This window comes from Thamnophis elegans, chromosome 2, assembly GCF_009769535.1.
Source record: "Thamnophis elegans isolate rThaEle1 chromosome 2, rThaEle1.pri, whole genome shotgun sequence".
Classification (NCBI taxonomy): Eukaryota; Metazoa; Chordata; class Lepidosauria; order Squamata; family Colubridae; genus Thamnophis; species Thamnophis elegans.
The window spans coordinates 24,825,829-24,897,917 of record NC_045542.1 but is presented as its reverse complement, the minus strand read 5'-3'; the positions used below and the strand labels follow the sequence as shown (position 1 = coordinate 24,897,917).

The 72,089-nt window shown below is 41.1% G+C and overlaps 1 protein-coding gene across 2 annotated transcripts; it reads left to right on the top strand.

The window, feature by feature from the left end:
- The first annotated feature begins 39,642 nt into the window (after positions 1-39,642).
- LOC116504160 (cysteine sulfinic acid decarboxylase-like) lies at positions 39,643-63,728 on the top strand. 2 transcript variants are annotated; one of them, XM_032211021.1, is made up of 16 exons: positions 39,643-39,687; positions 39,871-39,941; positions 42,668-42,811; positions 43,704-43,830; positions 45,582-45,672; positions 47,620-47,726; positions 48,260-48,375; positions 50,029-50,108; positions 51,528-51,582; positions 53,144-53,260; positions 54,343-54,407; positions 56,291-56,372; positions 57,904-58,103; positions 58,208-58,259; positions 60,062-60,151; positions 62,708-63,728. In XM_032211021.1, exons 3-16 carry the CDS (start codon positions 42,686-42,688, stop codon positions 62,879-62,881), a joined length of 1,482 nt encoding a protein of 493 aa, XP_032066912.1. In that variant the 5' UTR covers positions 39,643-39,687; positions 39,871-39,941; positions 42,668-42,685; the 3' UTR covers positions 62,882-63,728. The 2 variants fall into 2 exon arrangements, with proteins under 2 accessions (XP_032066912.1, XP_032066911.1); XM_032211020.1 differs by lacking the exon at positions 39,643-39,687 and having other exon boundaries at positions 39,780-39,941.
- The last annotated feature ends 8,361 nt before the right edge of the window (positions 63,729-72,089 follow it).

The following is a 72,089-nucleotide window of genomic DNA, read 5'->3' as shown; positions in this document are numbered from 1 at the left end:
CAAATGCTACCCATCAAGAGCCCACTCATTTTCTTTCCTGTTTCCCAGACAGTGACCCTCACAAGTGGCAAACAATTTGAGCATTGCTTGACTGCCTGGCAGCATGAAATCTCCATTCCTTCAGCACAGTCTGCTGTTCTGCCTTGACCTCTAGGAACTGTAGATTACTTCATCTATTTTGTTCTCTACACACACTCTAAATATCCTGTCTCCTGTATATTGGACTAGCACTTAGGGTTATAGGTTAAGAGCATTGGGATAGGTAAGACCACACTTGGAATATTGCTTCCAGTTTCTGTCACCATTATATAAAGAAGATGTCAAGACTCTAGAAAGAGTGCAGGGAAGAGGAAAAATATGATTAGGGGCAGGGGTGGAATTGAAAATTTTAACAACCGGTTCTCTGCCTGGTTGCTGGGTGAATGTGGCCATGTGGACATGGCCTAGTCGGCTTCCTGCGCCACAATGGGGGGGGGAGGTCAATTTCGCTTTCCCCAGGCTCTGGAGGCTTTCCTCAAGTCTCTGGGAGGGTGAAAATGGCCTCCCCCGTGCTCTCCGGAGGCCAGAAACAGGCCCATTTCCGGACTTTCGGTGCTTCCAGTAGACCCATTTTTCGCCCTCCCAGAGCCTCCGTGTAGGCCCTGCACTTACCTGGCATCCAAAATGGGCCGCATGGAAACTCCTGAGAGGGGTGGGGTGGGGTGGGGGTGGACGGGGTCAGCCAGTCCTTGCAACTACAGGTTCAGCAAACTAAATTAAAATTAATTGCCCGAACTGGTCTGAACCGGCTAAAATCCACCCCTATTAAGGGACTGCAGGATAAAAATATGAAGAACGGTTGCAGCAATTAGGTATGTCTAGTTTAATTATGCAAAATAAATTAATGAATGAATGAAAAGAAGGACCAGTGGTGATATGATAGCAGTGTTCAATATCTCAAGGGCTGCCACAAAGAAGAGTGGGTCAACCTATTCTCCAAAGCCTCTGAGGGCAGGACAAGAAGCAGTGGATGGAAATCAAGGAGAGAACCAACCTAGAACTAAGGAAAAAAATTCCTCAAAATTAGAACAATTAATCAGTGGAACAACTTGCCTCCAGAAATTGTGAATACAACTGGAAGTTTTTCAGAAGATGTTGGATAACTATTTGTCTGAAGTGGTGTAGGGTTTGCTGTGTGAGCAGTGGGTTTGACAAGAAGACCTCCAAGGTCGCTCCTGAGTCTGTTACTCTGATATTTCTGAAATTAGTGTCACCTGCATGTGTTTGTACCTTCCCAACCACTTAGTAACCATGAGAACTGAGAATTCTGGAAGAAACCTACATATATTTTGAAGACACCAACATAGGAGAAGCAGGACTTCAACCGAAGCAGAGCTTTTAGAATCTTCTTCTCTGTAAAGATTTGTTACTTCCATACATATGTCTGTATGTGTGATAATGCAGATGTCTTGTGCAGAGGAAATCAAGAGATATTGCTGTACATTGATCTTAATGTATATCACTCGATACCTTTATTAATTCATCATGGTTTCTTCCAATTTAACCTAGAATTGGAGATAATGAGAATCCTAAGAACTGAATCAAAGATCCCTTCCCATGTTCCCTTCACACAACTACTGGTCTCAGCATTTCTAGGACAGATTAACTATTAACAAATTAAATCATAATACGTAGATCAAACACGAGCAAGACAAGAAGATACAAGACCCCACGGGAGAAGTATGGGAGATGTGCCAAGAAGTCAATAAGAGTGGAGATACGAAAATGGGCAATGGGGATTTTACAGTATCCTTCTCCTGGAGTGGGGAGGGAATGGAGAATTTACAGTATCCTTCCCCTTGAGTGGGGTGGGAATGGAAATTTTACAGTATCCTTCCCCTGCCATGCCCACCAAGCCATGTTTTACTACCCACAGAACTGGTAGTAAAAAATTTTGAATCCACCACTGATTAAGAACTAGTATAAAGATAGAAACTAGAAATGGGGAACTATTACTTGTGTAACTTGGAAATTATTTATTAATGATTAGAAAATGATGAAGTAATTTATATAATTGAATAATGAATATCAAATTCAAGTACACCTTATGATTATTTGGAGGATAATGGTTATAAATGTGATCTCTATATATGATGTCTATAATGTTTGATATTATCAGTCGATTATAGAGAAAACTGAACAGAGTTTTTAACCGAATAACACATTTTTTTAAATAAGAATAAGTGAAGACACTGACGAATAGGATCCGAGAACAATAGTCATAAGTATTGTGTATATAAGATTTACTATCTGTACATAAAAGAGATTGTACCCAGACAGTACACTGTTATTGTGAATATAGAAATTTTATATACAACCCAAGAATTTGTACAATAAAAAATAATAACAAATTAAGTCATTTGTGCATATTTATTGCATCTACAGAATGGTACAGAAAAAGATGCTAGCCCCTGTAAATCTTAATAAGAAACATTAAAGGAAATAATTAGACCAAATTGCATGTGGTGTGCAATGGATCTTGCTTCTGACACATTCAGCATTTATACAAGTTTCTTTTTGTCTACATTCTGCACACCAAGGATGGGTTCCAGCAGTCACTACTGGCAATTTGCTCGTGGGTGTACCACAGAGCAATAAAAAATGCTCTGTGCATGCACAGTAGTAAAAAAAAACATGCCCCTGAACCAGGAGAACTGGTTCGGAGGCATGGCAGGCCTGGGTCGCTGCCGGGTCCAGCGACCCAGGCTACCAAGCTACTACCAGATCAGCCCGGTTCGGCCGAACCGGTAGGAACCCACCACTGCTGCACCCCCCCGGATACTAATAGTATCACAGCACCTCAACATACTGTAGCATATTAAATCTGAAGGGTCACTATATTTTTACAGACTTCACTTATGTTTTAGCATGAGTAAGACATAGAATTAATATCCAAAATCTTTTTAAAAATTCATTTAAATGATTTTAAGTATAATACGAGGAAGAGACTTCTGTTCAACTTTAATCCTGTGGAGAATGACCTAGTATGAGACATTTGATCTTGAACAAACCTAACAAGACAACTGCAAGCAGAGAAGATGGGAGCTGGCTTTTTGGCAAGTCTGTGTCTTTTTTTAGTTGTTGAGTTTGTGGGTGACAAATTGTGCTGTCCTACCAATGTAGAAGGTGACCCACAAAGGGAAAAACACAGACATCTTTTTGCAACTCTATTTATGGCTTAGATAAAAGGCTTCAACCCCTAGAAATAATGTTTGAGTGTTATATAAAATTACAGGGTTTTCAAGAAATAAATTTGTATCTTTGCATAGTAAGATAGTCATCCAACATGAATCACATCTTAGCATTCATTTTGATATAAAGAACGAAATTAACTATACCATCCATTAAAAGTAGAGCACAAAAACAATTAAGGATCTTGTTGCTCCTTGAAGAGACTAACTTACGACAATGTCAGCTTTCATCAATTACAATCGATCACATCAGATGCAAGAAGTGGATCTTCAGAGCTATACTAGAGGTGACATTATCACCATAGTAGGCTTAAAGACTTCCAAGATGGATCAGGACCATGGCAAGGGAAGGTTTTTCTCTTTTAGAGTACTTCCAATGTCTTTGCAGTATTTTTCAATGGGCCCTTTTTTGCTCATCCTTCCTAGAATTATATTTCCTCTGCCCTGTTATTTCTTTCCAATTCCAATCAAGATCATAGAGAGGTTAAAGTTTCTAGTCCCATATCATGGTGTCAATCTGGCGTAGCTAGCTGTACATTCCTTTGTTAAAACACACATACATTTTTTAAAAGAATGTGTCTAGTCTGACTTCAGCTGCTAAGTACCGCTATATCATATATGTTCTGAGTATAGCTGTGCAATTCAGGATATATAAATGCCAGTTCATAGTCCTTCTAAAGCATAATTGGTGGACATGTCAAAAAGTGAAAAAATATTGGACTAAATACATACATGGCTGGAAAAAAACAGCATATAGATTTGAAACCAGAGACATTTTTGTTGGGCATTTTACCAGACAAGTATAACAAAGGGAAAATATAACTGATTTTGCATGTATTGACTGCAGCAAGAATAGTATTTGCACAACAATGGAAAAGTGAAGAGATCCCAACATATGAAGATGAAAAATATTAGAATGTGCAGAAATAGATAAGCTAACACTTACAATTAAGGGGGGAAAAAGAAACTGAATATTTTTTGACTTGGGACTTGTTTTATCAATCAGCTGACAAAAACAAGAGATGGAAACAGGGAAATATATGAAGGATCAGTGATATAAGGAAGATGTATTAACTTGGTTAAACAAATATTATGATTATTATTACTATCAATATTAATATAATTGATATTAATGCAATCAATATTGTTGTAAACACTTTGATTATTATTTCCTAAAATGATTGTACCCAGACAACAGAGTGTTGAAATTGGAATTTTTTGTATGTTATAAAATACAATAAAAACTTACTATAAAAAAAATAAATAGTTGCTTATTAAGTTGCTGCAAACATTTTTTGGGTGTAAACTGATCAGCATGGTTGTCCCGTGAAAATCTTAAAATGTGGTTATATTTACATATCTGAAATTATTTCATAATAAAAAAGAAAGAGTAACTATTCACAGATTGACTTCTGGGACATGAACTAAGAATTTCCTGTCTTCAGGAGTCAAAAAGTCACAACTGTTTACAAAGGTTTTGTTAGATCTTTTGCATGTTGGTTCTTGAATCTTTCAACCTATAGCAAGCTGACTGAGTGAGTCTCTGATGTTTCTTTCAAGCTTTACTGGGAAAGTCTTAGCAGAATTTGCTGTAGTAACACTTTACCAGTTCTTCTGACTCTTCATGTCAAAGATGCAGGATTTGCAGGTGAGTTGTGCTCATAAAAAAACCTGTAAGATTTCTTGGGAAGAACCTAAGAAAAGAAAGAGCTAAAAAACTTTTGGTGATTTGAAGATAATTTCTTCAGTGCAAGAACTCACAGGGAGGTCTGAACAGTTATTCTGCAAAAGTATTAGCACGATTTGGATGTGTGGGCAGCTCACACAACTAAATAACATTCTGCAAAGAAAAAGATGAGTTTCAATAAAACTGGTGGGTCTCTCATGTCAAAATTTTCAAAGTTTGAAGGTTCAACATCAGGATTTTAGCAAACTTTTTTCATCAGAATATCCAAGCCACTTAAACTAAGACAGAAACCCCCAGCTCAGGGATCTCTATATTTTGGACTACATTTTCTAGAAAATTTGTCCAGTGCAGGGGTCTCCACTGAGCAGAGTTATCACTTTGCACTGCTTTAGATGCTATTTGAATTTTATCCCAGCACACATACCCTTGCAGCTGTTATTTGTTTCAGAAAAGCTGTATAAGGCTGTTCTATAAGTGCCCGTGTTACATGCCACAACTCTGCGCAAAATAAGAGAAACCCAAAGAACCGTAAAACCAGCTTTTAAAAAAATCCATCTTGTTGAGATATTTGATTACAGAGAACCTCCAAATCCCACCACTGGTTGGCACCCTCCCACCCGCCTCTCCCAGGAATCTACATGCAGTCCGTTTTTGGATGCAAGGTAAGTGCAGGGAGCTCAGAGAGGGGGGGAAACGGGCCTCCCAGAATGCCCTTGGAGCCTGGCATTTTCACCCTCCCAGAGGCTCAAGGAAAGCTCCGGAGCATGAGAAAATGAAAGCTCCACGTCCACCATGGCCATACCCACCCAGCAACTGGGCAGTGAACCTGTTGCTGAAACTTTTGAAGCTCACCCCTGGATCATCTCCCCTCTTTGGAAGAGCTTTATAGATGCCTTAAGAAAGTTCAAAACATTCTTAAAGATCCATCTCAACCTGGGCATTTTTTTTTAACTATTACTATCTGGCAGACGGTACAGGATAATAAAAACAAGGACAAATAGGCTGAAAAAACAACTTCTACCCAGAGCAGTAACTATATTGAATTCTACTGTATAGTGCAATATTAATGCAATATCAGAGTTTCAATTCAATTGTATAGAATGTGAAGAATGTTTGTTTGTGTTTTATTTTTATAGTTTGATGTACACTGAAGGTGACATTTAATTTTGTTATATGAGGTGCAATGACAATAAAGTAAACTAACTAAACTAAATGGCTTATGCTAACAGAGGAATACAATCAAGATCACATATAGTGTTAGTACTATCTTGGTAAGATATAAAACTAGCAAGAGTGCAGGGAAGAGCAACAAAGATGATTAGGGAGCTGGAAATTAAAACATATAAAGACATGATAGCAGTGTTCTGGTATCTAAGGGCAGTGGTAGGATTCAACCAGTTTGCACCACTTCAGGAGAACCGGTCGTTGTTAGATGAAATCATAGGGCAGAGAACCAGTTGTTAAATTATTTGAATCCCACCACCACCTAAGACGCTGCCACAAAGAAGAGTGGGGGGGGGGGGTGCCAACCTTTTCCCAAAGCACTTGAAGGCAGGACAAGAAGCAATGGATGGAAACTAATCAAGGAGAGACACAACCTAGAATTAAGAACTTTCCTGACAGTGAGAACAATTAATCAGTGGAACAACTTGCCTCCAGAAGTTGTGAATGCTCCAACACTGGAAGTTTTTAAGAAGATGTTGGATAACCATTTGTCTGAAATGGTATAGGGTTTCCTGCCTAGGCAGGGGGTTGGACTAGAAGACCTCCAAGTGTCAAGGCTGCTTGCAGCATGTGCATGTGCCAACATGGCTCTCTTAATAAATTGGAACTTTGAGCAATACTTTGCCTTGGACTCTGATTTACTTTTGGATGCTATTTGGAACCCTGACACCAAGGTCTCTTCTAACTCAGTTTGTTATATACCTCATGTGCCTTTTAATAGGAGATTGGTCTGCAGAAATCAGCAGATTTTAATGGTGATTTTAAAAAGTTCATCCAGCAGTAGTTGCATATGTTACAAGAAAATGCTTACAAGAAATCCTGAACTCTCTGATACAAAAAATGGAAGTAGTGGACGGAGTACGAGGGAGAAGCAGCATTCCTTGAGTTGATGCTTTGTGAAAGATATTTGTGTACAGGGCTAATTGAATGTGGCTCCTTTAAGAAGCAAGGAGAGGCTGCTCTGTGGTTCTAAAACAGTGAGTGGACCTGTAATTTGGACAGCCTTTGGCTGTCCCCTGAACCCAGAGCAGGGTGCATGAGAAGGGTAATGTAATGGCCTTGAAGCTTTTGTTGTCTGTGGGCAGAGTCTCCATAAAAAAGAACCTGTGAGAAGCAATCGCAAGCTATTTTTACCCCTATGATTCAGAACTCCCCCTGCCATGCCTGGAATTTGTGACTTTACAGAGAACAGAGCACCCAGCTACAGAAGGGGCCATGGACCAGGGCATGGAGAAGGACATCAGGCTATCAAGAGAAAAGTCAGGAGCTTTTTTTTTTTTTGGTCACCAGCTAGAAAGAAGGAAGGTTGATTAAAAGGAAAAAAAAATGAAAGAAATGGTTAAATAATGGTCTAAACCAGTGGTTCCCATTTAAGACTTGTGGACTTCAACTCCCAGCAGAGCTGGCTGGAGAATTCTGGGAGTTGAGTCCACAAGTCTTAAAGTTGCCAAGTTTGGGAACCACTGGTTCTAAACCAGCGGGCACCAACTGGTGGTCTATGGACCACTGGTGGTCCATGAGAAAATTTTGGTGGTGCACAGAAAAATTATTTGCATTTTTATATTGCACTAAATCAAAGGTCCTCAAACTATGACTCCTGGGCCGGATATGTGCAATGAATGTTTGTGTTGCTGCAGAGAGTCTCTCCCTTCGGGGTCTTTTGGTGCGGGTCGAAGGGTGGTAGAAATTCCAACTTGGGGTCTGCTTTGGCCTCCTGGTGCAGGGCTTTTGGGTGAAAGCTGGAGAGAAGCACCACTGGTAACGAAGACCTGGAGGGCCTTGTTCCAGTGGGACTGTATCATGGCCTGGAACTGGCTGACCACCTCAGCCTGCTGAGCTTTCAGGCGCTGGTACCTGGCCAGAGGTCTTCCCTCTGTTTGGAAAGCCTATGCTTGTAGTCCTCAACTAGGTGCTTCTGCTGAGCCTCCTTTTCAGTCAGATCCATTTGAACTGAGCTGCTTTGTCAACTCTTTCTCATGATGGCTGCTTAGCTCCAACAACTGCTTCCTATTGGGGCCCTAAGGAGCCCAGGGAGGTAGGCAGGTGAGGAGTGGCCGGGAGGGGAGGGCCAAGTAGAAGCTGGTTAGGCACCCCTTGACGTGAGTAACATTGAGTTGGCCATGCCCACCCAGTCACATGACCACCTAGCCACGCCATCCAGCCAGTCATTAGGCAGCTCATATTAGTGGTCCACGGGATTTAAAATTATGAATGTAGTGATCCTTGAGGTCCGGAAGGTTGGTGACCCCTGGTCTAAGCAAGCACTAATGAACTCCTGGGATGCTGCTGCTGTTTACTAATAAGTACCTGATCTAACTCAGTGATGTCAGCTCCCATTTCTAATTGTTCTTCAAGGCCTCAATAGGATTTAGACACCAAAAGTTTCTTGCTTTACATTGCATAGGATAGGAATCAAACCAGAAAACTGTGGGCTCTGTGGCAAAGAGTATCTGTACCTGAGAGACCGCCTCCTGCCGATTACCTCCCATAGACCGATCAGATCTCACAGGTTAGGTCTCCTCCGGTTTCCATCTGCCAGCCAATGTCGGCTGGCGACTCCCCGGGGGAGAGCCTTCTCTGTTGCAGCTCTGGCCCTTTGGAACGACCTCCCCGTGGATATCCGGACCCTCACTACCCTCCCGGCCTTCCGCAAAGCCACCAAGTCCTGGCTGCTCCAGCAGGCCGGGGGGGCTTGTGAAATATCCAGCCCCACGGAAACTGTGAATGTTGCGTATTTTTAAAGTGTTGTTTGTCTATTTATCCCCCTCCCCTTGTTTATTGTGAGCCGCCCGGAGTCCTCCGGGAGTGGGCGGCATACAAGACAAACAAACAAACAAACAAACAAACAAACAAACAAACAAACATACAAAGCAAGAAACCCAACAAGTCTCCCCATCCCTGCAAAGCTGATTGCCATTTTTGAACCCAGAGTTATACTTGCCTAGAAAAACTATTTTAAAAAAACTCAAAGTTAAGTTTCTTCAACATAACTTTTTGAATCCCTGATATGGTGATTACAACAGATCTGACAAAGGGCAGGTTTAGGACAGCAGCTGAGCACCCATCCTTGGTGAGCAACATTTATGGCAGATGGCTACAGCAGTGGGTTTTTTTTCTGGTTCCCACTGCTTAGTTTGAAGCCCCCTCCATTTGTTAATGAACCCGGGATCAATTCCCAGCCCTGACTGTTTAAAAAAAAGATTTCGGGAGGCCGAGATGGGAAAGATCTTTATTTGAGTCACATAAGATTGATTGTAAAAGATTTTACAATACAGAGAAAAGACCTGAAGACCCCAAAGCACCTGAAGGCAGGACATGAAGCGATGGATGGAAATTAATCAAGGAGAGAAGCAACCTAGAACTAAGGAGAAATTTCCTGACAGTTAGAATAATTAATCAATGGAACAACTTGCTTCCAGAAGTTGTGAATGCTCCAACACTGGAAGTTTTTAAGAAGAGATTAGATAAATACAGGGCTTCCTGCCTGAGCAGGAGGTTAGAAGAACTCCAAGGTCTCTACCAACTCTGTTATTCTGTTAATGACAAAAGATCAAGGTTCCCATCAGTGGTGGCTTGCAGCTGGTACACCCCGGTACGGGCTTACCAGTGCCTGCCAGGAGCAACGGGTACCATTCTGGTACGGTGCTCTGGAGGGCCCACACACCCACCTGAGTTCCTTACCTGTATTTGAGCTCTTTGGTGCTTCCGTGCATGTGATGCTCCGCCAAGCAGCTGGAGCATCGCAGAGGTGTCACAGAGGCGTTGTGTAGGTAAGGACGCATGCACATGCTGCACGTGTATGCTGCACCCGTGCATGTGGGGAACGCCAGGCCGGTACCGGTTGCAACGGGATCGTACCGGTTGCAACGGGATCTGGAACCCACCACTGGTTCCCATCATAAGAAATTGCTTGTGTTTTATCCTTAGCTTTTAAAAAAATGGCACAATTTCTTTTCACCTTTACTAATTCAGATGGATGCTGAATGGTTCCTTTTCTTAGAGGAATATAAGGCTACCAGATCTATACTGCAAAAATCTGGGTGATACTCAACGGGTAAAGAGATTTAGAAAAATGCTCCCTTAAATCTAGTAGCCCTAGAATGTTACTTCTAATCTACTGAGTCATTATAATTTTCTGTTCAACTGATAAACTGTTAAACGCTTCTAAAAACATTAAGACAAGAAAAGCATGTACTACACTATAACAGCCATTGGCCACATTCATCCATAGTATAACCATAAATGGTAGTTTGCAAAACCATAAGACCTGGATTGGTTCTATGGCCTGTTAATCACCAATGCATGGGGAACTTGCCACAGTCAGCAATTACACATGCTTAGAATGTGGTCTGCAATCCAGAACACTGAACCTGAAAATTACAAAGAGGAGGATATTCTTTCACACTCTACATCAGGGGTGTCAATTCAATTTCATAGAGGGATGCATGGGGGCCGTGTTTGACCTCGGGGGAGCAGAGGGAGCATGGCCAGCTCAACATCACTTGTGTTGGGGCGCCTATGGAAGCCCAAGGGCTCTGCTAGCAAAAACGTGCTCCCGGGCTCCGTTTTCGGCTGCAATGGCTTCCTGCAGCCCTCTGCCAGTGAAAGCAGAGCTCGGGAGGCCTGCAACAAGTCCGTTTTCAGCTGTGACAGCCTCCTGCAACCCTCTGCCAGCAAAAATGGAGCTTGGGAGATTCGCACATGGCCCTCCCTAGCTCCATTTTTGCTGGCAGAGGCATTGCAAGCTGGTCCTTTGCTGTTTCCAGGGTGGCCCCACGGGCCAGGTCTAAACACTGCATGGGTTGGATCTGGCCCCTGGGCCTTGAGTTTGACACCCCTGCACTACATGGAGACGAACAGTATCTTTTCCTGATAGCAGATAATTCTGCTGCATGGACAGGTACCGTCGTTCTTGACTTATAAGTTTATTTAGCAGCCGAAGTTACAACGGCATTGAAAACTGACTTATGAGAAGTCTTTGCACTTACAACTGACTCAATATTCCCATGGTCACGTGATCAGAATTCAGAGGCTTGGCAACCAGCATGTATTTACAATGGTTGCAGCATCCTGGAGCCTTTTGCAACCTTCCCAGGTGGCTTCCAACAAGCACAGTCAATGGGAAAAGCCTGATTCAGTTAACGACCATGCAATTCACTTAACAACTGCAGAGATTCACTTAGCAACTGCGGCAAAAAGATAATAAAAGTGGGCATATTTCATTTAACAACATCGTGTTTAACAACTGAAATTCTGGTCCCAATTGTCCCTACCTCTAGAAATTGTGGTCCCTTTCTGGTCCCTGTTCTGGCCATCCAGTGGCCAGCAGAGCTGGCAGCAGAGTCGGACAGTGAGGAGGTTGGGGAAGGCTCGGATGAGGTGGGGCCATGGCCGTCTGGCAGTTCTCAGCTGCCTTTGGAGCTAGACAGCAGTGAGGCAGAGGAACAGCTGGAGCCTGTTCCCAGTGTGCGCATGTGCAGACCTGCTAGAAGAAAAGAAACAACTCAAAAACCAGGGTAGACTTGGGAGTAAAGTCACAGGTGGAAGATGATTGGCCCCTCCCATAGGAAATAAAAGAGGAGCAAAGGGGGAGTGGGCTTTTGTAGGAAACAATTCGTTCGTTTGGTTGTTATATTCATTTCAAGAGTGTGAAGATCTGTCCGTGAATCTCAGAGACTCTGTGCCAAGTCTTTCCTTGCACAGCACCAGTGATGGGTTGCCAATTTTTTACTACCGGTTCAGGTGCGCTCCTGCACATGTGATGCTTCTTGCATGCCACTATTACTGGTTCACCCGATCTGGGAGCAACCCACCTCTGCACAGCGCCTCATTTGGAAAATATTTACATGGCAGCTTTCCAAGGTAGATAAGATCTGTGGTCTTAATTTCACTTTTGAAAGACTGTTTGCCAGGCCTTTGCTGAATGTGGAGAGGGATTCCCATTTCTTTAATAAAAGGGGTTTTGTCAGGACCAGGACTCTGCTTCATGCTTTTTGGGGAAGCCAAGGTCAGAACAGTCCCTCCCTCTAGCGTTCTGTGAATTCACATTACCTTTCCAGGAAAAATATTAATTTGAAGATAAAATCAGAAAATTGAGCACATTTAGTGTATTGCTTGCCTTCATAGAAGGCTTTACATGGATTTCCCAGTTCTCTATGACAGATGCCAGTTCCCTCCTGTCAGGTCAGGACACCCTTGGCATTTTCATTCTTTGAGGGTCTACAGAGGCCTAAGACTGCAAGCCAAAAATGTCTGGTTTTCTTTTGCAACGAAGCCATTCCAGACGTTTCTAAGCTCTCTCCTCTTTGGTGGTCAAAGGGTGCTCTGGGTTTTTGACCAAGAAGCTTCGGCTTCTGGGTTTTTTTGGTGAACTCTTCAGACCTCCTGTTCACTGGGATAATGACAGGGTCAGTGCTGGGAGGGGGAGGCCTGGCTGGTTTTAAATAATGTGCGAAATTGGCTGAGCTCTCTGTGTGGTTTGCTGTCTTTCCATGGGGGACTCCTTCCTGCTGGGACCCCCAGACAAGGAAGATGATTCAGCTGTGGTGGCTGTCCCGGGTGAGAAGTTGTTCACATCCCTTTACTTGATGACTCAGCCAGCAGAGCCCCATAACCATACCCCCTCCCTTCTCACCCCGCCCTGCCTGGCACTCAACATTTGTGCACCTGAAGCAATGAAGTCACACTTGCTGCTCTGGAGAGAACAAGGAGAGGTGGAGGCATGGGGATACCGCCCTCTCCTGGAGGAAAACAGAAAGTCCAAGCCCAGATATATCTGAAAGATGCATCTTTTATTCAACGTTTTCTACTTTTAGACGAAAGCGAGTGATGAGGTTTTGTTTCAAGGAGAAACAATGAATTACCTGATGCTTTTGCCTTCCAATCATGCGTGAAGTTTGGTTTGGCCATTAGAGTTTGTATTAATAGGAGAGGATGGGATTCAATTCTTTTTTTTTTTTTAAGAGAAAGCTAGGGCTTCCATCCTCATATTTTTTCTTCATGCTACTTTTCACTCCAGTTTGCTTCTATTTCAGTAAAGCAATTTTGATTGTCCCCCTGCCCCAAAGAGATGAATAAGTTCTGTCCTCTTTTAAAAATAAGAAACTTAACCAGAATAGAAACTTGGGTTTACTGATGAGTGTACATGAAAGGACATATAATTCACAGCAAGGTGATGCATATTGTCACAGCAACAATCTCTCTGTCATGGCACCAGGGGCATCAAAGAGATGCAAGTTATTTCAGCTGCAGAAGAAATCTTCAGCTTTATTTTGTTAGCTTCTTTACTCATTTGTTTTATTGTGCCATGCCCACCAAGCCACCCCACAGAACCGGTAGTAAAAAAAATTAATCCCACCACTGGCCTTTACCAAGAATTTTTTACTTTTCTGGGAGTTGAAGTCCACAAGTCATAAAAAGGTCATCGTCCCCCCACACCTGCTCTAAGAGAAGCAGCAAGCCAAGAAGGAGAGTATCATCTCCAATTGTAGCTTTGGATTGTGTCAGAATGTGCCTCATACACACACAAACACCACCACCACCATCATCACCACCAAAATGAAAGAAAGATGCACAATGTACTTTCCTAATACAGTAGTCAATATATAGTAGAAGGAATTTCAATTTTCTTCTCTGGCATATAAAACATCTCACTGACATCTTGTGTGTAGCCTGTGATGATTATAGGTTAGCAGAAGGGTTTTACCAAAGGTTAGAGGATAAAAAAGGAAATTGGAAATAAAGGAAGGAGACAACAAGAAGAATAGAAAATACATTAAGATAGAGATAAGAATAAAGTGGCAACTGATAATATGAGCATGATGAGAATAATCATGTTTAATGTTATTATTATATTTTTATTAGAAGATACGTTATGAAGGAAATGAAGTTACATGGTATAATTGTTCAATGTATATAATTTGTGGAAGGATGTTGCACAGAAATATTTGTACCCAGACGACACACTGCTTAAGGAGAGATGAAATGTTTATATTTTTAAAAATGGAAAATAAATCAAAACTTTTTAAAAAGGAGGGGGTAGCAGAAGGGAAAGCATTGGTTTCAATGGAATCTTGTCAGCACAAACCACAAGTGTGGGGACTTGATTTAAATTGAGTTTACACCTGGAAATAAAGGATTAAATTCTTTCCTGTTATATAGGTCCTATCCACCCTAGCAATTTATATCATATACAGTCTAGTATTCAAAGTTAATGATTTAGGACAGGGGTGTCAAACTCACATTGTCATGGTGGCATCATGTGACATATCGGGACTTTCTCCCCCCTTCACTAAACCGGATGTGGGCGTGGCCAGCACGTGATTCATCCGGGCCACAGGCTGGGAATTTGATAGCCCTGATTTTGGGCAACATAATCCTTTAGTTCACTTGCTACATAGTTTCCATTAATTTAGTTGGCAAAATCTGGGTTTTATTTGTTATTCAAGTTTGTATGCCTTCCAATAATGGGAGATATAAAGTTTGTCCTCATTACTGCTGTATGGGCAGAACAATAGTTAGATGACAATATAAGTTTCTTTAAGTGATTAACTGGGAAATAGCCATAGACTTGAGTAAGGTTCACTACATTCAGATAAATATATTTTGATCCATATTGTTCTGCTGACAAATGGGTAGTCATAAAATCTTAGCATAACCTTTTCTCAGAAAGATTAGTTGTTTGGCTTCCAAATTAATGTATCACTTTCTTCAATAAAAATGTTCCCTCATTAATATAGAGACTATGGTCAATATAAATCTGGGTATCACTGTTATATGTTTCATCCATAATTGGGTAGTTTTGCTGGCCAGGTCGCAGTATTTCATGATTTTTTCCAGTTCTTTTTCTTCGACTCTGGCATTTCCTGGTACTGCGATGTCAATAAATTGTATGTTTCGGCCATCTACAACCGTGATATCTGGCGTGTTGTGTTCCAAATGACGATCCGTCTGTATTTGAAAGTCCCACAAGATCTTCACCTTCTCATTTTCGGTAACTTTTTCAACTCCCATGCTCCCATGACTTCTTGGATACAGGTAAGTCGTATTTTTTACATAATGACCAGTAGATTAATTTAGCAACTCAGTTGTATCTAGCTTTGTAATCAGTTTGTGCAATTTTGCTGCATTCACATATTAAATGTGAAACAGTTTCAACTTTGTTGTTGCAAAGTCGGCAGTTTGGATTGTCAGTGGATTTTTGTATCTTCGCTTTCATGACATTAGTTTGTAGTGCTTGTGGTTGAGCAGCGAGTATTAAACCTTCCGTTTCTTTCTTGATGGTTCCCATCTTAAGCCATGTCCATGTCAAGTTGTCATCACATTTTCCTTCAATATTTCTCAAGTGCAGTGACATGCGGTGAGCTTCATGGCCGGTGAGGCAAGTGCGAAAGCCCCGCCGAAGCCCCGCTGCAGCGTCCGCCATAGAGCGGGTCCCGGTCCCGCTCTATGGCGGATGCGGTGCCGGGACTTTAAAACCCTGCTGCCGGGGCCCTCTCCCGGCTGGGCTCTTCCCTCTCACTCTTCATCTTGATGATGTTGCTGCAGCTGCCGGGCACAGACACAGAGGTAGCCAGAGCAGCGCCAAAGCAGTCTGGGCAGGCGAAACAGTGAGTGAGCGAGCGATGGGGGATCAGGCAGCCTGATCCCCGCTCGCTTGCTCGCTGGGAGGCGCAGAGAAGAGCGCGAAGTCCAGCGAACGCAAAAATGCAAAAATGAATGCAAGGGGAGCGAAGGAAACTGCCTGGGTCTCCACTCCCTGCTTCACCTGTCTGGAGCCACCAAAAGCTTTAGATTCTGGTGGCGGCGCTGGTTTCCCGCCACTTTGGCATCCCTGAAAGGCGACTCCACATTCTTCCTTTCCTTTGCCCCTCCTTTCTTCAAAAGCCCCCCTCCCCCGCAGCAGTTATATTCATGGCTGGCCCGGAAGGCATGCCGGCACTTTAAAGTGCATGCCGCCTCGGCCTGCCATAAAGCGAAACATGTCCTGGTTTGTGGCCGGGAGGCACGCTGGCACTTTAAAGTGCATGCTGCTGCCCCGGCCATACAACCAGGACATGTTTCGCTCTATGGCGGGTTGAGGCGGCATGGCTTTAAAAAAATAAAAATTAAAAATAAATGTGCTAGCCCGCGCGCCAGCAGAGGCGGGTAAAACACATACACACATGCGCGCACACACACAATAAAAACAAATTACAATTACTTACATTACAAATAATTTTGAATCCCCCCCTCCCTCCATCCGATCCACATACCTTTTCCAGCTGTGGATTTCAACTCTCCTCTTGTCTGCCCGCCATGATGAAAGTGTAAAAAATTAAGTAAAAAAGCAACTTACTTAGGCAAGGCTGCAAAGCATGATTTGCTGCTCCCAGATCAGGAGGCAGGAGAATCTGAGCTAGGGTTAAAAGGCGAAAAATTCCTTATGCAAAGGAGGCCCATAGTTCTCTCGCCTCCCCCTATAGTTAGCACTAAGCAGACTCAGAGTCACTGTGACTTGGAGTCTGGCAGCAACTACCTTAGCCTTTTTAATTATTTTAAAACTTCTTTTCTTTTCCTCATGACACTGGTGAGGCCCCGCCTCCCCTGCCTCCCCTGACTGCACGTCCCTGCTCAAGTGCTGTCCATGCAAAGCTTTGGTTTTCCATCTATTTAATCTGACATTCAGCTGTTTTTCCTTATATTCAGCTTTTGTTTCTGTTGTTTTTATACTGTTTTCCATTTTCACAGCCTGTAGCAATTTTTCTGTACTTTGGTTCACATAATCATTCAAACTTCATTTTTCTTCTTTTACAGTTTGATGGATTTGCAATAGCCCCCTGCCCCTATTTTTCTTGGCCGGTACAACCTGTCAATTTCACTTTGTGGATGTAAAGCATGGTATACTGTATATTCAAAGGTTTGCGTGCTTTTCAGTCCAAGTTTTCCAGTCCAGTCAAAATCCAGTTGATGATTCCAACTGAGTAGCGTATCACTGGAACTGCCCATGTATTAATGGCTTTAATTATGTTTCCAGCATTCAGCTTTGATTTTAATATTTTGCGGACCCTCCTGATGTACTCCTTTTGCGTTGACTCTTTGACTTTTCCATTCAAGATGTTATCTGATTCCAATATGCCTAGGTACTTGTAACCATCATCTTTTGCTAATGCTTTTACTATGGTTCCATTTCCCAGTTCTATTCCTTCTGTTTTTTCCATTTTGCATGGATAATACAGCACATTTTCAAGTCCAAAGTTCATTTTGATGTCGCTGCTGAACAGTTGAACTGTGTTGAGTATTGATTTAAGTTCAGTGGGGTTTTTTGCATATATTTTTAAGTCATCCATGTATAGTAGATGGCTTATCTTGCCATGTTGGCTTGAGATTTGGTATCCCAGTTTTGTGTTTTGGAGGATTATTGTCAGTGGAATTAATGTGATGTTGAACAGTAGTGGTGAAAGTGAGTCCCTCTGGAAGATTCCTTATCTGATGTTGCCTTCACCATGTTCTCCCCATTTGCTGTTATAACTGTTTTCCATTTTTGCATATTTGCTTTCAAAAATGTACAAATATTTTTGCTGATTCCAAAGTTTTCCAGACAGGTATTAATCCAGCTGTGGGGTTATGAGTCAAATGCCTTCTTGTAATCAATCCACGCCATATTTAAATTTGTTTTTCTTCGTTTTGCATTTTTTAGTACCATTTTGTTAATGAGCAGCTGATCTTTTGTTCCACTTGATTTTTTATAATTTCCTTTTTATTCCACTGGATGCAAACTGTTTCCCATCAGATGATTGAATACTGAATTTGCCAGTATTCTTGTAAAAAGTTTTGAACGTTGTTAGCAGACAAGTAATTGGGAGATAGTTGCTTGGTTCTATGCCCTTTTCTGGATCTTTCATTATCAAATATGTTCGACGATCTGTTAACCATTCTTCGCTTGTTGCATTTTGAAGCATTTGATCAAATTGAGTGTTCATACGATGATGAAGGCTGGTCAGGTGTTTTAGCCGGTATCCATGCAGTTCGTCCAGGCCAGATGCACTCCAGTTCTTGACCTTCTTTGTTTGTTTTGCAACCATGTCAATTTTTATTACAATATTTTCCATTTTGTTTCGTGTTGTTTGTTGTTGTTGAATATCTTTGATCCAGGAGGCAATTTTGTTGTGTTCCACTGGGTTTCCCACAGTTCTTTCCAAAAATTCAAAGTTTTTTCTTTACACGGGTGAACATTAGTTTGGACTCGATTTTCATCAAGGGACCGGTAGAAGAGGTGTTGGTTTTCTTCTGAACTGGACATTTTCATGATATTTTTTAATTCGTCCTTCGTATCTTTCAATTTTCTTTGCTGTTGCTATTACACATTGTTTTAGTTCTTCCATGGTTTCCATTACTGTTTTTTCCTTCAGGTTGATTTTTTTGTTTGAACTATTTTTGTTCTTTAGTTTTCCTTCTTTCAAGTACTTCAGATGGCTAACATCCCCTCATAGTTTTTTAAATTTTATTTTCAAGTCGAATTTTCCACTTTGGTGTTCCAGTGGGTTTGTTTTTTGGCATTTTATAACCCAGTTCTGCAGTTATAACAGCGGCTGTGCTACACATTAGTTGGTTGGTTTCATGTAGTGTGCTGGATGGGATGGAAGTTAAAATGTTGTTCATGATAATTGTTGTTATTATTGATGTTATGATGATGATAATGATGATGACGACGATGATGATGATGAAAGAAGGATAAGGATTGGATAGAGACAATGGGAGCCCCCCCAATCAAATTGCCACATTTCCCAACAATGCTTACAGTCTCTTTCTATATAGATAGTCCTCGACTTATGACCACAATTGAGCCCAAAATTTCTGTTCTTAAATTGAGGCATTTGGTAAGTGAATTCTGCCCCATTTTACAACCTTTCTTGCCTCAGGTGTTAAGTGAATCACTGCAGTTGATGTTAGTAACCAGATTGCTAAGGGAATCTGGCGTCCCCATTGATTTTGCAAGGTCGCAAAAGGGACAAAAACATGACCTCGGGACACTGCAAACGTCATAAATATGAGTCAGGTGTTAAGCATCTGAATTTTGGTCACATGATGAAGGGGATGCTGGAAAGGTCATAACTGTAAAAAAAGTATCATGTCGCCTTTTTTAGTGCTGTTGTAACTTTGAATCGGGGTGGATTTCAACCAGTACGGACTGGTAGGGCCGTACCGGATGGTGATATTTAGTGTGTCTTCCTGTACCCATTGGTCAGGAGGCCCCGTACCGGAATGCTCCCTCCCTTTGTTTGGTCTTTACTCGCCCCACCCATCCGCATCATGCTGCCAAAAAGTTCTCAGAAGAAGAACCAGAAGAAGATAGAACTGGTGAGTGGCTGGGGGGGGAGGATGATGGGGAAGAGGCAGAGGGGCTGCTGGAAGAGTGTGTGCATGTGCACAGGCTGTGGGTTTTAAAAATGTCTGAGTAAATCCAGGGGGAAGAGGTAGAGGGGCTAGAATGTTTGTGTAAGGTGGTCAGTAATGTTGAAGACAGGCAAGGACAGCCATATTTCCTCTGTAAGTAGCTGTTTTATTGTTTTGTGTACTTATTTTATTCTTATTTAAGTAGTAAGTGCACAAAACAATAAATTTCCTTTTTTATATCTTCTTTTTATAGGTCATTCTTTGGGGCAAAGAATTCAGTGACATCGACTTGGCCACTCCCACCCAGTCACATGACTACCAAGCCACTCCCACTCAGTCACATGGCTGCCAAGCCACTCCCACCCAGTCACATGACCACCAAGCCACTACCACAAAACATGCTACACCTACAGAATAGATTCTAAAAAAATTTGAAACACACCACTGCTTTGAATCTTCATCAAATGCCTGTGCTGAATTAGTTGATATTAGAAGCTGATAGGGTGAATTAGCACCAGGCTTTTGTATTTGTCTTTTTGTCACTAAGCAAACCCCCATCTTAGATAACTATTACAAGACCACTTCTTTAGCTTTTGAATCATTGCAGACTGATGATCCTCCATTCCGAATCTGTGCAGATATACTACATTTGATGTTGTCCACTTCAGCAACAAGATTCAAACCTAATGGAGGGAAAAGTCTTTCATTTCCATTTGGGATTCTCTTCATTCTTGGGGATTAATCTGAGAGAACATCAGAATATCCAGAGTGGCTTAAGTCAGCTACCCAGATAAAAACTGGGGAAAGGAATCACTTGCCTGAGATGAGTGGCTATAAAACAGAAAATAATAAAATAAAATAATTAAAATAATAAAATAAAGTACCGTATTTTTTGGAGCATAAGACGCATCTTCCCCCCCCAAAAAGAGAGTGAAAATTTGTGTGCGTCTTATACACGGAATGTATTCCCACCCACGCACCGGCCCCAACGCTTTGGCCTCTGCCACCCAGCAATTTACCTCTTTGCAGCAAATGGGGGCTTGCAAGGCTTCAATAAACTATAGCAGTTCCTGCAGCCTGTAACATCTGATGATTGGTAGAAATTGAAAGTGAAATTTGCTGTTTGCTCCAAGTGGCAAATTGCTGGGAGGGAGATTTTTTTTTCTTGTGCTAATCAGGCTGTTTGCTGCAAGGAGGTAAGTCAGCAACTATAAATGCCTATAGAATGTTCACATTATTAGACTTATTTTTTAAAGACTACTTTATTATTATTATTATTATTATTGTTGTTGTACAATTGTATCACAGCGGCCAGTTGTTTCGCCGGATTTGGCATTGGTTACTAGTCGGGCTCCACCCAGGGGCCTAGGACGTCATAACGTATTTTCGTAATATGCGTGCAGATCCAAGCAGTGCGGCTTTTTGCATTTGACTGATGGTGATTTTGTCAATTTTTAACTGTTTTAAATGTAATTCCAGTGCTTTTGGAATAGCACCCAGTGTGCCAATTACCACTGGAATTACCACTGCTGGTTTGTGCCATAGTCGTTGAATTTCGATTTTTAAGTCCTGGTATCTTGTGATTTTTTCTTGTTCCTTCTCGGCGACCCTGCTATCACCTGGTATTGCGATGTCTATGATTGTGACCTTATTTTTCTCAACCAGTGTGATGTCTGGTGTATTATGCGCCAGTATTTTGTCGGTTTGTATACGGAAATCCCACAAGATCTTGACCATCTGATTTTCGGTGACTTTTTCAGGCTGATGTTCCCACCAGTTTGTTGCTGTTTTAATATTATAATTTTTGCACAAATTCCAATGGATCATTTGTGCTACTGAATTGTGCCGCAATTTATAATCAGTCTGCGCGATTTTTTTACAGCAGCTGAGTATGTGATCAACAGTTTCATCAGCTTCTTTGCAAAGTCTGCATTTGGCATCATCAGAGGATTTTTCGATTTTGGCCTTAATGGCATTTGTGCGGATAGCTTGTTCTTGCGCAGCCAGGAGTAGTGACTCTGTTTCTTTCTTTAATGTACCTGTTGTTAACCATAACCAAGTTTGTTCACTGTCCACTTTATCTTTTATTTTTTCCAGAAATTGACCATGCAGTGCTTTGTTCTGCCAACTCTCCATTCTTGATTTTATCACATCTTTTCTGTATTCTTGTTTTGTCTGTTGGGCCTTCAGTAGATTTTTGTTCTTTACTTCGATTAATAGATGTTCTTGACTTTCTTTTAAATAATCAGCCAGTGCATGTTTTTCTTCTTCAACTGTTTGCTTCACTTGTAATAATCCTCTGCCACCTGATTTTCGGGGCAGATATAGTCTATCAGTATCACCACGTGGATGTAAACTGTAGTGCATTGTCATTAGTTTCCTGGTTTTTCGGTCCAAAAGGTCCAAATCAGCTTGTGTCCAGTTAACTATGCCAGCTGTGTATCTTATAACTGGTATTGCCCAGGTATTTATGGCCTTGATTGTATTTCCACCATTCAATTTAGATTTCAAAATTTTCCTAACTCTGTTGGTGTACTCTCGCCTGACAATAGTTTTTACTTCTCCATGCTTGATGTTATCCAACTGCAGAATGCCTAAGTATTTGTAGGCTTCATTTTCTTTGCATTTAATTAGTTGGCCATTGGGCATTTCAATTCCCTCAGATGCAGTGATTTTGCCCCTTTTTATGGATACAGTGGCGCATTTTTCCATGCCAAACTGCATTGAAATATCGGTGCTGAATACTCGGACTGTATTTGTCAATGATTGGATTTCTATTTCTGACTTGCCATAGAGTTTCAAATCATCCATATATAGTAAATGCGAAATTTTTTCAGCTTTTTTGGCTGTTTGGTAGCCTAATTTCATTTTTTATTATTATTATTATTATTATTATTATTATTATTATTATTATTATTAACAAAATGAAGAAAATTTTAAAAATAAATGCTTGATCTGAAGGGGCCCCGTGCTATTGTTTTAAAAAGTGCTATTCTTTTAAATAGCAGAGAATAACTATACTTCCAGAAAGCACATCAATTTTAACAGCATCTGTATAAGTACAGTCTGAAATATAACACTACAAACAGTGTATATTGTCTGTAATGTTTGTTGCAAGGAGGCAAATTGCTGAGAGGCAGAGGCAGATATTTTTCCCTTGTTTTCCTCCCCCAAATCTAGGTGAGTCTTATACTTCAGAGTGTCTTATACTCCGAAAAATACGGTAATAAATATACAATACAATACAATAAAACTATATAACATAACACAACACAACATAACCCAAGTTATTAAAAGAGCCATTTTGGCACATCTGGGAAAATCTGAATCTGGGTTTCCCCAGCTAGTTGAATGTTCAAAATCTTGCCCCCACACCCACAAGTCCATCACATGGTCCAACCTTCCACTGATGTGCTGACAGTTCCACCCATCCAGTTCCGGTCAGGTGCAGTAATGCGAAGACAAAGGACGACCTTGGCTTTCTAGAAATAATTTTGTTATGGCTACATCGCATCTCACTCCTACAATCCCCACTCCCATTTTCCAACGCATAGTAGAATAATAGAAAGTGTGGCAGGCCAAAGATCCAAAAGAAAAGATGCCTGCACGGCTGACACTATGCTGTGCTGTACTGTAATGTAATATAATATAACATAATATAATATTACTATACTATAATAACATAACATAGCTTAGCATAACATAACATAATATTATATCATAATATAACATATAACATAATATAACATATAACATAATATAACATATAACATAATATAACATAGCATAACACAACATAACATACAGTAACAACACAATATAACACAGCACAACATAACACAACTCAATATCACATCACGTCACATCTAATAATACAATAAATGGTACGGTATGGTATGGTAGCTTCCAGTAGTATTTGTGTGAACAAAAAGCTTTTGACATACACTTTTCACAGCCTTCTCTCATCTTCCCAAGGTGCTATGCAGCACACACCTCACTTTCCCAAATTCACAGCAGGTGTCGATTGTGAATTCCGGGAGTTGTAACCTGACAACCTATGAGGACATCAGCTAATCTTTTGGTATAAGTACCAATCCAAGATTTGCATTGCAGGCAGAAAAATAAACACTGAAGACAGGGTGCCATCCAGTGGCCAACCATAAAAAATGCAAATTACAGAATTCACTGCATGTTTGCACATTCTGACCTTGCTGTTGACTGTTATGGAGGGGAAAATGTAACCTTTTTATGAAGGTAGGTATTCTATGTTCCATTCTATACACAACATTTTTATGAGGGCAGGTTGCCTTATTATTATACTTGCCCAGGCTCTTAAAACTATACTCATTCAAAGTTACAATGACACTGAAAAAAGTGACTTATGACTGGTTTTCACGCTTGTGACCATTACAGCAGCCCTCTGCTCACATGATCAAAATTCAGGCACTTGGCAACTGGCATGTACTGATGACCGTTGCACTGTCCTAGGGTCATGCAATCGCAATTCCCAGCCAGCTTCCGATGAGCAAAGTCAGGAGGGAAACTGGATTCACTTAACTACTGCAGCGATTTGCTTCAAAAATGTGGCAAAAAAGGTCGTATAATGAGGCACAACTCACTTAACAACTCCCCTTGCTTAGCAATGGAAATCCTGGTTCCAGTTTGTGGCCAGAGGTCAAGAACTACCTGTAGTCACTAAGAGCTCATGGGAATGATCTGTTCCCTGTAATGTATGTTTGGACCTGAGATGTGTAGGGGTGACAGAGAAAAACCTTAGCAAAGTAGGTGTTATGGCAACCACCACCATTTTAAAGCATGAAATTCCATGCTTAAGGATAAAATTTCATGCTTAAGACTGAAGTTCCATGCTTAAGCGTCAAACTCCAGTTCTAATTTAAGCATGAAATTCCATTAAATTGCAGGTTGAAGGTTGAAAAAAGACTGACATGCGGGTGTCATTTTTTGCATTTGGGATGAAAAATATTTTGGGCTCAGGGCAACCTATGTCTCTGACCCCAACATCAGGAATTTTCTTCCCTAGGCACCAGATATGGTTGATTATTAAAAACAGGAACCAGCATCATTTGTAAGCATAAAATGACACCCTGAATCACATCCCAGCATCCAGTTTTCAGTGCAGTTTGAAAAAAATTGTTGGCCTCCGGCAACTTACATTGCTCACATAACCTTCAGTGCATTTCCCCCTATTGGATTTTGCAAATGGGATTTGCACTGTGTATATTCCCTTCCAAGAGGAATTCCCTCCGAATTCATGGAGATCTAACCCTAGGTGGATTTGCTCCCCAATGGGACTTCATCATGTAATTTACCAGGAAACGTAGATAAAGCAGCCTCGAAAGGTCAGGCCCCACCTAAGAATAACAATGAGTTCCATATCCGTTAGCAATGTCCATTTTGCTCCCCGAATTCATCAAAACCTACTCCTACTCCTAGGTGGATTTGCCCTAATTTTCTCATGTATTTTCCCAGGAAACAGATAAGAACGGCTCAAAATGTCAACACCCCCCTGCCAAGTGTAACTGTGTGCTCCAAATCAGTTGGTGATGTCCATTTTGCTGTATGGATTCATGCAGTCCTAACCCTAGATCGGGGTGTCAAACTCAATTTCATTGATGGCTGGATCACCATTATGGTCACCCTCAAAGGATCAGGTGGACATGGCTGGATGGTCATGTGACTGGGTGGCAGGGGTGAAATGCTCTTAAGTCTGATACTGGTTCACTTCGTATGCGTATCTGCTCCGCAGGGACCTCTGGGTACAAAAACGTCATATTTTAAAAAAGGAAGAAATGCCATTTTTAAGCATGAAATTCCCTCCCTGAATCTTGTCCCCTCATCCATTTTTGAATTTGGGCTCAAAAAAATTTGGCCTCTGAAGCACCCATTTTTCTGACCATGGGGTCAGGATTTTTCCTCCTCTGGGTGCAAAAAAGCTTGATTTTTAAAAAGAGCAAGGAATACCATTTTTAAGCATGAAATTCCACCCCGAATCTCATCCTGGCATCCGTTTTTGCATTTGGGCTAAAAAAAAAAATTGATCTCGGAGACATCAATTTTTCTGACTGCAGCATCACGATTTTTGCTCTTCTGGGTGAAAAAACTCAATTTTTAAAAACAGCAAGGAATACCATTTTAAAGCATTAAATCCCTCATCTGTTTTTGAATTTTGGCTCAAAAAATTTGGCCTCTGAAGGTCCTATTTTTCTGACAGCGGGGTCAGGATTTTCCTCCTTTGGGTGCAAAAAAGCTTGATTGTTAAAAACAGCAAGAAATGCCATTATTAAGCACGAAATTCCACCCCGAATCTCATCCCCTCCACTGTTTTTGAATTTGGATTAAAAAAACCCTGCCCTCCGAATCACCAATTTTTCTGACCGCGGGTTCAGGATTTCCCTCCTCTGGGTGCAAAAAAGCTTGATTTTTAAAAAGAGCAAGAAATACCATTTTCAAGTGTGGGAAGTTATCATCCAGCCCTCTCCAGGAAAAATGAAATATCCTAGGAAATATTGAAAAGGCAGACTATTTCTCAATGTGAAAAGAAAGAACATGTTTTAAAAGACAGAATAGCTGCCTGTAGCTTCCTGCCCATCCCCACCTTTTTAATGGGCCATTAAGAAGGCCAAGCTAGTCCACTTTACATAATAAAGACTTCTCCACTTCAGCTACAGGAAAGCATGATAATATTGGCCCCAACTGACCACATGGCATCTGAGAACTCAACCATACCTGGATTCAAAACACAGCCCAGAGAGCTGCCCCTGCATGGCCCCATGGGAGTCTGACAACCAATCAGAATACATTTCTTACATAGGAACAGGAAACAGAGAGGTGGGACTGAACAGGTTATAAAAAGCCTAGGAAGCCCCTTCCTCAGCCCTTCTCTTCTTCTCCACCAACATTGAAGCATGTGATCACCTTTTCTGTTCAGGACTCAAGCCATGTGGTCCTGTCCACCATTAAAACCATCTTTCCAAGCAGCCTCCATGTCTCCAGTGTCTTTTTCCCCACTTGGAGCTGAACCCAGAAGGACATTTCTTTCAACACAAGCATGAAGTACAACCCTGAATCTTGTCCTGGCATCCATTTTTGGGTGCACCCATTTTTCTGACCCTGTCATTAGGATTTTTCCTCTTCTGGGTGAAAAAAGTCTCAATTTGTAAAAAGAGCAAGAAAAACCATTTTCCAGCATGAGATTCCACCCTGAATCTCATCCCGGCATCCATTTGTGCAATTGGGCTGAAAAAGAAATGGCTTCCGAGACACCCATTTTTCTGACTGCGGCATCACGATTTTTGCTCTTCTGGGTGAAAAAACTCTTGATTTTTAAAAACAGCAAGAAATACCATTTTAAAGCATGAAATCCCCCTCCCCCCAATCTCATCCCCTCATCTGTTTTTGAATTTTGGCTCAAAAAATTTGGCCTCCGAAGCTCCTATTTTTCTGACCACGGGGTCAGGATTTTCCCTCCTCTGGGTGCAAAAAAGCTTGATTTTTAAAAAGAACAAGAAATACCATTTTCAAGCATGAAATTCCACCCCGGATCTCACCCCGGCATCCATTTGTGCAATTGGGCTGAAAAAAAAAAGGCCTCTGAGGAACCCATTTTGCTGACCGCGGGATCAGCAAAATGTAACAAAAAGGCAACAGTAAAAATATTGGGTTTCTGCCTGGATGGTCTCTTGTGACGAGCCGAAGGACAGAGAATGGAAGTAGTGATCTTCCTGCCATATTTGGGCATACCGGGGGTTGTAAAAATCTAATAGATACCTTTCACCCTGGCTTTGCTGATAACGGATAAGAGCCTGTGGCCTAATGGCTAAGATGTCTGCCTAGTATGTAGTATAACCCAGGTTCAAATCCCAGTAAGGGTATGGCTAGCTGATGAGAGCTAAATAGCTTGAAATAGATCTATACTAGTCTCCCTTTATTCATTTATCAGCACAAATACAACAAAATGTAACAAAAAGGCAACAGTAAAAATATTGGGTTTCTGCCTGGATGGTCTCTTGTGACGAGCCGAAGGACAGAGAATGGAAGTAGTGATCTTCCTCCCATATTTGGGCATACCGGGGGTTGTAAAAATCATATGTATATCTATAATGTGGCACAGCTGACTGTCGCATAGCTGATTGTCAGAAGTTTTAAAAAACTGTTTAAAGCATTTTTTAACTACCGGTTTGGACGAATCATCCCAAACCAGTAGCATTTCACCCCTGAACCACAGTTTATATCCAGATCCTTAAAGGATACAAAATGTAATTTAGCTGGGTTAAAGCTAGTATGTATTTTAAATAGGTTTAACTTACAAATGCTAAATGATTTCATCACAAGTAATTTTCCTGGGCAGTGCATAATTTGGTCAGATCATAGGTGATGTATTGCAGAGCATTTAATAATTTCTAGAGATTGGCTCTAGGCCTTAAGTTCTTGGCATAGTTCCCAGGTCTGAAGGCAATCACCTCCCTTTAACTTTCACTTATAAATTCATCCATGGTCCAATCAGGAATAAAATTAAGGCTTGCTTAAACTGCCAAATGGTGGGTAGATTTCTACAGAGTCAGATGGAATAACTCCCAATAATTTCAGTGCAAGAAAGGGGATACAAGTGGTCCTCGATTTACAACCACAACTGAGGCAAAAGCTTCTATGACTAATCAAGATAGTGAGTTTTGATCCATTTTATGATCTTTCTTGCCACAGTTGTTCAGTGAATCACTGCAGTTGTTAAGTTAGTAACACCGTTGTTAAGTGAATCTGGCTTCCCCGTTGACTTTACTTGTCAAAAGTTCGTAAAAGCGGGTCACCTGAGCCTGAGACATTGCAACTGTCATAATAACATGCCAGTTGCCAAGTGTCTAAATTTTGATCATGTGACCATGGGGCTGCTGCAACAGTCATAAGTGTGAAAAAATGCCCTGTGGGTTTTTTTTAATCAGTGCTATTGTAAATTTGAATGGTTACTAAATGAAAGGGTGTAAGTCAGGGACTACATGCACTCTGATTCTTTATTCGTTCAGGCCATATTTACACCTATCTGACCCTCAAGAGAATAAAATATTTGATGTACATTGTGCTGCTATAGGCAGGTGCCAAACTTTTGTAAGGGAGACTATGTGATGGATGTGCCTTTATCCTCATTACTTCAATGGCTCAGGTCACCTGCCAGGGGTTAAAAAGGATTATTAACCAACTTAAGTGAGATAAAGCCCACCCGGAGTGAATGCATTCCAGCCAAGTTAATCAAGTCCAGAACTCTAACTGGTGGGGTTCAGTACTGGCCTTCCTGTTCTCACATATTAATCCTACAGATAACTGAGGGGCAGGGAGTAGCAATAATTGTTCTCTTATTTTAAAAGAGTGGCAGGAATGACCCAGACAAATATGGATCAGTTATTGTTTTGAACACCATCAGCAAACAGTTGTTGAGTTGTGTCCGACCCATTGTGACCCCATGGGCAATGTTCCTCCAGGCCTTCCTGTCCTCTACCATCTCCCGGAGTCCATTTAAGCTCACGCTTACTGCTTTGGTGACTCCATCCAGCCACCTCATTCTCTGTTGTCCCCTTCTCCTTTTGCCCTCTTTCCCAGCATTAGGCTCCTCTCCAGTGAATCCTTCCTTCTCATTAGGTGGTCAAAGTATTTGAGTTTCATCTTCAGGATCTGGGCTTCTAAAGAGCAGCAGGGTTGATCTCCTCTAGGACTGGTTTGATTGCCTTGCAGTCCAATGGACTTACAGGAGTCTTCTCCAGTACCATAGTTCAAAGGCCTCAATTCTTTGGCCTTTTTTATGGTCCAACTTTCAAAGCCATACATCGCAACTGGGAAAATCAGTTTTTCCAAGCAAACAGTACACAAGGTTTTAATCTGTTGATCAAATTTCCACATGGGGTGTTAAATGGACGAATAATTGATATTGAGCAAATGAGGTTCCAACTGGACAGTCCACTAGAGACCACTGCCTAGAGTTACATTTGGTGGAAAAATATCCAGATCACTCTGACCTGACTTTATATGCAGCTTTTATTGATTTCAAAGTACAGCTGATAATGTCTAGTTACTAATGACTGGTCTTGGTTATCTATGGATAAAGTTGTCTTATTATTAATTTATCACCTATAGAAAAAATGGTCTTAGGGTAAGATGTGACTTGGCAAAGATTTTATTCAGGCATCTGAGTGGGTAAAGCAAGCATTCATTGTACTCTCACTACTTTTAACCTACTATATCTATTGGCTCCCTAATTAAAACTCTTCAAAGAGTTTACACTGATAGGCTCAAATTAGCTGATGGACATCTTCCAATCTTATTTTATGCCGAAGATGCCATTCTCCTCCCTTTGTTTTATTTAATGTAACCTGATGTGTCCCTAATGCATCCCTGAGGTTTGAAGCTGATGATTCAAGTGTTAAAGTCAACACCTGGATTAATATTAAAGTTTTTTTATTTTTTCATTTTCATAACATATAATCACATGTATACTAATACATGACCAACATCATATTGTATTATTAAATGTTTACATCAGTTCATCTTACCAACAACTCCCCAAAACAATTATTGGCTCTTCTGCCCTCCATACACCATATTTGTACTTTATCCATCACTTCCTTCTCCCTCTCTCCTCCCCCTCCCTACCTTCTTTCTTCCCTCTGTCCTTCTCTTCTCAACTTCCCCTTCCTCTCTTCTTCTCCTCCCTCCCCTCACCACTCCTCATTTCTTTCCTCCTCTCCCCCCCTCTTTGCCCTCTCTCCTATCCCTCTTTTCTTCCCTTCCCTTTCTCCTCTACTTCCCACTCTTCATCTCATTTACTTGGTGTATTTCAGCTTCTGAGCAAGCTCCCTTTTATGTTGATGGTATTTATAATTCTTTTTCAATATGCATATTTAATTTTTCTCCTGTTTTTTAGTAAAAAAGTGACATAACAGAAAAGTATACATATATAGTCATTGTGCTTTTAACAACCCCTCCCCCCAACCTAATTTTGGTCGAGCTGTAGACCTGGTTACAATTCCCAGCTGTTCTCATCACTATCTTTATATACTTATACAGCCTTAAATGCCCCCAATTTGTGATTCTGTCTTTTTATCACAATAGTTTCCCATTGTATGCATATTTCATATTCCCTCTCCATTTTTCTATACCTTGAATTAGATTACCCTTAGTTATCTCTAGATGACAATCTTCGCTGTTCAGTGTTCATTACATTTCCCTTAATGTATTATATAAAGTAACAAGCATCTCACTTTGTTCATCATCTTAAAGGTTCTACATATGTCCATGTTACATAGATTTTGACCCATGCTTAGTTGTCCTTCTATTGTTGTATTCACTCATTTCACAACTCAATTTAATTATCATGTTAAAAGGTAAATCACAAACCTCTGCTTTACAAGCTTGCCATATCAGTTTCATATTTATCCATATTCCATATATTTTAACTTTTATTTAGCTATCTTTCCATTATCATGTTCAACCAGATAGCAACTCCATTTTATTATCATATTAGGAATAAAGCCCTTATCTTAACTTTATATTTTCCCATATAGTAATTCCTAATTATCTGTTTTTTTCCTGGTAAGTCTTTTGTCCCACTTCTCTGTTCCTGTCTTCTCCCTTTTCTTTATTTTAACACATCCACTCCCTTCAAATTTCCCAGGTGACCAAAGGAATAATTTATATTTCTCTTTGTTGGGGGGTAACCTTCTGCTTCAATTTTCCTTATACCTCCAAGATCACTTTTGTCAGCTTTCTTTTCCCTTTTGTTGGGACACCTCCCCTTTTCACAATTTTCCCTACACCATTGTCGGGACCAAAGGAATTTTTTGCCTACTTTTTATCTCCCTCACCCCCCCTTCTTCTTTGAGTTCTTTTTATAGCTATCTGCTTCTCTGGATTCAAAATTCTAATTAGGCTTGATTTTACTGATTTTACTGATTTATGTACTGTATATTCTTTAAAATTCCACATAGTTCTTCAAATTCCCAGTTTTCCATGATGTCCAGTTCCAAAGTCACAGTTAATTATACAGTTATGCAGTTCTTATTTCAGAGTTCTGTTCCACCTTAAGTTTGTATGCTTCAATGCTATGGAGAAAAACGATGGTGGCCATCTTAGTCTTTTGTTCTGCCTTAATGTCCAGATCCAAATTTGCAGTTATTTATACAAATCCCACTTCGAGACTCTGGACCACCTTAAATTCAAACCAGAAGAGAAGCAGGGGCCATCTTACTCTTTTGTCGAGCAAAGAAAAGGAAGACGAAGAAAGGAAAACAAAACAAAAAAACTTACGTATTTCCCAGTTTGGATTACGTTATTATTCTGTTATTATTCTTTCCCTTACCCGGTCGGTCTCTTGTAGCTGCTCACAATATATCACTTGAAAACAGGCTTGTGATCAGCAAGGGGTATTCTTCTCTGCCTCCTACTTTTCAAAGTTCTGATTTATAGCAGTTAGTTAATTAAAACCTCCTGCACAGTCAAAGTTAGACCATCAGTTATCAGTAAGAAGGGCACTTTTTTTTTTAGTTAAGATTTAGCCATTGGAAAAAATTCCAACAGAATAAATCTTTCAAAGTGTTTGGTTTCTTTTTCAAGTCCAAAACCAAGTTTAAAATTTATATTTGAATGGGTTTGTCATTTCTCTGCTTCCTCCTTTGTCCAAAAATTGTTTCAAGTAAATAACTTTTGGGTTTCAACCCTCCATTTTCTTTCTTTCTTTCTTTCTTTCTTTCTTTCTTTCTTTCTTTCTTTCTTTCTTTCTTTCTCTCTCTCTCTCTTTCTTTCTTTCTTGAGAAGTCCCGATCTGACCATCAATATTATTTATATTCTCAAGATTTCTTTGCCTTTTCCAGGTTTGATTTATGGCTGTGGGTTAGATAGATTATCTTACCGGCCGTTCATCTCTTCCAAACTCTCCTGTTCCTTTTGCTTTGACAAGAAGTTCAGCATCTTGTCAGCCATACTTATAGGCTGTCGCCCCGATTCCGATTCAAAAGGCAAATCTCCGACCTGAAAGGGCTCTGTTGCGTCCCCCTGGGTCTAATGAGATGCTGTCCTCTTCGCCCTTCTCCAAAGGGGGGGGGTTTCCAGTCCAAACGGACCTCGAAGTTGGTTTGTCAGACAGGGTTCATGTGAGGCTCTTGAGAGCCCACACTCCCCACATCTGTCCAGCTGAAGAACTTCCTGTCGACTTCCTAATATTCTAATCTTATGGCTCAGAATTATGATTAATTCTATAGACAGAATTATTACCATTGCTCTTGATGGACAGTCTCACTGATATCAAACTTACGCTCTGTAGCCTTGGCCTTTCTCCTAGTCACATATATTTGTATAAATCAAATGAACAGTTAAGGAACAAATTGGCAATATCAAACATCAGAACAGCAATGCTTATAAAGTTTATTGCCAAATAGTAGACCATAAACCATTTATTGCAAAGTATTTGCACAATTGAACTCTGAGTAAATATAGATGGGCTTTATCTGCACCCTGTTTTAATGCCTTTTCCTTCTGCACTCATAGCGGAATAAATTTCAAGGTTATTTTTAAAATCTGCGAAGACCTTACAGCCTTTGTGGCTTTAGGGAGATAGAGGAAGAAACATGATTCTCACGATATCATAATTATGACATTCCAATAATTTTTTTGCTATCCCCAATTATTCCCAAATTTGAGGGCTACTTAGATAAATATTATGTATGTTATCTTCTAAGGGATGTTAACCCTTACATTTCAGGTAGCAAAATACCTTTGTCTTGCCACAAAGCTCTGATTTAGATATTGTTCATTGTTTTATTGTACTGTGATAATTTTCTTAATGAATTCCTTGTAACAATTTGCTTCCTTTAACTTTGAATGCTGGTCAAAGATCATTATAAAGTTTTATGTGTGCATGTATGTGTATGTATATACTGTACCATGATCAATGTTATCAAAAGCTTCACGCTTTAAAAACTAGAAGTTTATAATATACCATGGTTTATCCACTGGCTGATTTTGCACAGCTTCACATCAAAATGCTATTGTTCTACTTTGCCTCTTCAACTGCCAACAAGACATGATTCGCTGCTCCCAGATCAGGAGGCGGGAGAATCAGTGCCTCCTTTGCATATGAATTTTTTTGGTTTTTAACCCTTTCTTAACTTTTAAAAGGCGAAAAATTCCTTATGCAAAGGAGGCCCCGAGTTCTCTCGCCTCCTCCTATAGTTAACACTAAGCACAGACTCCAAGTCACTGTGACTTGGAGTTTGGTAGCAACTACCTTGGCTTTAATTATTTTAAAAAAATTCTTTAAAATTCTTTCCTTTTCCTGAGGAGACTGGTGAGGCCCCACCTCCCTTGCCTCTAGTGACTGCACGTCCCTGCTCTGTAGGCTGTCTTGAATCCAAGTTTGGTTGAGCATTGCTTCTTCCCAGATGCCCTTATGGTGGGATGGGTAAAGGGCTAATACTATCATGCCTTAATCACGCTGGAGCTGAAAGAGAGGGATCTTTGTTGTGTAGAATAGACTGACCCAGGCTTTTTAAATGGCCCATTAACAAAGATGGGGGATATTAAGAGTAAGTGTTTCCTGCCTAAAAACATGCTTCTCCATTTCTGATCCAGGAAAATATAATATTCTGCCTTTTCAATATTTCCCAGGATATTTCATTTCTCTAGGAGAGGGGTGGATGCTACTTTCCTACAATTTTGACATGCAAGAGGAAGTTATCAAGATAAATATAGATTAAACTGCTGTTAAATCAACTTAACTTTCTCTCTTCGCTTCTGGATTCAAGCCAATGGTGGGATTCAAAAAAAAAATTTCTACCAGTTCTGTTGCTGAGGCTTGGTGAGCATGGCATGGGTTGATGGGCATAGTTTGGTGTGCATAGCAGGGGAAGGATACTGTAAAATCCCCATTCCCTCCCGATCAGCTGGGACTCAGGAGGCAGATAATGGATAGGGGCGGGGCCAGTCAGAGGTGGTATTTACCGGTTCTCCGAACTACTCAAAATTTCCTCTACTGGTTCTCTAGAACTAGTCAGAAGCTGTTGAATACCACCTCTGGTTCAAGTGGTGTTTTTCTCTTCAACAGGCAAAAAGTGGCAGCAGTTTTACTGTGGGCATCAACTGATGTTCTTCACCAATCATTGATCAGCCCAAATTTGACACAACTGGGAACTTCCAAACTATTTATTTATCAGCATTTATTTACTCAGTTTGTGTATCTGTCCACTTCACTGGTGTGACTCTTGCTCAGCTGCTGAGCCAATCTCCAGATCAGAGGCCTGCCTTACAAAGAGGGATCAGCTTCAGCCCAGCTAGTAGCTGGCAGATTAACAGCTAACAACTGATGGGAGGGGAGCAGGTGGGAAACTTCTTTGATTTGATTTGATTTTGATTTGATTTGATTTTATTAATATTTGTAGGCCGCCCTTTTCCCTGAGGGGACTCAGGGCGGCTCACATAAAATCAAGGGAGGGGGAAGACAAACATTAACAAAGAAACATATAGTAAAATATTCAGCAACACACATTCATCATTCGGGAGGGGCGGCTAACCTTGTCCCCAGGCCTGACGGGCTAGCCAGTTCTTAAGGGCTATGCGGAAGGCCTGGACGGTGGAGAGGGTACGAATCTCCACGGGGAGCTCGTTCCAAAGGGTCGGGGCTACTACTGAGAAGGCCCTCCTCCTTGTAGTTGCCAGCCGGCACTGGCTGGCCGATGGAATACGGAGGAGGCCTAATCTATGTGATCTTATTGGTCGCAGGGAGGTAATTGGCAGAAGGCGGTCTCTCAAGTATCCAGATCCACTGCCATGAAGGGCTTTATGGGTGACTAATAGCACCTTGAAGCGCATCCGGAGATCGACAGGTAGCCAGCGCAGCTCGCGGAGGATAGGTGTTATGTGGGTGAACCGAGGTGCACCCACAATCACTCGCGCGGCCGCGTTCTGTACTAGCTGAAGTCGCCGGATGCTCTTCAAGGGCAGCCCCATGTAGAGCACATTGCACTATTCCAGCCTAGAGGTCACAAGGGCCCGGGTGACTGTTGTGAGAGCCTCCCGATTCAGGTATGGTCGCAACTGGCGCACCAGGCGAACCTGGGCGAATGCCCCCCTGGTCACAGCCGTCAAGTGGTGGTCAAACGACAGCTGTGGGTCCAGGAGGACTCCCAAGTTGCGAACCCTCTCTGAGGGGTATAGGGTTTGACCCCCCAGCCTGATTGATGGAATATTGATCGAATCTTTGGGAGGGAAGCACAACAGCCACTCGGTCTTTTCTGGGTTGAGTACAAGCTTGTTAACCCTCATCCAGTCCATAACGGCTTCGAGGCCTCGGCTCATCACGTCAGCCGCTTCATTGAGTTGGCACGGGGCGGACAGATACAGTTGAGTATCGTCCGCATATTGATGGTATCTGATCCCGTGCCTGCGGATGATCTCTCCCAGCGGTTTCATGTAGATGTTAAATAGTAGGGGGGATAAGACCGAGCCCTGAGGCACCCCATATGTTAGGGGCCTAGGGGACGATCTCTGCCCCCCCACTAACACCGACTGCGACCTGTCCGAGAGGTAGGAAGAGAACCACCGCAACACGGTGCCTCCCACTCCCACCTCCCGCAGTCGTCGCAGAAGGATACCATGGTCGATGGTATCGAAAGCCGCTGAGAGGTCTAGGAGGACCAGGATGGAGGAGTGTCCTCCAACTCTGGCTCTCCAGAGATCATCGGTCAATGCGACCAAAGCGGTTTCAGTGCTGTAACCGGGTCTGAAGCCTGACTGGAAGGGGTCAAGATAGTTTGCTTCCTCCAAGGACCGTTGGAGCTGGAAGGCCACCACCTTCTCAACAACCTTCCCAAGGAAGGGAAGGTTGGAGACTGGGCGATAGTTATTAAGAACAGCTGGATCCAGAGATGGTTTCTTTAGGAGGGGTCTCACCACCGCCGCTTTCAGTGAGGCGGGGAAGTTCCCCTCCCGAAGAGAGGTGGTAACAACCGCCTGGATCCAGCCTCGTGTCACCTCACTGCTGTTAGTAACCAGCCATGAGGGACACGGATCCAGTACACAGGTGGAGGCACTTACAGCCCTCATGGCCTTGTCCACATCCCCGGGGGTAACATCCTGAAACTCAACCCAGAGATGTTCTACCTGATCCTCCTGTGCCTCGGCTGGAACTGCGGGGGAGGAGTCCAAGTCCGACCGAAACCGAGCAATTTTGTCCGCTAAGAATTGGGCATAATCCTCAGCTCTGCCCTGCAAGGGTTCCCCCGCTTCCCTTTTATTCAGTAGGGAGCGGGTTATCCTAAACAGGGCGGCTGGGCGGGACTCAGCGGACGCAACCAAGGTGGCTATATGGGATCTTTTAGCTGCCCTAAGTGCCCTGGTGTATTCCTTGGTGCAGGTGGTTACCATTGCTCGGCTCGATTCGGACTTATCGGACCTCCATTCTTCATAGTGTAATGCTCCCCTCTGCCTGCCCTCCATTTATCAACTGTCAGTGAATCTGGAATTATCTCTTTTTTGAAGTTTTCTTGCCACTTGGTGATATTTGCAGGAAGGGGAGAGAAACAAAGCCAAGAGACTCCACCAGTTTCGTTCCTCAGCATGCTCTCAATTTTGTTTGTTTGTGTCCTGCATTTATTATGTTTACAAATAACCCAAGGAGGCAAATATATCTAATATTCCTTCTTACTCCTATTTTCCCTACAACCACCACCCTGCGAAGTGGGTTGGGCTGAGAGAGAGTGACTGGCCCAAAGTCACCCAGCTGGTTTTCATGGCTAAGGTGGGACTTGAACTCATGATCTCCCACTTTCAACTCCCGCCGGTGCCACTAGACCAAACTACAAATGAGGGCATCACCAATTGGCCATGCTGCCCCCGTGGACAGGGATGGAGACCAGCAATTAAACATTGTTTTTTTCGAAAAGACACTGTAATGTTCTACAGATTCAAGGGCTGGTCAGTAGCATTTTGCATCAGACATGGAGAAAAAGGTCTTCTGAGGGAAAATATTTGCTACCGAGTTTGATATTATGCTCAACCAGTTAGATGATAATGGTAAGCATGAAAAATAAGTACTTTGATAGCTTTGAAGTCAATAAAGCTGAGGACAGACTGTGCCATGAGTCACAAAGTTGATTGCTTAGAAGACTTTTGGAAAAAGAACAGCTCAGTTTATTTCACTATTTCACAGAAGAACAGTTGTTTGGAGACTTTCTAAGAAGTCAGGAGACTCTGAGTGTCAAGACAACACATCTGAAGGACAGGGTCTCCAGTCCTCCTTATCTTCCCCTCTGCAGTGCAAGAGGAGGTGTTTGAGGACACACTTATCTCAGTATACACTCACTCGTCCTCTTCTTTCCAACAATGTTGAAAACATGTTAAGATGACAAAACAATATGCATACTAATATTTAACAGTGGTTTCCTTTGGCCATTCATTCAAATAGGTCAAACAAAGCCAAACAAGGCTCTATTGCAGAGTGCAGTTAATGGAAAGTAAGGTGTTGTTTTTTTAGCTTGATGTGACTTATTTCTTAAGTAAATGTCTTAAGGCCTGAACTGCATGCACTAAGTGCATGTGGAAATATACAGCTTTATGTCTCGCTGACCACTCCAACTATGACGTTGTGAAATGTGGAGAATTATTTTGTCCACAAAGGAGCAACACTTGTGTGGATTGGGATCATGATCAGTTCAGCTACTGTAGGAATTACACCTTTTCATGATCAGGAATTGCTTGTTGGACCTCTCATGTGTGAAGATTTGCTACTGAGTACCCTTCCTTTGTCTTCACGGTAGGTGAAAAAGGGTTTGGAATTGCAACCCTTCTGATAGCTTGAAAATCCCATCCAGCAAGGCTGCATTTCAATCCTGAGCTACAAATATTCTCTTTTATCATTAGGATTGATTGTTTAGCAACAGTTTGAAGTCACAATGGACCTTGACTCGAAATTTGTCCCCCCACCCCATGTGGTCACATGATCACAATTTGGGCCATAGGCAGCCATCCAACATCTACAACCATTTATAGCATCCACAGTCTATGACTGCCATTTATGCTGTTTTTTCTGGAAACTGACATTAACTTCAGGTTTCTGGTGAAAAATGCCCCATAGTGAATAATGGACTTGCTTAATGACCACTGCATTCACTTAATGTCCACGGTGTTTGCTAACAACTGCCATGTTAGCTTAACAACTACTGCAAAAAAGGTTGTAAAATCGGGTATGACCTGCTTACCAAGAGTCACAACATGACCATAATGCCAGGGTCAATTACAGTGATGCGTTGAGCACTGCCTGTATAAGCAATGAATAATCTTGAATAATCAAATTAATGCAAACAAATCAACAAATAATCTGGTAGCCAGATGATGCAGAGTTCACATCACAAATATATCAAACCAGATGAGCAGAATCCCTAAGTTTGCTGCTCTCTTTGTTCACTGTCGCAAAATTGCACAAATATTTTCCAGAACCCAGCAGAGGAATTTATCTCTGGACAATGTTTTATTGCTGGGAGGTGAGAAAGGAGTTCTTTGGACGGGTGTCTGAAACAGGCACACATGTATATCTGCAATCATGATATTTCCTGTATGCAAATTTGTCTCCATATCAGCTCTTTGGGCTCCTGTGCACAGGCACACATAAAATCCATATATTTAGCAGGAGTAGAAATGCAGAATCACTGGAATGTAATTTACTTTTTGACATAAACAAATATAAAGGCACCTTTTGGCATCTCAAGGTATCCTCTTACTTTTTAAGGGTAAAACAACTGTGGAGAAAAATAGCAATAGCAATAGATTTCTATACCACTTCACACTGCTTTACAGCCCTCTCCAGACGGTTAACAGAGTCAACCTCTTGCCTCCAACAATCTGGGTTCTCATTTTACCCACCTCGGAAGGATGGAAGGCTGAGTCCACCTTAAGCCGGTGTAACCGGAAGTGCCAAACTGCTGGCAGCAGGTGATCAGCAGAAGTTACTTGCAGTACTGCATTCTAACCACTGCACCACCGCAGTAGCAAGCAACCCAGAGGGCAGAGCTTGAATGCAAATATTTTTACTCCCACAATATATAATGATACTTGCTAGTTATGTGGTCACTCCCTTTGTACTTTGTCCCTGAAAGCAGTGGAAATCTGTACAGGATTAGGAAGGTAACCATAGCAATTTGGACGTTATGTTCTTTCCTTTCTCTAATGTGGAGAGTAAAACTCCTACAAAATAATGTTTGTGCAGGCTAAGCAGAGTTTCTTTTGCTGAAAATAGTTAGCAGAGGTTGTGACCAGCGGAAGGAGCGGGGGCTCATCCCTCTGCCTTTTGAAATAATTCATCTGTAGGGTGCAGTGGAAACTTCCTGGGACGGAGAAAGCCAGAGGCAGCTCACCTGACTCCCATTCAACAAGAGAAGGTGAGGTGGTGTATGGACTGCGTGTTTTCGGTGTGTTAATCGCACTAGCACATCTGAAATTTCTTTGAACTTCTACAATCTAACCTTGAGTTTTTAAAATTTTCAGGGCTGGAAAGATGGGTTTTCAAATTGAAAAATTGGAAATCTGCAGAAGTAGTTTTTAATTTTTTTAAAAAGTTAAAACACGGGTGTGGTTTGTGGGTGGAAAATTTTTAGGCTTGTTTAACACACATGTGAAGATTTCATCGATGTCTAATGATTACAAGAATGTTGTTATTCCCCCCTCCCCCCAAAAAATAACTATGGGGTCTTAATGTGTAATGAGTGCTTGTGTTGATGACTGTTGGTTAAAAGTAAGAATGTAGGATTATTATTTTTTTAATGCAGATGATGCTGTTTTACAGATTGAGAACCTAAGTGATTTGCAATGAATCTTTCACTGTTTGCAAGATGCAATGTGTAATTATCATAGAATGAAAGTACCATGACTACCCCCCCCCCCAAGTCTTTATCCATCAGTCTCAGAAGGCAGACTCCTGGTCTCAATTATATATTAATCTTTAAAATACTCTGAATCAGTATACAACCCCTCTACCCCCACCTTTATTTATTTTTTGCTGTTTTACACATCCACCAAGCATGATAAAATGTCCCTTACTGTTCTCATTTCCAACATAAATGTGAAGTGCCTTTATACATTCTAGATCTAGACAATTTCTCTGGTGACATATAACAATAACTTTATAGAAACATTCCAGAAGACTAGCACGCGCTTTCAATTGCATATTTTTCCATTTGTCCATTTGTATATCAAAACCAACAAGTTTATCCATTTTATCATACATTCTTTTACTCCTTATTTTGTCCCACATTTCAGCAAAAGTTCATACATTTTAGCAATAACATTTCCTCATCGGTGTATAATTCTGTTTCAGACTTGATCTTGTTCAAAATGATACATTATTTTAAAACCAATTTAAAGCTTTCTGTTAATTGTACATAAGACATCTATTGACAAGAATAGCCTTCTGTTATCTTCTTTTTCTTGATTTCATTTTAGTCTCTTTGAGATAATTCTAATACATCACAATTACTTAACGATTTATTTTTACTTATCATTTAAGTAAAATTATACTAAAACAACCCAAATATTTTATTTTCTCAATTCTAAGATTTGTTTTATACATTCAATTCTGTTTGATATTTTATCTTTGTATTTTATTAATATATTTGTTATCTCTTTATTAATCTTGAAATCTGCTAGTGACCCGTTTTTTTAAAATTTACTCATCAAAAGTTCAGCGTCCTTTAAAGAGTCTGTCTAAATCAAAATCAAATCCCCAAAAGCTCTTAGTTTGTATGGCTCTTTTTAAATCTTTACCTGCATGATTATTCCATCTTATCATATACCCATTGTGGTTTATATAGTTTTGTCTGCTCTCATGAACTATGAAACAGTAATGTAAGCTAGCATTTATGCAAATCTGTTTAGTACATATAATTTAAAAGAAATATAGATTTGGTTTAGCACAGAATTTCTAAGGCTAGCCAATGTTTGGGGATATTATGTCTCTTTGCTAATGGAAATGGCTTAAGATGGGGGCGGGGGGGGGGGGATAGATTAGTAACTGAATGCATCCATGAATGTTTCATATGTGATTGACTCTCTGCCTGATCTGCAAATCCAGATCTGCATACCCATAAATCACCATGAGCTTAATTCAATAAGCCATGATTAACTTAAACCTGGCTTATCACAATGTATGAGCTAATTAATATACATGAATAAGAATGGGTTTCTCTATAACAGGCCTGTCAAACTGGTGGCCTGCAGGCCAGATACGGCCTGCACAGGCCAAGCCCACTCCAGTTCTGTAAAGGCAAAAAAAATCACAATATGTCACGATATGGCGCATGATAGGTTTGACACCCTTGCTCTATAATATACCCTTGTTTAATCATAAATGTATATTTATATCTAGCAGTTTCCCCATTTATCACTGTTGTCATATGAGGGGCTCGGTGCCAAAAATTGACTTGATTGATTATGAGTCATTATTATGAAGTTGTTGTCAACTCTTAGTGACCACATATGATAAATTTCCTGCATAATGATTTGTCCCTAACTTCATCTTTCAGGTCTTCTCAATCATTTTGTATTTTCTAATCATGTGGTTTTGTTGATAAAAATACAGGAACAATTTACCATTGACTCTCCTGCACAGTATGAATTGATATCTTTGCCATTGTCTGTAAAGTAAAAAGTTCATTGAAGATTAGCTAGTCATGAACTGCAGTGTACCCCACATAATATGAATGCAACAGGGATGACTATCTCTCTATGGTGCATAAGCGCAACAACGTGCCTACCGTCCTGTCCTACTGTCCCCATTTATTTGTACTCATTTCCTTTGTTCATGTCTATGTTTATACAGTACTTATACCTGTTATCTTGTACATGTTTGACAAACTAAATACATAAAAATGTTAGCATAAATGTTATACTGTAAAGGGTGCTGGAAAAGAACCCAAGTACCTCTATTGTCCCAGTGTCAAGCTCAAAGAACTGAGTGTCACTAGTTGGAAATTGATAGGATCGTGGTTGCAATGACTGTTGTAACATTCTTTTTCTGGAGATATGTAGCATGCCAGTATGGAAACATTTTAATGGATTGGCCTTCAGGGTCTTATTTGAATTCATGTTCCTGATGCCTGGCCTGTTATAGGAGGAGGTCTGCTTGACAATGGCAACAGAAGATTCTTTGTCGTCACCTGGCTTGGATCGGGTAGCTGGTGAGAAGTTCCTGCAGGAAGCCTTCCAGATCATGCTTGAAGAAGGGATTCAAAAAGGGATGGATGTCTCTGAAAAGGTAAGGTATATTGATTTTCATTCTAAGTTTCCTTCAGCTGGGATCAGAGGTAGTGTTCAGCCAGTTCTGACAGATTCTGGAGAACCAGTAGTGTACATTTTGAGTAGTTTGGAGAACTGGCAAATAGGCTGGCCCCGCCCCGGCTGCCTCCCAGCTGATTTTCTTTTGTTGCCCTGAACAGGAGAAAGGAGCTGGAAAGCAGGCTAGTGGGGTAGGGAGGGAATAGGGATGTTGCAGTAACCTTCCCCCACAAGTGGGGATTTTGCAGTATCCTTCCTCTGCCACGCCCACAAAGCCATGCCTACAGAACCAATAGTATTTTTTTTTAATCCCATCACTGGCTGGGATGTCCACTCTGTATACTTTAAGCAATGGCTTGGGCCAGGTACCCAAACTGAATTTTACTTGCAAGCTAACAAAATAGTCCCTCAGCAGAAAAATCACCAATTCCTAATCCCAAATGGTTTGTATTGAGTAAATTGGATATAATCCACTCTTTTCTCAATTTTTCTAGTTCCCCTCCCAACATCCAGTTTATTACTATATTTAATATATAGTAGGGCAACATTTCCCCACCCAATGTCTCCAAGAAGCATTGAAACTATAAGTCCCAGTCTCTTAGCCAATCAGGAATGCTGGCTAAAAATTTCAGGGATTAATCGTCATAAGACATAGGGAGGGCTCTAGCTTTGGACATTTAACTTCAATTTCTGACAATGTAACAATCATCCTCAGGCAGCAGAATTTGGACTTGTACTGATATATAGAATTTTATGCCAACCCCTTGTCATCCAGGAGGCATAACCTGATATAGGATTGCAACTGTTAGATTTTCAACTTGTATACAACCTTCTATGGCTTTTCGGACATGAGCTGACTATCTTGCTGGTAGGTGTGTATTTGGAAGGAACCTGAGGAACTGCAGCAAATTCTGGACCTGAATCTAAAAGACAATGGAGAGCCACATGAAAAGTTGCTGGAACGCTGTCGGGATATTATCAAATACAGCGTGAAAACATGTGAGTGTTCTGCACGGCAAGAGTTAAGAGACTATGGTTCCTTCTTCAGAATTTCTTAGGAGATATAGGATTGTTCCAATCCAGTTATTGAGATTGATTTGTCTATCCTGGCATCTTGAGTTAGTTAATTCCCCAGTTTACTATACTTTAGATGGTCTTTTCAAAAATAATGAGTGTGTGATTGATTATGTGCCATAAAGTTAGTGCTCTTAGGAACATAGATTTTCTCCCTGATGATTTAGTCCTTCAGATCTTCCAATCGTGTACCCATTGCTACTATAATTGAGTCCACTCGCCTTGCTTCTTGTTATTTTCTTCTTTTTCCCAGCATTTTAGACTTCTCCAGAGAGCTAGGTACAGTTATACACACAATGTATCCAAGTAGGATAATTTGAACCTGGTAAATTGGGTTGAAATGTAACGTATACCAAGAGACTAAATTTCAAGTTGAGGCGAAAAGACCTAAATACTTAGGATTTTATATGATTCTTTTCAAACTATAGTTACTTTCTTAAGGGTAAGGGCAAATGAATTTAAAATAGTTCTTGTACAATTATTGGAAGGTGACTGAAATGTAAACAAATAGCTGGGATTCAGGAAAGTGCTAAGGAATTTATAGTTCCAGTAATACAAATGAGCCTTTAATAAATGCTCATGTTGCAACAATAATCACATCAATACCTATAATGGCAAAGAAAATAAGAAGTACCGTATTTTTCGGAGTATAAGAGGCATCGGAGTACAAGATGCAGCAAGGTTTTCAAGAGGAAAATTTAAAAAAAAGTTTTTGGACTCTGCAAACCTCCCAAAAACGGCCCATTATTTGCAAAAATGGGCCTGGTCCCCCCCCCCAAAGGCATGAATAGCCTTTAGGGGGCTTGCAGAGTGCTCCGGGGGAGCGGGGGGATGAGCAAAAAACAGCCCATTTTTCACAAAAATGGGCCCGTTTTTCGTAAAAAAAAAGATGGCATGGATAGCCTTTAGGAAGTTTATAGAGTGCTCCTGGGGGCTGGAGGGGCAAAATTGAGTAGAAAAAAGAGATGTCTTTTGCTCATTTCTGTCCTCCCCAGCCCCCAGGAGCTCTTTAAAAGCTTCCTAGAGGCTGTGCACGGCCATTTTGGTGTAGGGAGCGGGGTTTTGGGAGGAAAAAAATTATACACTGTATTCAGTGTATAAGACGCACCCAGATTTTCAGCCTCTTTTTTGAGGGAAAAAGGTGCGACTTATACTTCAAAAATATGTTACTTCAGGGGTGGGTTCCAGCAGTCACTACTGCTGGTTTGGTTGTGGGTGCTGCGCACATGCTTGATGTGCATGCCTGATGCGTGCATGTGTGTTTGATGTGCACGCTTGATGCATGCATGTGTGCTTTATGTGCATGCTTGATGTGTGCATGTGTGCTTGATGTGCACGCTTGATGCTTATACTTGCAATAAAAATTGTTCTGGGCATGTGGAGAAGGAAAAAACAAGATGAGAGGAGAACCAGTTCGGGAGCGTGGCAGGCTTTGGTCACTGCCGGTTCCAGCGACTCAGGTCGCCAAATCACTACCGGTTCGGCCAAACCGGTAGGAACCCACCACTGAAGTACTTCCATAGAGACTATTTCCTTTTGCACAATTTCCTTTCCTCTTGATACGCAAGGCTGCAAGCCTCAGTCTTTCCCCATGAAAGTGGTTTCTGTTCAGTAAAAATGATACGAGTTCGATGGCTGATCCGAAGGAATGCAACAGGTGTCTCTTTTTCTTCCAGGTCATCCACGCTTCTGCAATCAGCTATTTTCTGGGCTTGATCCCCATGCTCTGGCTGGACGGATGATCACAGAGATGCTCAACACTAGTCAGTATGTGCTCTCCATTTTCTTATATATTTAAACAAACAAAGAAAGAAACAAAAAGGAAAATAATTCCCAAGACTCAGCTACAGCACAGGTGAATTTCACTGCTGCTTTTTTGGACTAGAGATTGTAATTTTTACAAGTGTGTGACCACTAGAAAGCAGTTTGAAGAAAATTCTTTGCTTTTTATGATGTACTTTATCTACAAATTCTGTTAACATCCTTCACTGTTGCAGTATCGGATAAGTTTCTCAAGGTTTTGAAACAATCCAAACTTGCAGAGGAATTTTTTTTGCAGAGGATCATATTCCTATGAGCAACACTAATGTATTGTGATATAAGAATAATATACTATAAATAATCTTTCTCTCTGATTCAGGAAGATTAATAGAGTGGATTCCTCCGTTGTGAAACATTTGCTCTATGGCAATTGACTAGCATCTCCCTAGTAAATGGATAGTGAGTGGGGGAGGGGGGAAAGTAATTTGATATCACTATATTAACATTTATCCCCATGGCAAACAGTAAATTAAGTGTTATATATTGTTTTTCCTCTTCCTTTCATCCTCATGACCATTCTATATAATAATTTTAGCTCAGATAAATATTCTGTTCATACATAAAGCTAAGCCAAAATGGGACTTCTCTGCTTGAAGTTTAGTGTGATGTACAGTAGTTGTGCTTGCTTAAAAATGTTAAAACCAATCTTGGTTTAATGTGAATCAGGCCAGTGATTGGACCAAAATCAGCCAATGAATGTAGTGGCTGAATGCAGACTTCTTCCATCTTGAATCATCATTACATTTTATCTCTGCAAGTGAATAAATATTAATATGAAGACACCATCATACTCAAGAGATATGTATTGGTACGATGACTCTATTTGGAACCGAGATCCCTTTCTGAGCTATAGATTTATCTGCACTCCTCCCAGTAGTTGAATTCTCATAAGGTCCATGACTGCTAACTTTCTTCCTCCCAAGTTGCTCATTTGCTATGGCTTCTGTTGTTGCTAGGTTTTTGAGTTACCTGCATGAAGGCTGCATAAATCTGGATGACTACTAGTCACAGCAACAAAGAGATATTGAAAAGTCTCCTTGCTGCCCTGTAGCAATTGTCCATATTTTTGAAGTCCAGATATGTTAGTCCTGCTCCATACAATCAGATGTGTTGACTGTATGGAGCAAGAGACCAGTGACAAGGGGAAAAGAATGGGAGTCTGCTTCCCTTGATTTTATCCCTGCAAAGATTTATATTTATTTACAGATTTACTTCATTTGTATACTGCCTACTAGTGAAGACTATAGGCCAGGGGTCAGCAACCCACAGTTCTGGAGCCGCATGTGGCTCTTTCATCCCTCTGCTGTGGCTCCCTGTTGCACAAAATATGCATCACAACTGCCAATGTTGATAACCCACCAGCATATGATTTATTGAGCTTTTCAACCCCTGATAGGCCAACCATGGATAAATCCAAGAAAAGAAAAGTTTCAGAAGAAACCAGAATGTGTAATTCAACTACATATGTTAGTTTTGTGGCTGCTCAGGAAATAGTCAGGCATGGGAAGGGTTTTGTGGCGCCCGGTGTTTTCTTTTCTGTGGGGAAATGAATCCAAATGGCTCTTTGAGTGTTTAAGGTTGCGAACTCCTGCTATAAGCAATTAACAATAACATCATTAGATTAAAAACTTCTATAAGGAAAAAAATAGTAAAGAAAAAGACACAAAAATAAAAAAATGAAAACTACTGCACTTTCAAATTTGTCTAAGTATCTTCTCCTCCTAGGTTAGATGGGGCAGATAAGTCTTGGCAATTTTACTAAAGACCAGAGCAGCAGAGCATGCTAGCCACTCTCACTCCTAATCTCAACCAACACCTTCATTGCCCTCCGATAATTTGCTGGCTATTTTGGTTGTTTATCAGCCGAGACTCATAAGACCACTTGTGTTTTAGATACACGTATGAGATTGCACCTGTGTTTGTCTTGATGGAGGAGGTGGTGCTGAAGAAGCTGCGAAAGTTGGTTGGCTGGGAAAAAGGTGATGGACTCTTCTCCCCTGGTATGTAAAACATAGAACCCATGGATTTTCAGAGGGTTGTGTTTCTTTATAAATGTTTTAGAGTTGACATGCAGCCAATATTTATTAATTTATTTATTAAACAAACATATATAGCTGCTCAATTCTCACACAGTGACTTTGGGCAGCATAGAACATTAAAAATCTGCAGTTAAAAATTCATAATTTAACCTCCACTTTACCTTCCACCACCTGGTGGCCGCAACAGAATCAGACAAGCTACGTGACTGGTTTTGAATGGGATACAAGCTCTCTGACAAAAACTATGTCTTCAAGGGCTTTTGGAAAAGCAACAATATGGGGGTGAATCTCTGAGGGAATATTGTTCCAAAGTGAGGGAGACACCACAGAGAAGGCTCTTAATTCTGGATCATCCAAATGAAACCAATTTCTGCCATTCATTATGTCTGTAACTGACACACTGGGATGTCTGGGAATTACATGCTAACCTTAAGATTTGACTTTAAAATTGTAATGAATGGGTCATAGAACGATTCTCTTGTTTTCCTTGGTAGGAGGGTCCATATCCAACATGTATGCCATGAATGTGGCACGGTATCACCGTTTCCCAGACTGCAAGCAGAAGGGGCATTGGGCAATACCAAAGCTGGCAGTGTTTACGTCAGAAGAGGTATTGTATGCTCTAGAGAACCAACCTGCTTGCTTTTGGTTAACGCAGCCTAATTTGCTTTTAATTTTGGTGGGAGGTGGGGTTGCCGCCTGAGATTATTCTATTGAAATTTGGCGGCAAAATGTTTTGTTTTGGGGTATAATTAAAACACACCCTCCACTTTAATACCACTTAACATGCTTATTTTGAATAATTCTGCCAAGGTGTTTCCCAGGCCTTTGTGGCTTTCAAAGATCAGTAATGAAAGTGTGACCTGTTGCCTTCAAAACTGGCTTTTCCTAGACTCACTCCTGAGGCAGAGGACTAGCAGTGCCTCAGACAGCAGATATTGTTGTTGGGGATTTGGGAGGCAAGACAATGGTCTCTGGGACAAATGCCCACCCAGTAGTGCTACCTTCAGAGAGAAGGCATTGTCTTATCACTAAAATAAGATTTAGCTGGCTTCTGTATGAGAACCTCTGTGGGGGGGACATATTGGAGATTAGGGGATGTGTTGTCCTGCACATTTGGAGGGCACCAGGTTGGGTACAACAAAGAGAGACTGAAGCTGGAAGTTGTACATCAGAATTTGGACCAGTCTGACCTGTTAAACAGCAGACATTTTGGGGAAATCCAGATGGCACCCTCATCATTACTGTAATTGAGTCTTGTTACTGATTGTCCCATTCTTCTGTTTCCTTATTTCTTTTCTGGCATTATAACATTTCCTAGAACTGCTAGATCTTTGCTTAATGTGTCCAAAGTAGAATAATTTGAACCTGGACATTTGTGCTTTGAGTGAGAATTCTGGGTTATTTTTTTTAAAATGATCCACTGGTTTGTTTTCTTGACTGTCTACGGTATTCTCAGGAGCTTTCTCCAACGCCAAAGGTCAAAAGGATCAATATTCTTCCTATCTTGCTTCTTCAAACTCCACTTTTCACTTGCATAGCGAGTTGCAGGGAATTCCAGGGCGTGTACATTTCCGATCTTTTTAGGTATCATTTCCTTCTAAATCAAACTAAATCTAATTTTATTCTGGCTTCATTTAGGTTTCTTTGTTTATTTATTGGAGTTGAGATCAAACTGCTGAAAAAAGCTGAATATTTTTGTACAACAGTGGAACAGATTTGCCTTGTTAATGGTTTTTGGAAGGGGAGGTGGTGTTTATTTGCTTTTAATTGATTCCAAAGAAAGTTTAATTTATCTCCTCAAAAAAGAAAAAAAATTGATTTGCTTTGACCTATTGATGGAAAAAGAGTGCCAGAGATAGGGCCACCTGCCAGAAAATCTTGCTGTTATTCTCTACCCGCCTAAAGAAAATTATTTATTCCCATTTTGCAAATAACAGCTGTGAAACCATCAAATGACCTTCATTTTGAAGCCTTGTATTGCTGGGTATCTTCTGGTAGACCATGATCTTTGTCAGAATTGGTAATCTATTGCTCTAAATTTAGAAAAGATAAGGGGGATAATCCTAGGGAATGCTCTCTCCCCAGAACCAGGGTCAGGATTATGTTGGTTAGGTAGAAATGATATTTCTTTGGGTGTTAGTAGTTGATTTCTAAATGGTTTCATTACTAAACGGCTTCCCAGGACTCACAACAGGATCCTGGGAGAAGGTTTTTCTTAAGGGAACTCTTAAAATACTGACCCTCTTTTTCTGGTTTCTAGTGCCACTACTCCATCCAAAAGGGAGCAGCTTTTTTGGGCATCGGCACGGACAATGTCTACCTTGTAGCAGTGGATGAAAAGTGAGTGTTAATAACTGGGAAATCCTTATGAAGTTAGAGAAGATCAAAGGTTGTGTCTTGATGTTATAAGTGGACCATTTAATCTGGATTATCTCCCTAACCATACCCAACATAGATATCAGAACCCTTGTGAAATGCTTATCCCATTGTTCAATCCCCTCCCACCCCATTTTAGGAACCCTTTGCCCCTGCAATGATTATGGTCTAAAAATTACAATCCCTTAATCTGAGCTCTGCGTTTTCAGTTTCATGCCTCCCTAGTTCAACTTGGTGATATCTGTGGAATTGAATATTCTGCTAAGAATATTTATTTTAAATAAATTCGGGTTTTTAGCCCTTAAGATTGCAGAGATTGTGTTCTCCATAGCTATTGTTTCTAAATGGTGCCACAGCTACTGTTTCCCCCAAAATAAGACCTCCCTGGATAATAAGGCCAATCGGGCTTTTGAGCGCATGCACTAAAATAAGTCCTCCCTGAAAATATTGCAAAACAGCAGCAGCCATGGGGTGACCACACTCGCCACATCCTGCACCTCAAAAATAATAAGACCTCTCCAAAATAAGGCCAAGCGTCTATTTCAGGCGGTCAAAAGAAAATAAGACCCTGTCTTATTTTCAGGGAAACATGGTAGTGAGGAGATAGTAAGAACTAAGATTGAAACATCATTTTGTATATGACCTTTCAACATATGATAAAACAAAGGTACCTAGGTAAGAGCACCTAAGCAGATGGCTAATCTTGAATCTGGCAACAGTTTTCATTCTTTATCATGATTGGTCTGCATAAATAGCAGGTTTCATATGAAAGTGTTTCTTCTAGATCAAACGTTCCCCAATCTTTCCAGCTTTGAGCCCCATCGGGTGAGGGAAGGGGTGGCTTGCGCAAACAGCTGGCAAGTGCGTGCATGTGTGTGGAGCTCCATTTCTATGAGTGGTGTTCACTTGTGGCTGCCACTCATGCAAATGGAGCGCACACACATATGTGCTTGACTGCTGCTCACGCAAGTGAGGAAGCAGGTATCTGAATGTGTACTCACCGGCCTTTTCCACAGTTGCAAACCTCTCACGGCCCACAGGTTAGGAACCCCTGTTCTAGATCATATTATTTCAGTGTGCATGAAATGGATTTTGTTATGTGTGGCTTCCTCAAGAGGAAAAATCTTCCTGTGGTTAAAAAAAATAAATCCTAATGCTTCTCACACAACGCTAACATGGAACCCGTCCCTCTGATCTCATTTGCAGTAGAGGTCAGTTTAAAGTTAAAATCCCTTCTATATTACCAAAGTGAAACTCATAGCTTCATTCTGCCGCCTGCTTGGAATAATTTGAAGTCAGTGTGATTTGAGCAAGAGGGACTGGTTGAAAGGACCTGTTGAGGGTCCAGGGCTCAGACATTTCAATCACTCTTTTCTTCCTCAGAGGGAAAATGATCCCTGCTGATCTAGAGAAAAAGATCAACCAGGCCAAATCAGAGGTATGTTGCCTGTGGGGGTTTTTGAGGGAGGTTACAATTTTCACTTTGCTCTCACTAAGTTCTCTGTAACAGGATGCTTTTTCTTCCCACATCCAAGCCAGTGATCCTGCTAAAAGAGACACACAATGGGCATAGGGCTGTGATGGCGAACCTATGGCATGCATGCTCAAAGTGGCATGCACAGCCATGTCGTCTGGCATGTGCGGCATCACCTGTTCCTCTTCTGGGTTTCTGGTGTGCATGCGCGTGCAACGATCAGCTGGCCTTCATGCTTGCGGCAGTCCCAGAAACTGGTCTTCCATTTTCCAGCATGAGCATGCACGCTGGGTCACTGATTGTTATGCGTGCATGCATGCCAGTAACCAGAAAATTAGCTGGTCGGCATGCATGTATGAGCCGGAAACTAGAAGTTCATTTTCCGGTGTGCGCATGCACCCTGGGCAGCTCCTCTTCCTGGTCGCGCCCAGACAAGCGTGTGCACTCAGTGCCAAAAATGTTCACCATCACTGGCATAGGGGCTTTGCAAACTCTGACTCTTTGTCTGAGGTGTGCAGCAAATGAAGAAACAGTGCGCTGAAGCAGTAGCTTATGATTCCTTTATCAGAGACCTGCATGTGAATGAAATGAAATTCAGGCAGATGTGACCACGTGTGTCAGATCCTATTGTCTTGTTGGAAGAAAATGTCCTTCGGGGTTTAGTTCCAAGTGGGGAAAAAGACACTGTCAGACTCCCATGGGGCACGCTTGATGCTTATACTTGCAATGTAATTTTCCCACATGCCTTGTGGTGAGTTTCTGTAGAAGGCTAATCCTACCTTTGTTATGTAGAACAGACTAGTCCAGGTCTTTAATGGTCCATTGACAAAGGTGGGGGCTAGCAAGAGTGAGTCTGTTTCCTGCCTAAAAACACGTTTCTCCATTTCTTATTCAGGGAAATATAATATTCTGCCTTTTTAATATTTTTCATGATATTTCATTTTTCTGGAAGGCCGGGGGAGGCCGTTTTTGCCCTTCCCAGGCTTCAGGACAGCCTCTGGAGCCTGGGGAGGTTGAAAAATGGGCCCAACAGGCCTACTGGAAGTTTGGAAATGATGCGTTTCCGGATCCGTTTCTCCAAACTCTGGAGGCTTGGGGGCCACGGGAGGTGAAAATGGCCTCCTCTAGCCCCCCAGAGGCCCTCCGGAAGCTGGAAAGGGATTGTTTCCAAACTTCCAGTAGGCCCATTGGGCCTGTCTTTCGCCCCTCCCCAGGCTCCGGAGGCTTTCCGGGAGTCTGGGGAGGGCAAAAACGGCCTTCCACGGCCCCCGGAGGAAATACCAAGCTCAGCTTGGAGACGTGCAGTGCATGTGTGTGTGGGGGAGCAGTGAGTGCATGCACATGTAGGGGTGGGCTTTGCATTATGGGTACTGGCACGCGTGTGTGCTATTGCACACTTGCATTTTTGGCACCCAACAACAAAAAGGTTAGCCATCACTGTTCTAGGAGAAGGGTGGGTTTTAACTTCCTACAGTTTAGGGCATATATACAGTACAGTATGGTAATGAAGCCTCTTCTCTTCCAGAGAGCACTCCCCTTCTTTGTCAATGCCACCTGTGGCACCACTGTCCTGGGAGCTTTTGACCCCCTGCCTGAAATTGCAGAGGTGTGCACAAGACACAAACTCTGGTTCCATGTGGATGTAAGTGCAACCTGTGGAGGCAAGGACCATCTAGAGATGTTGATGTGCGCTACCTTAACAACTCATTCAGCAGATATATTTTTTCCCCATGGAGTGTTGTGGTCCGCCAGCAGCCTGCAGAGCTGGCAGCAGAGTCGGACATTGAGAAGGTTAGGGAGGAACCTGGGCCAGTCCTGGAGTTTGGGGAAGGCTTGGATGAGGGCTCTGCATTGGAGGCAGAGAGGAGGCCAGGACCATCTGGGAGTTATGTGCTGCCTCTGGAGCCTCCAGAGTCTGACATCAGCAAGGCAGAGGAACTGGGGGAATCTGTTCCCAGTGTGCGCATGCACAGAGCTGCCACAAGGCAAGAACAGTTAAGACAAAAGGGGCAATTCAGGAGTAAGGCTTGGAGATGATTGGCCCCTCCCATAAGGAGGAGCAAAGGCACGTGATCATTTGCAGGAAGCAACTTTGTTCATTCTGCTCGGTTTCAACTCTGAAGCTCTGTTTTGACTCTATGCTTCGTTTGGCCTTGCAAAGCTAATTGGCAATTAGGTCTTTGGCAGCATTTCAAGGGAGATAAATATGGGTACTTATCAGCCTGATCCTAAAAGACTGTGGCAGACTTCTGTCACACTCTTTACAAACTATTTGTGATTCATTAAGGGCTTTGAATGAACGTAATTCACAGCCGTTGAAATAAAAAGAGGGGTTTGGGGATTAAGCGTGCGATTTTTGCTGTCTCAGGAAGCCTAGGTCAGAACATGGAGAGAAAATATCTGATGAATGGTTCAGTCACACAGAGGTAGAGCAGGCAGCTGTCTTGCTGAGTGAAGTGTGATTTATTATTCGAGTATATTTGTAGAAAAGTGGTTTTCTTGATGTTTCTGAACATACTGCCTAAGCCCAGATTTTCACATTCTGCTTGAAAACTATCTTGAGATTATTTTAGCCTTTAAAAGCTAGCCCTTTAGCTAGTCTGTTACTATTTGAATTATATTCTTGTATTTTTAATTTGGGATTTCCAAATGTAGCACTGTCCCCCATGCTTTTGACTGGACTTCTTTTTAAGTAACTCACATGGCCCTTTTTTCCTGCTGTAGGCAGCCTGGGGTGGCAGTGCTCTCTTCTCCCAAAGACACCGGCATCTTCTGGATGGGATTGAAAGGTAGATACTATGTCTTGCAGAAATGAGCTCTGAAAAGATACAGCCAAGGACTTCAACTTTGGACTTGTTCATCCTCAGTCTTCGTTTTTAATAAAAGTTTGTACATCTTAGAAATAATGTGATCATCATTTGAACAAAACTCTTTGTCAGTTTTACCCTTTCATAATTCATAATTCCTCTTATCCACCTTAATCTTCCTGTTAGATATGTAGAGGGAAACCAATGGCATCTAAAACCTTCCAACTCCCAATTTTCTCATTTTTAAGTTAAATTCTCCTTGAGAAGAATTCAACAAATTGCCATATGGCAAACATTTTTGTTTAATTATCATTTCCCTTCCGAAAAAAGACTTCTCAGGGTGACAAGCAAAAAGGAATTTTAAGAGTCAGTTTTGCCTTATAGCTGTTCCAAATTCTCAGTATGGCACATCATAAAAAATGATTTTTTTAAATCCACACTGAGCTTGATTCTATCAGGCCACAAATAACCATGTCATTCAAATGTATAAACAAATGCTGTAGTTTTTAGTCAGTGTTTTTAAGGAGTTAAAGGGATTTTGATTGGCCTCTGTGCCATTCCATCCCCACTGAATTAGAAATACAGGGCCACAATCACAGGCTATTTGCCCTGTCAGTAGAACAAACAATAAGACAACAGTTCCCTCTCCTGGCAGAGCTGCCCCAATGGCACAAAGAATACCCTTGCAGAATTCTGTTGCTTTAATTCACCAGCTGCAGAAGTCTAGTATCCTGCTAGAAGGAGCGTGTGAACATGTAGGTGCAGATCAAGTATTCCTAACTGCATGATGTTGGTAAATTACATTGCTGGAAATCCTCTGTTATTGACCCAATTCAGTTCTTTAGAAAGTCAGTATCAGGCCAAAAGACTAGCTAGGCAAAGTCAGTGGAAGGAGAGGCAAACAAGACAATCATAGAGATGTGCTGGAATGACACACTGGATCAGGCACATGCACATTGAAAGCCAGAAGTGGGCTGCTCGTTAGATGCAGTGCTGGTTGGCTGGTGGATGAAGCCAGGTACTTGTGATGTGAGGTTGACAGATTGCTCATTCTGAGGGATTGACCTGAAAGAAAAGTCTTCTGCATCTCCATGGATGGGCTGACTTCTTTCAGTCTAAAAAAACCAACTTAGATTTTATTTAATTAATTATTAAATGTATATGCTGTCCAGCTCACTATCAAGCAACTGGGTGATTTACAATGCACTAGATAACAGTATAAAACAAATAAAACATTAAAAACATTGGACATTGAAAGTTAAAACGTTAAAGTATTGGTACTTCAGCCTCCAAAGTTTTTGCAATTGTTCAGAAAAGATAGGAAACAGTTAAGAAACATTCCTCCCTTCTTCCTTTGTCCTTAAGATCATGGGAATTACTGTTTTTAGTTGAACAATACAATGATTATAGTGGCATTTATATGTTCTTTGACATGCTGAGACTTGTCTGTGGGAGCAGGATGGCAGTGATGCCATGGGAGATTATGATTCAAGGCCCTTTTCAAAGTCTGATCCCTGTGGTGCATGTTAAGAATCCCATTTAAATGCAAGGAGATTAGCAGATTAACAAATTGTATCAAAAGCTGATCACCTTAATTACTCTTTTGCATCTGATGTCCTGAGCTGCAACTCAAAAAACTTGTGTCTTGTAAATCATTTTATTTGTTGAATAGGTGCTACTGGACTCCTCCTGATTTTTGGATACTCTAGACTAATATGTTTATCTGGTGATCCATATATATGAAATATCCAAAATAAAGAGGTGCACCACTGAATTTTTACCAGTCTTCTAAATATGGTTATTAGTATTTATTTGCATATGAGGTTTATCCAATTATGAAATGCTCATTTCTATTTTCCACCCAGGGCTGATTCAGTGGCTTGGAATCCACACAAAATGCTTATGACTGGGCTTCAGTGTTCTGCCTTCCTGGTCCGGGATAACTCTGTAGGTATTCAGTGTCTTTTCCTGAACATCAAGGATGATATTGTCCAAGTTATCTCTCCCTCCAGATAACATGGTTAGAAGAAATACAGAGCTACCCAGTCCAACTCTCTATCCAAAAGTCAAAGTAGACCTTCTTGTACATTAACTCATTCAGGATTTACTCTGATTTCTTCTGCTTAATTACTACATTACTCCTAGCTGCATTACAGGTGGAATGCCATAAAATATGGAAGTTTGATATTCCCAGTCAAGGCTAATATTATCCAACTGCTTGGTATCTCTGAACAATTATCACCTATTTGCTTTGAAAATAATATTTAAATCTATTCTGAGTCATAATGTCAGCGTTCCAAATATCATGCAGAATTGAATTAGAGTCCAAGGCAAAACTTTCATCAAAGTTCCAATTTAATAAGACAGACATGTTGGCATCTCTGTGGAAATCCCAATTCTAAAACTTCCTGGGATTCCACCCAGTTGAAAGTTCATGATTTTATCCTCACACCCATAAATCCATCACATGGTCCAATCTTCTTCCACGCTGGTATCTCCACTCAGCTGGTTCCGGTCATATGCAGAGATGCGGAGACAAAAGATGACCTTGGGCTTCTAGAAAAGAATGACAACAACACATTCCACCATTCTACTCCTTTCTATTCTCCCCTCCCAATTACTACACTAATGAAACAGCATAGTGAAATAATAGAAAGTGTGGCAGGCCAAAGATCCTAAAAGGAACATAACTACAGGTCTGACACATAATATTTAGTACCTTTGGAATCCAAACTAAAGTTTCTAAAGGTGTTGGAATAAATGACCAATAAAAAGCTTTGTGGGATTGTGGACTATATTTAGCCATAGTCTTAACACACCTTGCTTTAGGCAGAGTAGATCCTGTCAAACTGGCAAGGTCTATTTTCTTATCAGGGGAAGGCAATCAACTCTAATATGAGTTTGTCTGCTATTAAGGTAAAAGATTTATACAATCTGAAGAGAAACCAGAGTTTGTCTGCTATTAAGATATCTTGGAACTTTTTATTTTCCTTCATGAAAATTAGAAACAATTTGGTTGGGTTTTTAAAAAAAGCCTTTTCCATTTGTATGACTTTATAGCAGAAGTTCACCTCTGGATACTCCCTCTTCCTGTTTGCCCTCTTTCCAATTTTGGCAGGTATTTTATTTGCCATGTTGCTGCTGCTTTGAACCAGAGATTGCAATGAATAACACACTCAAAATATGACTTAACCTCTTATCCCACACTGTTGATCACATTACCTAGAACCAATTGTAGCTTAATAATCTCCCAAGGTCTTATGTTGCACACCTCTCTTTTAAACTCTCTGGTTTCTGAGTCTAGTATGATCACTCTATTCTGATCACGTTTTCCAGTTCATTTCTGAAGTTCTCTGAAATGGTGGTGTTACCCACTTTGAGCATTCTGCATTGTCAAGTAGAATAAATCATTTTATTTGAAAAATAAGGTGGTTTTTTAAAAAAAAAGATAACTATTTTAATACCTTTTCCTTTCTAGGGACTATTACAGAGATGCCACTGTGCCCAAGCTACCTACCTCTTCCAGACGGACAAGTTCTACAACATAGCTTATGACAGGGGGGACCAAACCATCCAGTGTGGACGCAAAGTGGATTGCTTTAAGTTGTGGTTGATGTGGAAGGCCAACGGCAGCAAAGGCTTGGAGCAGAGAGTGGATAGGGCCTTTGCTTACACTAGGTATTATGAAAAGACCCTAGTTTGGGATAAGTTCTTCTGCCATTCCTGGTGACTGGCACGTGGTTCAAGCATCTTCCCTAGCATTTTCTTCTTTTCAATCCTAGGTATCTAGCTGATGAAATTAAGAAGAGAGAAGGCTTTCAGCTAGTGATAGAGGTAAGAGCTACCTGGCCTTCGGGACTTGCTTTGATGCTGACATGTATATTAGATGACATTATTTATTTACTTGGACCCTGTCTTTATTATTTTTATAAATAACTCAAGGCAGTGAATGTATCCAACAAACCTTCCTCTTCCTATTCTCCCCATAGCAACAATCCTGTGGAGAGGGTTGGGCTGAGAATGAGTGACTGGTCCAAAGTCATTCAACTGGCGTTCATGGCTATGGCGGAACTAGAACTCACAAACTCCCGCTTTCTAAACTGGTGAAACTGCTAGGAAAAAGGGGCACTTTATCATGTCCAAAGTAGTATTTCTGCCTTAATAAATATTGGGCTGTTCTCACGCATAAGACCCAGCCTTGTGCTCAGATTAACAAGGGAAGAGATAGGTTCTGGATGTGCTGAAAAACTGAAGCTGGATAGCCATCAGTCACAAATGCTTTAATTTGGATTCGTGAACTGAAGGAGGTTTTGATTGAATGGTTCCCAAGCAGCAGGCGAGTGAGCGAAGCTCTATTCGTGCAACAGATGTGCATGCCTGTAAAACTATCCCCCCACCACTGCCATTGCTGTTGTCTGCAGATCTGCAGAGCTGAAAAGGTTGGGGACCAATGGTCTGAATGGTTCCTACCAATTCATGATCTGACACTTCAGTTCTAACTGTCCATTAAGTCAGCAGTTTGCTTTTTTGGGTTTTTGAAACATGTTCTCACATATTGCTAATCCAGATTATGTGAGTGCATGTATGGGCGCGGGCGTGTTTTCAAGTCATTGTTGACTTCTGCCTGGATAAGTCCCTGCAGTTTCTTGGAATGATTCAACAGTTTCTAGCCTGATGCCTTAAGCACTACAACAGGTTGGATCTCAATCCAGAAATTGGAAATTGCATTTTTGGTTGCCTTGGGTCTCATATATATATATGTATGTATGTATGTATGTATGTGTATGTATATATATGTATATGTATGTGTGTGTGTGTATATATATATAAAAGACCCTGAGCTTCTTGATCAGAAAGGTCAGCAGTCCAGTTCAGTTGGAGTGAGCTCCTGTTACTTGCCCTGGTTCTGCCAACCTAGCAGTTCGAAAGCATATAAACAATGCAAGAGAAAAATAGAAACCACCTTTGGTGGGAAGGTAACAGCGTTCCATGCACCTTCAGCGTTTAGTCATGCCGGCCACAAGACCATGGAGACATCTTCGCACAGTGCTGTCTCTTGGGCTTTGAAAGGAGATGAGCACCGCCCCCTAGAGTTAGGAACGACTAGCACACATGTGCAAGGGGAACCTTTACCTTTAATGTAGTGGTATCACCTGAAGGGGTGGAGGCAGGAATTTTGATTTCATTTTTGTTGGGGATTGACGTATTGTTTAAAAAATTGGAACTATTATTTTTAGCCTTTTGGATGACTAATGTATCCATTTTATTGCTCTTGCTAAAACAGTGCAGAAAGTTAAGCCTTATAATTTGACAGTTTGCCACAGACTTGTAGTAATGCAATCTTGAGAAGCCTTGAGAAGCCCCTTAGTGTATTCACAGGGAGATCGTAAGTTGCTTATAGGTGACATGAACGATGAATTGCAATCATTACAATGATTGGGTTTATACATCATGATAGATTAAAACCAAATACCGGTAAACCATTTTATGGTTCTGTATTCCAGTTTCTTTACTGAACATGTATCACTGCCGTAAGAAAGTGGCTTCCTACTGCACAAAGGTTAGAGGGAAAAAATATAATTTCAAATGCTTCTCTTTTAGGGTTTCTTACTCTTTTTTTTTTTTAACTTTTTCAGCCAGAGTTCATCAATCTCTGTTTTTGGTATGTTCCTCCCAGTCTGCAAGGGCAGGAAGGCTGCACTGATTACTGGGTGAAACTGGAGAAGGTAAATTTTCTTTGAATCTTTGAAATAGGAAATAAGAGCAGGAAAAAATCCCTCTGTGGGGCTTCTGGATAGTGGTAAAAAAAGTGCAAAGCAGAGTTCACACATGTTTCTGGATCCAGCATTCATTAGAAAAGAGGAGAGCTCTTTCAGGATAAATGGACACGTGCACATTTGTTGCTTGCCTACAGCATCAAGCAGGATGCGATACAGGAATATTAATTCCTGCCTCTGAGCTCTGCAGAAAAGAAAGACAAGGGGCAAATATGGGCCATTTGTGTTGTGATGCAGTGGTTCTCAGCCTTATGTCCATTGGTGTTATAGGGCCGTGATGGTGAACCTATGACACATGTGCCAGTATACAGGTGGCATGCAGAGCCTTCTGTGCGGGCACGCCAGCTGTTGCCCCAGCCCAGCTGCACCGTGCATGCGTGGGTGCCTTCTGCCAGCCAGCTGGTCTTTGGGACTCTGCTGCACATGCGTGGGGGACGGGGCACATGTAGGGGATGCATGCACAATGCACGGATGGGTGTGGCACATGCATGGGGACACTCGCATCACATTTTGGGGCCTCATGTGGCTCCTCTGCACCCTCTTTTGGCTCCCAAGTTGGTGCAGGAGGCCTTCCAGGGGGCAGAGCGCATGCCCAGGGATCGCGCATGCATGCATGGGGGTGGGACGCGTGCTCAGGGGGACACTCACACTGCATTTTGGGGTTGCGCGCACACGCACTTTGTGCACTTGGCACCAAAAAAGTAAACTATCAGTGTAATATGGCTAGAAGTCCAATCATCTCTTACAACTGGCCATTAGACATTCTGGCTTGTTAAGTTGGAGACATAGCTTAAACCCACATAAAATCCAAGGTTAGGAACTGCTGCCTAATGCTCAGTTTCCCAGTGTCAGAAGAAAGGGAGGGAAGAAAGGAGGTAGGGAGGGGGAGGAGAGAGGCAGAAGAAAGTGGTGTATGGAGAGCAGAAGAGCCAATAATTGTTTTTTGTTGTTGTTGTTGAAAGCAAGAATTAAAACAATATGATACTGGCTATGTAATAGTATACATGTGAATATATGTTATGAAAATGGAAAATAAAAAAGTATATATATTTTTTTAAAAGAAGAGGATTATGTGTCAGACTAAGGGGATCCAGATGGAGGCAACAACACCCATTGGTCATTGACCTTGTTTCCACATTGTGCTTAATTTGGGGGTAAGGGGAGTGGGCTAGAGTAGTGTGGAACACGAAGGAGTAGTAGTGTGGAACATGAATGAGGGGTTAACTCCTCCTAATAGCTAGCACTTCATGTCCAATTTGGTTCCAAGTTTAAGCAAGCTCCACCCAGTCACTTGAGAATACAGGTAGTCCTTGACTTACAACCATTCACTTAGTGACCGTTTGAAGTTACAAGGGCACTGCAAAAAGTGACTTATGGCTATTTTTCCACACCTATGAGCGTTGCAGCATCCCCAAGCTCACATGATCAAAACTTGGATATTTGGCAACTAGTTCATACTTATGGTGGTTGCAGTGTCCCGGGATCATGTGATCACCTTTTGAAAACTTCTGACAAGCAAAATCAATGGGGAAGCCGGATTCACTTAACCACTGTGTTACTAACTTGACAACTGCAGTGATTCGCTTAATAACTGTGCCAAGAATGGTCATAAAATGGGGCGAACTCACTTAATGACAGCCTTGCTTAGCAATAGAAATTTTGAGCTCATTTGTGGTTGTAAGCCTGTATGTCTGCAAATGCAGCCTGTTAATCTGTTTCACAATGCTTGTGTGAAGAAGCTAAAGAGAGCAGCTAGTAAAGACCATCTATAACAGAGTTGGCAAAGCTTAAAAGTGCACAACACGCATGCTAAGCACTCACAAACTGTGGGGGCAAAGCCATACCAAGCTTGCCTGGTCCCTGGTGAAGAGACCAATGATATTGTGAAGTCTTGCCAGGGCTTTCTGGTGCCGTTATTTGAGACATCATCTACCATTAATTTTGATCTGGTTAATCTGAGCACCTGTTGCCTGAGCCACAAGTAAGAAGTTTTGATTTGGATTGGGGATCTATCCCCAAAGGATTTTTCGAAATGACCATCAGATCATTAGTATTTCTAATATTATTATTAACACGCTTTGTTGCTAAGGAGTTAGACTGAGGGAGAGAAGGGGATAAGATAGGAGAGGCCTCTGTGGGGCAAACCTGAGGGAGAGAAGGGGATAGGAGAGGATCAATGGGCCAGCCTGAGGGAGAGAAGGGGATAAGATAGGAGAGGCCTCTGTGGGCAAGCCTAAGGGAGAGATGGGGAGAGGAGAGGCCAATCACAGTTTCGTAGTGGAGCACAGGTATTCAGCTAGTTTAGTATATACATCAAGGGAACAACCCTACGTAGCCATCATTGGTAAAAATTGCATACAAGGACCTAATTTGATTCCACGCTTGAAAGCCATTTTTAGAGCCTGTCTGGCAATAAAGTTTTCATTAAAGTGGGGGGGGGGGGAGGATATCTTGTACCACCATAGTGCAACCAGTTTCTGAGTTTTGTTTTTTTCCCTTTATTAGGTAGCTCCACTGATTAAGGAGCAGATGATGAAGAAAGGTTCCATGTTGGTGGGCTATCAGCCACATGGCAAAAAGGTGAACTTTTTCCGCCAGGTGGTCACCAATCCAGCAGTCACCAGAAATGACCTGGATTTCTTCCTTGATGAAATTGAGAGGCTTGGCAGAGATCTATAGATTGTGTACAATGCAGATTGGAAGAGTTATGTATATGGTTCAAAAGCAGACATCACCTTACTTCCAATCACCGCGCACCAGTCTTGAAATGGCTTGGAAGCTACACTTCTCCAACCATGCACAGGGACCCATGAGCAGATCCAACTGGTGCATGGTCTTTTTGCTGCTATTAAACCATTTTACAAACATGTTGTGAAGATGTAACAGTAACGTATGCGCTCCACCACTTTTTTTCTCCCCTATTTCTGTAATTGTGGGTGTGTTCCAAAATTAGAGCAAACACGTGCTTTAATTTCTTCACTGCCAACAAGGAAAGTTTAGGACTTTCAAACATGAGCTCTAAAATCCAACAGCCACTAAGTAGCAGCAAATAGATACAGACAATTCAACCTCTTTGCTGCTAGCTAGTAGCTTGGAGTTTTGCAGTTCGGAAAGTGTAGCCCTTGAGAAATTGTAACTTTCTAGTGATTATATATTCTGGCTTCATTTGTCCGAATCATCTTTTTTTCCATAGGTTTCTGATATACCTTTCTGTAGCCCTTTTCTTCTTGAAGAGGAACAGCTGGAGAAAAATAATGCTGTTTTAAGGGTTTAGCAGAGCAAGAGCATCTTTGCTTCTCAAGCTCTGCTTTGATTATATGTTGCTGGATCTTAAGGATTCAGTCTCCATGAGGATTTGCTCTAACCTGGTCTGTGGTTTCCCAATGGTATATCCCCCCAATTTCTACTTGCTGCTTCATTGTGAATCGGGGCTGTTCTGGGGGGGACGATTGAAGAATATTGGGAGTATATGCCAAGAGTATACAGTACTGTGCAAAAGTTTTAGGCAGGTGTGAAAAAATGCTGTAAGCAAAGAATGCTTTCAGAAATATAAATAATGATTGTTTATTTTTGTCAAGTTTCAAAATGCAAAGTGAGTGAACAAAAGAAAAATCTAAATCAAATCAATATTTGGTGTTACTACCTTTTGCCTTCAAACCAGCATCAATTCTCATCGGTACACTTGCACAAAGTCAGGGATTTTGTAGGATTAGTCAGGTGTATGATCAAACAATTATAGCAAACAGGTGCTAATGATCATCACTCTTATATTTTTAACAAGAAAATGGATAGTTCTTTTTTTTGCAAACTAACTTTTACTTTTCAAGTAAGATTTAATTAAAATCTAACCCACATTCTCCCCCCCCTCTCTCTCCCCCACCCCTGGTTTGGGCAAGTACTGACTCCTTAAAAAGTCCCTATAGTTTTGGGGCAAAAATTTTCAAAGTTGTTTGCCACTGCCTTCTTGGGGCTGAAAGGGAGTGACTGGCTTAAAACAATGTATCTGACTTTGTGCCTAAGGTGTGATTAGAACTCAGACTCCTGGGTTCTAGTTTTACTTGTTTAACCTACTAAAGTTATTTGTATTTTTAATGGAAGAAAAGATGAAAACAAAGTAAAGCTTAAGTGTTACAGAGATTGAATTTATGTACTGTATGCACATTTTACTTACCTTCCTATGTATTTAAATGTACTGCTTTTATAAAACTCCATCACTTTATACATAGCAGCATTAGAAATAGTAAAGTTTCTGCCTCCAAACAGCATTAAATCCTTTATATTTTTAAAAACATTATTTTGGTCGAGATATTAAATGATCCTTTTTATTTTTAAAAAGTATAAAAACAAACATAGGAGAAACGTGTACCTAGAATTTATAGAAGCAAAGACAACAAACAGGAAAGAAGCCCTACAGCCAATATAATGTAAGCAATGAATCATTCAAGTGAATTTTAAAATATCGATCAACAACACATGGACATTTATTTAAACTACAATTTTAAGCATGAAATACCATTAACTAGTTTACTTCTGTCCAGAGTTCACATGTGCTGCAGTGAATACAGGTAGCTCTCGACTTACAATCATTTGTTTAACAACCATTCAGTTACAACAGCACTGAAAATCTGACTTATGACCAGTCATTACACTTGTGACCATTGCAGCATCCCGAGGACATGATCAAAATTTGGGTGCTTGACAAGTAGCATTTATTTCCTATATTTTCCTATATTCCTATATTTTCAGCATCCAGGGGTTACATGATTGCCATTTATGACATTCCTAGAGGGCTTCCCAGAAGCAAAGTTAATGGGGGAAGCTGGATTTGCTTAAGGACCATGTGATTCATTTAATGACCACAGCAAAAGAAAAGTAATACAATCAGACACAGTAAAATCATGGATTGTATCAAATTGCAAATGAACAAACAGCATTGCACCAGCTTTGTACAGTATTTGACCCTGTCTCGGGAGTTTATACTGGAAAGGGATGGGAAACCAATGACATGCATTTAAAAGGATATTGCAATCTCTGTGATTAGAGTGGTAAGTATTACTGGGTTCTGAGTTTACTTCAAAAGGTTTCCTTTCCTTTCCTTTCTTTATAACCCCATCAGTGAATGACGTGTGAATTGATTGATGGTATCTCTCCCATAAAGCACTATGAAGCAGTACATAAGTCTAAGTGCTACTGCTTTCTCTCTTTATATATATGTATGTATGCATGCATGTATGTATGTATGTCTATCTGTCATATCCATCTATCATGTCTATCCTCCCTCCCTCTCCATACACACCTGTTTCCCCGAAATAAGGCCTCCCTGCACAATAAGCCCAATTGAGTTTTTGAGGGCATGCGCTAAAATAAGCCCTCCCTGAAAATATTGCAACACAGAAGCAGCCATGACGTAACCACGCTCGCTGCCTCCTGCACTTCAAAAATAATAAGACCTCAATGAAAATAAGGCCAAGCACTTATTTTGGGGGTTAAAAGAAAATAAGACCCTGTCTTATTTTTGGGGAAACACAGTATATACATATATATACATATACATACATATAAAATATGTCTATAATATCTATCTAAAAGGTTTTTTTATAAATGGGAGAGGATTCAAGTGAAGAAGTCAGGATAAGACAAGACTAGCACATAACTCAGATGTAGAGAAGACAGAGAATTAGATTTGCTTTGTTATTTTATATAAAGCAAATAAAACTTCAGCATGGAACGGAGAAAATAAAAAGGGAGAAAAAAATAGAGAAAAGAACACTTGCAGGCCTGTTCATCAAAAAAGGAGGTACTCCAACAGAGATGAAACAAGGGAATGAAAACTTGGAAAAGAAGTTAAAAATTTGTCCAATATAGAAAGCGTTACCAAATTACTGTTATTACTAGTAGTTTACAGCACTTCCGATCCAAAGCTAAGAATATGCTTTTAAGCAAGTGGGGTCACGTGTTGTGCACCTTTGTCACTTCCTTAAAGAATGACTCTCTTTTTCTGGGCTCACAACAGTAGCAATTCCAGGAAAACGTGTACCTGAGTTAAGAAAGCACCAGCACTTGTTCTGAAGCACCTTGTTTCTCCCGATATGACAAAAAACAAAACCCTACAATGGCATCCTATTGAATAGAAACTTTGGTATTTAATGACAACATTAAGTACCACAGGTGGTGAGGCAAACATTGAATGCTGATGAGGCTCATCTTCTGCAGGGTTGGGTGAACTTTTTCTATTGCATTTTATTCTAAAAGAAAACCATAGACACTGTGGTCAAGTTCTACCCCTTCCTGGCTGAGAATGTTATACAGGTTGTGGACAGTAGCCTTGTTCTTCTCACGGTTCCTCCAATGACATAGCATGGAGAAAATTTGCATGGCCATGTTTTTAGAATTCTCCTCTTCAAACTGCTCCAGACGTGACTTTTCCATATCCAGGAACATAATGCCAATCTCCTGCCAGTTCTTGCCCATTTTCTTGGCTAGTTTCATCAGCTGTACTTCTGAAACCAGCTTGGGTGGTGCTGAAAAATGACAGAAGAGGGAAAGAGAAAATTTACAGATGTAAAAGAGATGAGCTGACACCTCTCTCATTTATTATCTCTTAATATCATACAGGTAGCCCTCACTTAACAACAATAGTTGGGACTGGAATTTCTGTTGCTAAGCAATGCAATTGTAAAATACACATCACATGACTTCAGTGCTTAGAAATGGCAAATAGGCTACTTGCAACCTTCCCTCCTGGCTCCCACTGACTTTGGGGAAGGTTAGAAAGCAAGCCGGGAAGGTTAGAAATGGCAATCACAAGATTGTGGGACGCTACAAGGTTGTCAAGAAGCAGATTGTTACTACCACTCGTTCAGCACCACTGAATGAGGGTGTCATTAACTGAGGACTACCTGTATTTGCCTAAAATCTGTTCAAGGAATTAATACTACAGTGTTACTACCAGGAACTATAAAACTATAGTTGCAACTACAAAAGCAGGGATTTTATTGTTAAATTATTTTAATTTGTGGATTTCATTATACAGGATGTGGACTCTGGATATTTAGATAATATGCTCCCCACAACAAGCTTTATAAAAAAATTAAATTGTAAAAACCATGAGAGGCAGTTTGGTGTAGTGGTTAAATGCATCCTGCTAGAAACTGGGAGACTGAGTTCTAGTTGTTAGACATGAAACCATCTACATGAACTTTGGATCACCCATTCTCTCTCAGGCTTAGGAAGAAGAAAATAAAAATCACTTCCGTAAACATTGCCAAGAAACTCTACGAACTTGTCCAGGCTATCATCAGGAGTCCAGATTTGAAGGCACAAACAGATATACCACAAGCTGTGTAATGACTAATGGTTGATTACAATCATGGGCCTTGTATCTGTATACTACTCAAACCTTTGGGTCTGTAACTCTTAATTGGGCGAAACAATGTACCATAGGATAAAACCTTTTGAAACAAGGTACCACAAATCGGCTTCCTTACAGAATGTGCATCCAAAGTCCAGCACTCATGACTCCAGTGGAACTGAAATCTGACAAATTTGTAGAACATGTTATGATAAAAATTATCATAAAACATTTTATGACATAAAAGAAAATGTCATAAAACATTTCCTATGCTCAACTCCTGATGTTTAACTGTGCAATAGAAGCAGTGCAATAGAAACTCTGTTACTATAGAAGCATTAAGGAATCTGGTGAGGAAAATACTTATCCTCAGAAAACTGGCAGGCAGTTTTGTAGGTCAGCAAAGGAGGAGGAGGAAGAGGAGGAGGCTCTTCCTGGGGCTTTCTTGAGGATCATGTGGGGAGGGGAAATGGAGTAAGCCTATATATTATATGTAGAAAGAATGACCTAATGGGTCAGGGATTGTTTAGTAACACTATAAAAATATTATGCATGAATAAGCTTCATGGATTTATTTACAAGCTGTGGGCTTTTCGGAAACTACAAGAACTAATTTTTGAGTCCTAATTTTGCTAGTCAAAAGAGTCAATCATAATTCATGGGATATGTGTTTTTAAAACACCCACATACTGAATAACCCCCAAATCAAAAGCAGCTGCCACTCCTTCACTGTCCTGGAATTTTAAGAGATTGGGTTTAACTATAAAGGATAGCAGAAGAAAACCTTGCTTTATGTCTGCCCTATCAGATGGCACTTGACTCAGGTGCACCACAATTTTGCTCATTTCTTCCATCAGAGGCAATGCAGATTCTTCTTACTGGCTGATTTGCCATGTTAGTTCTACCTAGACTGCAGCTTTTGGGGGAAGATCAGAATTTATAGCATCCATAACTTAAGCATTTGAAGTGCTTCTGCCTTCATCCTGTCTATTTTTGGTGCTGTATCAGCTCAGCCTAAACACACTATATGTTCAGTGGATTTTATTTACACCTATCTTTTTCCTCAAATCTCATCTGTTCTGCAAAACATTTGGCTTAGTCATTCATCCTATATTTATTGATGAAACACATCCTTAAAGTTATACCATATGCTTTTTGACTTGGAAAAAATTGTGAGTAGTTGTTATAAAAGAAAACACAGCTATGGTATCATGAACTGCATTGTGTCCCCCAACTTGTCTGCTAATTTGCCCCTAAAACTGTTGATGAATTTTAGTCAATCAGCAATCTCAATAAGCAGCAAACCCATAGTAACCTGGCTCAACTCATGGATCAAAGTCCTGTGACTTTTTTCTTAGTTCAATTTGGCCAGTTTAACTACTCATTAAAAAAAAATTAAGTATGTCAGCGTTTTTCTTGGCAACTTTATGATGTAAATTCTTTAATTCCCACAATGCCACACATTATGAAATTGTCAAGACTGGGGAACGCTGATGGTGTGTGTGTGTGTGAGTGTCAGTTCATATTCTCTTCTATGGGTACCCTGATCTATATTAACAAACATTATTCTGTATTTTCTGTTTCCATCCTTTTATTAACTGCTTTATTATTTAAAAGTGTACCCCCTCTCTTATTTTTCGGAATTCTCCTTTAGTTACAACTAAAAGGAGTTGTAACTAGCAACAATCACTCCAGTCCCAGTGACTAGGTTTAAATGCAGATCTTGCAACCAACAATATTCAAACTAATTTCTGTACTTTTCCCAGTCTCTCTTCTGTCTTCCCATTCCCATCCCAAACTGTGTTCTGCAAACATCTCCATTGTTCTGGATTATTTTAAAGAACTCAAGAATATTTGAAAGCCTTTCCATTCCTGCGTTGATTTGCCTTCTAAAACGCAACGAGTCTCCAAATTGTGTTTCTCTGACAGCAGGAGCATGCGAAGTAAATACAGTACGGTAGCTGATCGATGCATACATTAGTTTTTTTTAGCATGGAGCTACAGTAGATTCCTCTATCTTTGCTATTTTAAAGCATGGGTAATTGAGCTGAGGTGATCATTGCTACGTGTCCTGTTATCCTTGATAATCTTACATACAGAATCCAGGACAGCAACTTTTGGTTTTTACAGATCTCAGCCTGCTTAGCACGGTCTGCGGCCGCTTGATCGCCTTTATGCTTACCCGCCTCCGCCGCCGCCACTACTTCCCTTTCTTCTTCGGTCCTATCATGTCGGGAAGCCGCCCGTCTCGGTTCGCCCTGAAGTTGCAAGACGAGATCTCTCCTCGGCATTTTGTTTAACACCTCGACGAGGACATCGAAGGCATTTTCGGGGTAGTACTGCAGGATCACTTCCGCTAGAACCACCCGAGAGTCAGTGCTGCGTTTCGCCCGCGGGATAGCCTCGGGCAATAAAAAAACAAACGCCGGCAGCTCTTTGTCGGTCAGCTCGTCAAGGATTCTGAGCAATCTCTGTCTCTCGTCCATCACCGCTTTTCAGTTCGTGGGATGTGGGGGCTAGTGGGGCGCTTAGCGAAGGGTCGTGAGAGGAGGATCGAAACGCCACTCCCTCTTCTTACCAGGCCTGATTTTGCAGCGAGGCGGGAAAATGAGCTCGAACAAAAGGGCGCGCGCTGGAAGTTGGCTCATTTTCCCTTTCGTTTTCAGATGTGCCCCCGCCCTCCTCGGCGGCCTGAATGGAGGAGATTCATGTTCGATTCGCGGAACTAAAAGGATGGAAGAGCAGCCGAGATTTCCTGGGTCTTAAAAAGAAAAGAAAAAGCACTCAGGTGTAAAATTCCTCCCTCTGCTTCACTCACCATAATAATAGAGACGATCGCGCGAAATCTGAACCCTGAATACAGTTGCTAGTGCGGGAATAGCACTCTTACTCTGATACATATTGGAATAAAATAAAATAAAATAAAATTTGGTCTCTATTGCAACCTACCTGGGCCTGGTACCCTCCAGAAGGGTTGGCATTGCAAGTTCCATTACTCTAATTCGGCGTTTTTAGGACCCCTTTGCACTTCTAAAATTATGTTGTTTTATGTGGGTTATATTTATTGATATTTACTACATTAAAAATTAAAAGTAATGTGTTTGCTGCTGCTATTGCGTCTCACAATTGTTTGATGGGATTTTAATACTATTTTTCAATGTAGGCTAGCAAATAATTTTGATTTTGCAGATCCCTAAGAGGGTCAATCTGATTTTATGACCACACTTTAAGAAATGTTCTAATTAGCATTGCAAGATGGCTAGAAATACAACAGTATTCTGCCAATAGTGCCAAGGAAACCACATGGATTCACGCTCAGGATATTTACATTATGCTGGGCAATGAATTTCCCAGGTTGCAAAATGCCTAGTGAACTGCTAGAGGAGATCAGATAACAAGTACTGTACAAGTAGCCCTCCTGTTTGAGATATGACCCGACAGAACCTGAAAGGATGTCCAGCTGCTGAAGTGACAAGAAGCAAAAGGAAACTTCACTGCTGCAATGTTTTGCATGCTAGCGCTGTGTAGAATGACAGAACCATCAGAGACAGACTTGATGGTGTCAAAAGCAGCAGTCTCAATATTGAACACTGACATTCTGGGAATCAGCAAACAAGGGGGTGGAATACAACCAGCACATTTTCAATTGTACGGTCATAATAAAAGTTTTCGATTTGAATTTTTATTGTGAGCAAGGAAATTGTACAAACACTGGGATAGCCATTCATCAAAAAGGTATCAAAGTTTAGGCTTAAGCACAGTTTCCCCTGAATAATAAGAAAGTAGTCTCAATTGAGTCAAGCTGATCAAAATTACAGCAATTCAGACCTATCTTGAAATCACAAATGAGAAGAAGTGAAAATGATTCTTTGTGGAAGCCATTCTAGGCTGTTGCCTCTGGAGAAGAAGATGAGCTCTTACAAGGCAATATATTTAATGCTTGTAATGTTTTGGCTGGCAGAATGCTGCAGGAGGCTGTGCCCCCCACTCCTTCCCCTGGCACCCTTTTTTCGCTAGCAGAAGCACCGTGGGCCGGTCCTTTTCTATTTCCAGGCTGGCCTTGTGGCCAGATCTAAGCACCCCGCAGGCCGTATCCAGGCCATGGACCTTGAATTTGACGCCCCTGGGCAAGAAAGTGAATGACATACTAATCTTTAAAACTTTTCTGCTATTTTGTGCTTCGTTCATTTTTTAAAAACATTTCCCTCTCAAACCTTGCACATATATTTGTACCATTCTGGAGTTGTTTCTGAGAAATATGAATATGTCTACAGTGTGGTTTGGTTTTACATGATTGCAGCCAGAATAATTTGAGAACTATGGTTTGGTTTATGGTTTATTGTCATTTGTATGCCACCCACTCCCTAGGGACTCTGGGCGGCTTACAGAGAAGACAAAAGGACATATAAATTTAAAAATAAACATACAATTTTTAAAAACTACACATATACAAACTGCTTAGAGTGGGACTGGATAATAATCAACAGCCCCAGGCCTGCCGGAACAGCCAGGTCTTCGTACCTTTACGGAAGGCCG

Coding starts and splice junctions, on each gene's coding strand:
- LOC116504160 (XM_032211021.1), top strand. CDS start 42,686: ATGGCAACAGAAGATTCTTTGTCGTCACCTGGCTTGGATCGGGTAGCT. Junction 47,727..48,259: donor TGATGGACTCTTCTCCCCTG/GTATGTAAAACA, acceptor TTTCCTTGGTAG/GAGGGTCCATATCCAACATG. Junction 58,104..58,207: donor AGGGCCTTTGCTTACACTAG/GTATTATGAAAA, acceptor TTTCAATCCTAG/GTATCTAGCTGATGAAATTA.